General features: G+C 40.5%; 1 protein-coding gene across 1 annotated transcript; it reads left to right on the forward strand.

Moving 5' to 3' along the window:
* The first annotated feature begins 8,164 nt into the window (after positions 1–8,164).
* On the forward strand, positions 8,165–56,616 carry RHOBTB1 (Rho related BTB domain containing 1). Its single transcript, XM_059821171.1, has 10 exons — positions 8,165–8,178; positions 32,694–32,895; positions 33,235–33,338; positions 46,288–46,473; positions 48,239–49,206; positions 49,635–49,753; positions 52,163–52,313; positions 54,210–54,298; positions 55,810–55,915; positions 56,422–56,616. The coding sequence occupies exons 2-10, from the start codon at positions 32,704–32,706 to the stop codon at positions 56,589–56,591; spliced, it is 2,085 nt and encodes a 694-aa protein (XP_059677154.1). The 5' UTR covers positions 8,165–8,178; positions 32,694–32,703; the 3' UTR covers positions 56,592–56,616.
* The last annotated feature ends 15,473 nt before the right edge of the window (positions 56,617–72,089 follow it).

The raw sequence follows: 72,089 nt of genomic DNA on the forward strand, positions 1-72,089 counted from the left end.
GTAGAACTGAGTGCACAAACAATCCCTATTCCACCACAGCACAAAGGCCTACGCTCTATTAACTGTCAGTGAGATCTAATGCTTCAAGGCACTGTTTGAAAACCGGTATCAGGAGTTTCAGAAAGTTCAGGCAGTCTAACTCCATCCTATATGTTCAGTGGGTGCTGAAGAGGACAAATGCACCAACCATCACAGAACAGATTTTGTATCACTTCTCTACAGAACAAAAACCTCTCCCAAATCTATTCTCCTTTAAGAACTCAGTTGTATAATTGAAGACATGAGTCATCTGGAGCTACTATAGTCAGAACAACATAACTGCAGTTCATCTACAATGGTGCAGCAATGAAAAGACTCACAATCATAAATATCTTTTTCACCGCAGTATCTTCTGTGAATGGGGAGCAATGTAATCACAGTCTTGACATCATGACTGGTAACAGTCTGTCTTGTGACTGGGTTCAAGAGATACTGTCATAAAAGTTACACAACTGTCAGCCAACAATTATTCTTAACAGCAAACTTCATAAAATGCTTTGGCATCCTTTGCTGGAAGCCTAGAACTTACACAGCTTCTCCTCATCTATTCCATGTGGTCTTTGAAGAATATCACACTCTCCATCTCTGCTTATAGCTTCAACACCTGCAATTTTGCACAAAAAGAAGCTGCATCTTAAAAGCATAAATGAATTTGTTTGCAAAAAATCAATAAAGACAGTAAATCAAAGTTGGTGAAAACAGAGCAACTGTGCTGTAAAGACCATTAGCTTTCCATACCACTGCCTAACAAATTTAAGGCTGAAACAGAATAATCACACTTTAAAAAGCAGATGACTTACTAAATACTTGCTTTTCTGAATTAAACACACAGTCTTAGTATCCAAGGCATAGCTTTAACATAACAAAAATATCCTAGACCCTGTAACCACAGGGCAGTGAAGAAACAGGAAAGCCTGCCTTTGCTGCCATGAGAAAGCATATGAATGGACTATCCTCAGCCTAGCAAAGTTTCCTCCCTGGTAGCGTTGAGAAGCTTGCTTGAGCTGGACCCAGTTTGGGATTAAACATGGGAGTTCAATTTCCAAAATGTCAGTCAAGAACCTTTCACACAACCTAAGTTCATTTTGAAGTGCTAAAGGAGATACATGAAACAATAGCAAGTCGTTCAGTGTTCACAAAACGCAGCTGATTTAAAGCAAACTATATAACCTGTTGCGTGGGTTGGCTTTTATCTCACATGGGTTTACTTAGCAGAGCTAAAAATGTTAGCCAATACAAGGTTTGAGGCCATCTTCTGAACAGACGCAGATGATAAGCTTGTGAGCTCAGCTGTCTGCTCCAACCGCCTTGCAAATAATAGCGTGTTTCCAGCACAAGTTACAGGAATTTAGACTGTTTGTACTAATTGAAATTGCACAACTATAGACTTCTGCACACAAATGCTGTGGAAGCACTGTGAAGGCTTCCTCACTGGGGCTCTAAATATGAGTTACCAGAACTCTGAATAAACTCTTCCCAAAGAAAATAATTCTTCCATTCCTAGGGAGTAACTATGGTCCAGCAATCTTTCTTTGCCCTTGGTACCACGCATGCAACAAAGGTCATTCTCTTTCAGGATTTATTCAAAATCTTAAAATTTAGCCAAGTTGTTAACACCTTTTCTTTTTGTTCCCTTAACGAGGGGCTCACAATACCAAGTGTCATTTATTTTAAAGGCCCAGCTCCTGGAATCCTGTGATTATCCTCCCACATTTCTTTTACAAAGTTAAAGCACAGGGTATGCCGGTGCTTGACAGTACTCTAAAAGAATGATTTATGTGATGAAGGCAGTCTATCCATGCCAGCGTGGAGTTCCACACAGGCTAATTCACCCTGCTCCACAGTTCAGCATATTGATACAGCATATATTGATACAGTATGCATGTATACAGCAGTATCGATATAGTATACAGCAGGTAAACTTCAGGCCTTCGTAACTCCACGGGAAAGCACATGAAATAAAAATCATCAAAGGAAGAAAGCAAATTCAATGAACCCCACTTTTGTTTAGGTTTTCATGATCTCGGGTTAGATTCATTAGTTCCAAACAGAGTGCCTGATCTTTACCATTCAAATATGAGAGCATTTTGACAGCAAACGCGCCTGCCTCTACCCGCAATACTGCCAGCTCCTGCTGTCTTTAGGCCCTGTATCACTTTTTCTTTAGCCTAGAAGAGCTATGTTGTCAGAAGCTCTCCATAACTGACATAAAATGTGTGAGTGACATGAAGCACTGACAACTGCACAAAGGCTGAATACCTGGTCTCCACAGTCCTCCAAACTCCTCCTGCACCCACAAACAGAAAGACCCAGGGCGGAAAATCAAGTCCAAGACACCGAGTAAGCAGAAAATTCCTTTAATACCACGCTACTGGGCCATTCCCCAAACTTTACCTAAGCATTTCAGCAATTTGCTCTACAACACTTTTAAATACCATATGGCAGGCACTGGATTACTTACGACTTCCCACCATTGTTCTCTTTAAAGAGTTCTCTTAGAGTATTATTGATACAGAGGTCAGACACCCGGAGGACAGTGTAAATGGGAAGCACCCTGGTACAAAAACGGGCTTAACATTGCTTTTTAGCTACGATTCAGCATGAAAATACTTTGCAGGGAAACTGAGGTGAACAGTGCAGCATAATTTACCCAGCAGACAGACATGTTAAACACAGAAGTACACACACTCCATAGAAACAAACAGACCCTGGTCCTGCAGTTGGATTCAACAGTTCACCATGCCTGTGCTTACACAGAACGTGGGTGTCCTTGCTAGTCGTACCGGAAGGGGACAGGGGACCTCTCCGCTGCGGGGACGCCCGAGCCCGGCCGCTCCCCTCACAGGGCCCCGCAGGATTTCCTGCCTCAGCAGCCCCTCAATTCCTGGAAGCGACTTCTCCCGAGGGCAGGAAGGGCGGCGCACCGCTGCCCGCCGCCCGAGAGGGCGAAGAGCCCCGTGGCGGCCATGGCTACACCCGTGCCCGGGCCGCAGGAGCCGTCGCACCTCACCTGAGCGGTGGCGCGCGGCACCACAGAGCGCAGCGCAGCGCCGCCCCGCCCCACCCCCTCTCCCCCCCTTCCCGCCGCCGCCGCGCGCGGCTGCAACGGCCGTAACGGTACCGCGTGCTCGAGCGCGCTCACGTGACGGCCCAGCGCAGCCCGCCCCGGGGGGCTGGTTGGCTGGCTGGGTCGCGCGCCGGCCGCTCCGCTCCCCTCCCCTCCCCTCCCCTCCCCTCCCCTCCCCTCCCCTCCCCTCCCCTCCCCTCCCCTCCCCTCCCCTCCCCGCCGGCCGGGCCGGGCAGGGCAGGGCGGGCCGCACGGCACCGCACCGCTGAGGAGGCGGGCCGCGCCGGGCAGAGCGCTGCCGGGGGTGGCGGCGGCTGGCACTTCCACCCTGTCCCAGGCGGGTCCCGCTCCGCGCTCAGGTGAGACGCGCGGCCCCGGTCGGGCTCCCGCGGGGCGGGCGGGCAGGGAGGGAGGCGCCGCTGTTAGGCGCTGCCCGAGTCTCTCCGGGGCGCTTGCTGGGCCGGGCGCGTCGGGACGCGGGCGCGGGTGACCCAGCGGGGCCGGACGGGGTGGCAAGTTCTGCTGGACGCGAGGGGAGCGGGAGGCTGCTGGGCAGGAGGCGCTGGCAGCCGCCGCGAGGGAAGGAGCGGCGGGCGGCTGAGGCAGCGCGGGGCTCGGGGCGGCGCTGCCGCCGCCCCTCTTCGAGGGGAGATCCTGACAGGAGCCCCCGGCCCCTCCGGGCCGCTGAGCGGGGCCGCCGCGTCCCGCCCCTGGGGGAGAGCCGGCACCTGCCCGGCTCGACCTGGTGTCCCGTTCCCTTCCCCGGTAAGGCTGAAAATGCTGACGGTTCCCTTGGGTGCGCAGGCGGTCCCGCTGCAACGCTATTGAGCTATTAAATACCGTTAGACGTATTTATTATGTCTCTGGTTGAACAATGGTGTAAATAGTGCACTGGAATGTTTATCACTACACCTGGTACGACTTTTACTTGTTTGTGCAGGGGGCTTCTTTATAGGATTTATTCTGGCTACCCCCTCTTTTTGAAAACTCAATGGACAAAACTAAAATCTGTTTGTATTTCTCTTTCTGGATATTGATCTGGCACATTCGCCATAAAAATTAAACTTTCCTCTCATATAGGTTCTCCAGGCGCTTTCTGAATGCGCTTTGTTTGAAAAGCAATTTACTGAATTAACGTAGCGTGCACAAAGATAACTTGAGTTGACGTACTAGCAAAGTAACATCTATCGCATGAGCAAAAATGGAATATTCCTGCCCTTAGGTTCCTTTTTAATCTTAAATTATTAATGGGTCTCTGCATTACATGAATGAAATTTGCAATCGGTACGGAGTGCAAATGCATGTAGAGAACCGGATACAAGAGGAACGGATTATGAAGAAGGACATGTCTCCAAAAAGACTATCAGGAGGATGAAGTTAGAGAGCCCCTTCTGTTCCTTACAGTTGTTGAGGACCTCTGGGGGAGCAGCAGTGGTCATACCCAGCTCAGCTCTTTTGCAGCTCTCAGATAAGAGGAATGAGAAAAGGGCAAAACTCTTCCCTACTTGGGGAGCATAGGAAATTAGAACTTTAGTACATAAACGTTTGTTTAGCAGCTGTTTAACTGAGTCTTTGTGGGTGGTCCTAAGGTAGGGATAGTGGCAGTCATAGTATCCCATCTTCTTTTAGAACCTGATTGTCAACTTCTCACCAAATGCCATCATTTGTACTTAGTTAAATAAAAGTATTTACATCACGTGTCATCAGTCACTTTTGTCTATGTAATCAATAGAGAAGAAATTGCTTCATCTCTAAGGCAGACCCCAGAAAAAGCACACTTGTCTAAACTGAAGTAGGAAGGGCAAAACACTTGCATTTACTATGGATTCTGGAACATTAAAGGTTTGAAAATATGTTGAGGGAAAATGTTGGTTTAAGTATCAATGGGAAGTAAAATTTCTACTGTCTGTTCAACCATGTAATGTACAGTAAGTGAGGTGTGTCATGGTAAAGATCACAACAGTGATCTAGGGTTCTGCTCTTTCTTTTACTTGAACTTCTTCCAGTATTTGAACTTTTAAAGGCAAAAATTTGAAGTAAGACCATATTAAACAAAGCAGAAACATCATGCTTTTAAGCAGTTACTTTTCTTCTACATAATCCCTCAAAGTTTGTTGGAGGTATTTTGAGCAGATATATGGAAAATGTGTGAAGTTACAGGAACATGAAACCAATGCATAGACATGATAGGTTAGTAAAAGGAAGCTCTTAGGTAGGTTGAGAGGATAAAATTCTGCAATATTGTTAGTTTGGTAATAATCTAAAAAAACCCCAAAACCTAAAAAAACTTGGGGAGAAAAAAAGACTGGATCAACTTAATCTATTGAACAACCCAAACGTGAAGCTGGTATGGATTTGAGGAGAAAATTGGGCTGAGTTTTCCTTGAGTTTTCTCTAGTGTCGTCGTGTTAGAGGAGTGACTTCTCCATAGCAGAAGAGTCTCCTGGGCCAGATCACATGTGACTGGTTATCTATTAGCCCTGAGGAGACATCCAGGGAGCCCAACATTCCACATAGTGTTGTCTGCATTCCTTCTGGGCCTGGTTTGCACTGCGATTGTATCACCTGCCAACCTGTGGCAACAAACAGCTGCTCCTCCCCTTCTCACCCGTTTAAATGAAGTTCCCCACCTTGGAGAATTAGACCGTATAAGTACATTCTGCACTGAATTACTCTTTGTTCCAGCTGGCTTTAGTTTACCTCAGCTTACAGTAACCTTACTGCATGTCCTGCAGACAGCACCATAGTGCGCTTGCTGTTGTGGGTGAGCATTAGTTCAGGTAATGCCCGCCTGGGTGAGGAGCAGATGGGAGAGAGAAGGAATTGCACTGCCGTGGCCAGAACCAATGCTCTCTGGTGCAGGCACACAGGGTAAAAGTCGCATAAAGCCATTGCTCTTTTCAGCTGTGAGCTCCTCAAGACTCTGATGGGGAAGTTGCATGTAAGGCTTAGCTGCTCTATGCTTCTGAGTACAGATCATCATCACAGAAATAGAAGAACTGCATCCGCTACCATAGGAGGGAAGATGTTTATAATTTGGAGTTGTAATGAGGCAGCACAGTGCTAGTTAAGATTAGAACCTTTCTTTAGTGGTCCCAACTATCTTCAAAACCACAAGGTGGAAGTAAGGCAGGGGGATGGAAGCCAGAAACTTTTTTTCTGTGAAGTGGAACTTTTAGGCTTATGCTTTAGTAATGATGAAAATCAGGTTTAACTACATTTCTATCTGTTTACACTCTTAAAACAACTGGTCTGACTTTACAGCATAACAATTAAAAAAAAAAAAAATCTCTCAGCAAGCAGGAGAGTCTCGATGTGGCCTTTAATAGGACAATAATGTAAATAATTAATGATTTCTGAAAAAGAATTATGAATGAGCTGGTGGAAGGGCTCTGCATGTCTGTTTGAGAGTGAGAATGATCTCAATGTATCCATGGAGGCCATGTCTGTGGATTTTAATGAGGGCAAAGCAGAGAAAGGCTGGTTGAAATGTATGAGAACTCAGTGAAATAAAACCAGAGAAAGCTCTGAGTTTATGATCAGATAAACCAGATCCCTTTTTTTTTTTTTAAAAGGGATGTTCTGAAAGAAGCTGCAAATAACTTCTAATCTGCCATCAGTATTGAGGAAACAAATGAACAGTTATGAATGGTACAGTATCACATAAACAGGTATTTAAACAATTTGAGAGCCCTGTGTGTGCTAATGCTGCTATTTAATTCATTATTTAGAGTTTTGTTTCATTGTGGGATAAGGCTGTTATTTGTAGGACTCACAAAGGGAGCTACGTGTGGAGGCTGTAAGGGCCTGCCTTAGAGAAAGTCAGGGTGAAGACAATAGAAAAGATGGTGAGAAGATTCTCAACAGTCATAGCTGCATGTAACATGGCAGCTAAGGAAGATTGGTATGGTCTTTGCCACTAAAATGCTTATGGATAGGTAGCAAAGGTGCTTCTAGGGAAGGGAAGGAGTTCTAGAAGGATATAAAGATCATGCCTCTAGCTCTAGTGTCAATTCCAATGGCTTGCCTATTCCACAAAGGTGGAATGAGGCGTTGCTTCATTTTCTATGTTCGCCCTCACTGTTGTCTTGTGCAGGGTATCTACAGAAAGTGGGAATTTCTGTGAGAAACTAACTTCGGTCCTAAATTCAACTCTGAAATGTTGCTGATAAGGAGGGAGAAATGCCTAGAAAAGCTAAGCAGGCTGCTAGTCTCTTCAGCTGAAGAATCTGCATTTCATTTCTGCTTTTCAAGCTAGCATGAAACCTCTGAAAGCTACTTGTGTCATTGAGCATTGCTTTTAGGGCAGCATCTGAGGTGAAATCAATGTTGCTCCCACCTTAGCTTCTTGGAAAACCTTAGCCTTGCCCCTGGATGGGAACCAAGCCACAATAATGCAGACATTTACCAAACCCAGAGAAGCACTTCTATAATTAATTTCAGTTGGGACCAAAGGTGGAAGCAACACAGAAGTCTCAATTCACATGTCATCAGGCTGTCAGCTCATATTTGAGAGTCTTATCAGCTTCTTGAGGGTGGGCAAAAACCCCCTCCTCAGAGTCTGTTAGCTAACCTGTGAAGAGCTGGTTAACTGTGATACAGCAGTGTTTGGTTCTGACACGTAAGGTGATGGGTTTTTTAATCTAAATCCAGAGGAAAATTATTCAAGAACAAGCTTTGTTTGACAGAGTGGTGTCAATGTCAATCTACAGTTATGCTCAAAAGCTCATCTATCTACCCATGATTTCTTCACTGCATTGGAGTGAACAGTTAGTATTTTAATGCAGATATTCTATTTACCTGTTTGAAACTTTGAAAGACTGTTTTGTTGACCAAGCAGACCTGTTTTACAATATAAAATGGATCATAAGATATGTCTTTGGTATTGCATGTGTTGTAATTTTAAGTTGAAAATAGTAAGGTTTATTCTCTCTTCTTTTTTTTTTTCTTTTTTTTTCTTCTTTCCCCGTCAGGAGTACCACAGTAAGAGAAAGACATGAAATATCTGTAATGGAATTCTGCTTTTGACCAAGATGTTAAAGATGGATATGAACATTTTTTTCTCCTGTGAGGTAAGTGTTCCCAGGGAGAAATTAAAAAAAAGAAAAACTGACTCATTTCACTCAGTGTTGCCTGTCACCGCTGCTGTTCTGTCCAGCAGCTTTTGGACAGGTATTTTAAAGTTATAGCATCTGTGACTTGGAGAACTTTGTACTGAAAGTCTTAACTGAAAAGTCCTAGAATTAATCCTTTCACTTACAGGATTAGTCAGCTTTGTTCTGATATTCCAGTAGATAAAAACAAATGTATAAAGGATCTGCATTGTTGCAGAGTTAGTGTAATGGGCGGCTTCTGCTTTTGACCCAATGTCAAGCTTTTCTTCAAAGTATCAAAGAAACGGAAGCTGCTAAGCCTAATTTTCAAGAGTCAACACTTACAGAGACTAACTGCAGATGCAGGAAATAAGTGAGATCCTGGGATGAAGAAAGAGTTTGTACCACAAATACGCAGGTACTCTTTTATGCAACCAGGCAGCTTTCTCTGTTACTGCTCTGTGCAGTCTAGGGAAAAGGTGGGGCTGTTGCCAGCCTGAATTACAGATGTGTATTAATAATGCTTTTGCCAAGTCCCACACCTAGATCTTCACAGGTTCATGCAGTAAGCATGTAAGTTAGTAAAGCCAAATACATCTCCTTAATTTAGGATCACAGGAAAATTCAGGTCATAAGGAACCTCAGGGGGTCATATAGTCCACCCCCCTGCTCAAATTTTGGAGTAGTCAATGAAATGAGGTAATTTTCACCCATTGGCCTTCCCAGTCTGTTACATGTTCAGAAGCATTAACAAAAGGTGGATTTATATCTTGCCATATGTATTAAATGTACATTATAATAATGCAGATAGGAACATAACACGCTACTAAAATTTGTCAGAGGGAAAATATTTTAATTAAGACAGGATTGTATGAGAATGATCTGTTTCTCTGAACAAAGGAAACAATAATTCTCTGATGTATTAATTTCTCGCAATTACAAATGAAACATTTACAGGTCATCTAACACAGTGACATGTTGCCAATATTTTCAAGACAGGTTCCCTGCAAGAATGACCCCTTCCCAGGCATCTCTAGGGAATCTATTTATTTACTTTCTCATGTAAGCAAAATTGCTTTCTCATAATAAAGGGAAGGGAAGTGAACACGTTGCTTATCCTGCCTGATACATGTTACTGAAACATTTCCTCTGAAGTATAAATATTTGTTCATGGGAAAACGTAGTGACAATGTGAAGAAAAATAAGCATCTTGTTAGGAAGCTTAGGGAGCAATCTCTCCCCTGGGCTCTCAAAGTAAACACAAACCAAGTGATCCCACCCCCATTGTTATGCACTACCAAACAGAATGTTTCATGAGCTCTAGGAGTAACTACCTCAGTGTTTTGGCCAGGGAGGGTCATAAAAAGAAGGGGTTAATGCTGTCAGGAGAAAGATATTTCAGCCTTCAGAGCCTCATAGGAGGGTCACTGAAGTGAAGAGACACTTGTTTTACTTTGGATTTATGCTTATCTCAATGTGCTTTGAATTGATCCCTCAAAGTTGGTAATTTAATAGCTTTAATAGTTACATTAGTAATTTAATGAGCCCCCTCCAGCATATCATCAAAGACAAACATATACTTTGTGAACAAAAATAGAAGTCATTTTATAGGTAATGCAGTTCCTGAAAGCCAGTATATAATATTACATGTGTGCAAGTTGTGATGCTATTAATTATTTAATATACACTAAAAGTGATCTCAGCATCACAAACTACTTATTAGGGCAAATGGCACACCTAAGAACCCCAATATCTCTCTTCACTTCTGCTCCCAGTGCGAAGTCTCACTTCCCAGCCTGATCTTCTGTCTCTAAATGAATTTCTGACTAATACACATAGCTTATGTAATTAAATTACAGAATAATGTTCTCGGAAACTTGCTGTTTCTACACCAGTTTCTGTTGCTTCTGTGATTGGGTCCCACTTCTTGAAGAGAACATATCTCCAGGTCTGGACAAAAGTTAACTTATGTATTGTCATGTGCTTGAGTCAGAAAATGCTACATCTGTGGAAGGCATGTCTTTGTAGAGGTGTTATTTGCTCCTGAATATCCCGATCACAGCTTATTTGCTTATGGGCTTCTGTGTCACTTGAGGCATTATGAGACGAGTAGTAGTAAATTTAGCTCTCTGGTTAAAGAAGCTACTGCTCTCTCAGAGATTACTTTCCCCACAGTCAGTGGAATAAAATCGGTACATGTGTGTTAGCCACTACAGTGCAGAGCCTGGCAATTTAATTTAGCTGACAATTCAGATAGGTAAAAGCAAAGTTCTGGACTGTGCAAAATGAACAGTGAAACAGTAACCTTCAGTAGAATTAAATGTAGCAGAGCAAATTTCGAATTTCAAAACTGCTTGAGCTAGTTCTTTGCAAGCTTACGATTGCTTGTGACTAGAGATTAGAAAATTGGGGGACTGCTGTGTGTCTGTGGTTGGAGTGTGGGGGAAGGGGCAGTGTTGCTATATATTGCTTTTAATCACTGTAATTAAACTTATGTTGTCTAGCACTGTCTATCACAGACTGTTGAAATCCTGTACTAAGCACGTTTCTAACTTTATCATGGGATTTCCTGTGCTTTTGATAAAGGAGAGTGAATGATTCTCACAACACCTAGGCAGAATCAGGAAACAATTCTTTGTTATTGTTAGGTGGGAAATGAAGAAAGAAATGATGCAGTTCTGAAATGTTCATTAATTCAGGGAGCTTAAGCAACAAGGTCCCCAACACGGGAAATCCAAGTTGTGATATAAAAGCAGTGCTGTCACCCCAGAGCATCTTCTTGCCAATTGGAATTACCTGTGTCTCACACTTTTGGAAGCAAGGGCCTAGCACTCTCAAGATGAGGATTTGCAGTGACGAAAACATACTTAGTATGGTAACAGTACCTGAGCTTTAGATACTTGCTTGTTTTCACCACTTTGTCAGTGGTGAAATGTGCTTCTTCACAGGCTCCTAAATGAGCAGATGTTCCAATAATTATCCTGAGCAACAGATACCGTTTACACCTAGGACAGATATATATGTTATGGCCCTTACGACTATCCATGTTTCAGTTCTTGATTTACGGCTATTGCTTAACACTTGAACTCCTTAAATTTGGCTCTTCTATTTCAGATACATGTTTTAAACTGTCATGTGTGCTTAGGTGTATATGTAGATTATTGGTTACTAAATAAAGAGGAATGTTTCAAAAAATACTTCCCAGTCTTCTAAGGAAAATACCTGTGGGTCAGGCTTTTCTTTAGGCAATGCAACTGTCTCTATTGAAATTTCTACGGGGGTGAATTTGGGTCTTTTAATCCTCCTTTCTTTGTGTGTTTGCCACAGTGGTTCCCACTGGCAACACTATAGTTAAGGAACTCTCAACATTTCTCTTACAATAATAGTACAATAGTATTTTAGCTGTAGTTCTGAATTTCAGCTAGAAGCCTAATGTAAAAAATAAGTGCTGTTCACCTATTTTAAATTGGAATGGTGGAGGAGTGTTTATCTTCTGTAACAGATATAGTTTGACAAAATTTTATAGGCAGTTGCTTCTGTAAATAATTCATACTTTTTTCCTGCAAAAATATTTTGGAGATGAGTTGGGGGAGGCATTCAGTTCACTTGAGACTTCTATAATGCTACAAAATGCACACTGCTCTAGCACTTTTGCCAATATGTATGGGAGCAAATAAGCTTAATACCCTTATAGTTCTTCTCTTCTACCCTTACCCAGGAAAAGGACTCTTGCCTGACTTGGAAAAGACTGTAAAGGGTTCTTTAAAAATAAAAAGCTACATGCCGTGCTACTTTATTGAAAAAGAAAAAAAACTGTTACTAGAATTCATGATGCTTTGGCAATATGACTTCCAAGCAATGAGTGCATGAGAAATTTCAAGGCACTGGCATACTTTTGATTTTGTTAAAGCTCCCTGAATGCCTGATTAAGTTCAAAACCACTGCTGGTGGTTCTAGTTTGGTTTTAATTTTACAAAGGTAAATTCTGCTCCTGACATATTTAAATGCTGCAATTACCTGTTTGTGTATGTGTAATGGGAAAGTGATGTCTTTTTCTCCATACTTTGCAAATCACACAGTATACATAGTAGCTTGAATCCTTTAAGCTCTCTGTCTTCTGCCTAATCTGTATTTCAAGCCTGTAACAATGACATTTTGACAGCTGCTGGAGGTAGTATATTCCACACCCTCTGTAAAAACTGCAAATATGTGTAAGAAAGATGTGCTTTCATGGTTGGTGGCTTTTGAAGGGTAGCATTAAAAAAGAACAGAACCCTTTTTGGTAACTCTTCCTAATAAACATAATTTGGGAAAGTCTCATCAAACAGCCTGCAGTGAAACATGCAAACTGTCTTCATTCCCTGCTTCTTAGACTTGGAATCACTTGTGTGCATTTGCTTGTATGGATCATTTGCATGCATTCCTCTGCAATTTCTGCAATTACCATTATCCTTCAGCTACACAGTTTTGCTAGAATTTATAGAAAGTGTTTCAGGGGGAGAAAGATGTCCATCAGAATGGACCCTGCTAATATTCTTTCTGCATATGACTCATTGGAGAAACAAAAAAGTGGTAACTAGATTTGCTTAGACATACTGAAGTAAACCGCTAAAATAGATGAGCAGTGTTTGGACAGTAGAAACCTTGTATTGATATAATCTGGTCTAACCCACTGAATTTAAATTTGTGTTGCAGAAGTGCAGTCTTTGCAAGGCATTCTGTGCTAGTTTAACTAAATCATGTCATTAAACTGGTGTAAATGGTTGTAAGAGGCACAGGGTCTTACCTTCTGGAAAAGCTTTTTCTTTCAAAAAATGTATGGTTCAAAAGTGGAGAATGTGCAGAATGTAACAGGAGTTTCAGACTTTGAATTTGGATCTTGAATGATTAAAGCCACAGTGTTGCTACTGTGCAGAATAACATTATTCAAAATAAATGAGGAGTTGTACTGTAATCCTGGGGGGGAGGGGATTGTAATCCAAACCAGTACATTCTTTGAACAACCTAGTGGAGAAAATATTAAAGTGATAGGTGTTTCATTTAGTGCTGTTTTGTTTCAGCTACTTTAAGTTATAAGTCTTCATCTTTCTAAGACAGGCATGTTGCAACTAATTATATGGACAACGACTTCTTGAATTATCATCTGAATTGAAGCCCAGAGGAGTCAATGGAAGCTTTTCCCCATCAGTTTCAGTAGGATTTGTATCAGGCCCTTAAACCATGATTGGGGTCTTTTACTTTCGCATCTAGCTAACTGTGGAACTGAGGTGCAGAAGAGTAAGTTGTAGTTAATAAGGCTGTTTCTCAAAGATAAATGATGGTGAGATTAAGCTGCCCTTGGTTCTACTATTTTATCCTGCTTTGTTGATTTGACACCCTATAAAGATCAGAATATGGCTGTTGGCTGCTGTTCTTGTATACAAGCAGTGATATAGAGACCAATAATACTAGTCTTTTGCAGCTGTGAAAAAGGAGAGAAAATCCCCTTTGCTTCTCTTCCCCTCACCACCCCTACACTACACCTTCCAGTTCCTGTAATTAGAGATCTGTGTTCAAGGCTTGTCCTCATGATCTCTTTATAGCACCAGTATAAGCAACTCAGAGCAGTAATAGCATGTCGTTGCAGAGATCTCTATGTATTGCTTCTGTAGAATTTATGCAATCTTTGACCAATATTTCAGCTTCTAAAAGTTGGTCTACATTTTGTATCCTTCTGCATATGAAGCTACTAGGCTTTTAATACATTAGGTGATTTTTACAAGCCTCAAAAGGCAGGGAGAGCATTTATAATGCTTTAAAGAATGAGAGCTGATTCATTTATATATCGCTTTTAAAGCTCAATAGCTTGGATCCAGAGTAAGAAGAAAAGACTGTGTTTGCCATTGAAAACCTCCTCTTGTAGTATAAAGGGGTTCCAAGATATCATTTCTCTTTGAAACTTGGTACTCGGACAGAAGTTCATTTTGACTGATCTACATAGAGGAGGGACGGAGACCAACAGCTAGCCAGAAGGTCAGACAGACAGAAGATCTTCCCCAGCTGACTGTTTGCTATGACTCTCATTTCATTCCACAAAGAAGTTCTTTCCATTGCATTAATATCTGATTAGATGGCAGAAATGTTTTAAGAAACTCTGAACAGTTATGCAGATGCCAGCACTACAGGTGAGATAATTGGATAACGTAGTACAGACATGAAATCAGTTCTTCAAGGTGAGGATTTGCTCCTGGGATTAGCTTTTCATGTATGTGTGAATGTTGTCCTGTGAAGTGGCAATAAAGAGTTATTCTGGGCTGAAAATGTATTTCTGGTATGTCCCAGTCTGTGAACAGAGGCAGTAGCTAGGAACAGAATTGTCAAGAAATTAGAATACTTCTTCTCATGTTAGTCAAACTTTCACTGCTGCATTAAGCATAACATTACCCTTAATTTTGGTTAGTGAGCTGTATAAAATATAACACTCCAATAGATTGCCATAGAGGACAAATCTCCTGTACCTTGGAAAACCCCTTAAATACTGGAAATAGCTGATAAAGCAGGCATGCTTTGGGTAGTTGGGAAAAAGTCTTATGACACTTTGGTGCAATCACTTCCAGTCTCATTCCCTTGCCAAACAAGGTGAAATGGCACACATTCAAGAAGAAATCCTCCTACTAGCCAGTTACTCCCATTTAGCTTCTGTTTGGAACTGTTTTTATAAGCTGATTAAGTCTTTCTTACCCATGTTGTAGTTCTGAGGGTCTAGAAGCAGGGAATATAGCAAATACAAGCTGTTGCAAACTTGTTACCATTAAAAAAAAATACACATCTTATACAAAACTGTGCTGTACAACAAATTCTTAATACAGCCTTGTCCTCTCCGGGTTGTGAATGCAGCAAGCTGTAACTCTGCCACTTCTTCCCTTGGGAGACTCTTACATAACCACTCAGCTGTTTCTCTTGCTGTTCTTCATATTAAGCCAAAATTTTATTTTGCTTAATTTTATTCTGGTACACCTAACTTCGCAAACTGGGACTATTCAAATGAATTCACTCCCTTTTAAGACCAGACTGTGCAGCCTGTAGAAAAAAAGTGCAGCAGCAAAGGCAGTAATAGAGTTTTGTAAGGTTTCACGAGAGAGACTCTGACAGCGCAAGTGAACAGGCTGAGATATACCTGAGTCAGCAGAGCACCCTTCCAGCGACAAAGGCTAACCACATACTGGGCTGCGTTAGGACGAATGTAGCGAGGAAGTTGATGGCAGTGATTATTCCCCTCTACTCAGCACTTGTGAGGCTGTATCTTAAGTACTGGGTCCAGTTTCAGGCTTCACAGTACCGAAGAGAGATTGGCCAACAGAAGAGAGTGCAATGAAGGGCCACTAATACAGTTAGGGGACTGAAACACAAGATGTACATAGAGAGACTCAGAGAGCTGTTTATCTGGCCTGGAGAAGAGAAGGCTAAGAGGGCATCTAATTACTGTCTCGGGTACCTAACGAGGGGTTATAGGGGAAACTAGACTCATCTCACAGTTGCACAACAAAAGGACAAGAGGCAGCAGTGACAAGTAGCAGCAAGGTAAATTCTCACTGGGTGTAAAGAAAAACGTTTTCATAGCGAGTGGCTAAGCAATGGAACAGGCAGGTTGGAGACTGTGGACTTACCATCCTTGACCTGATCAAGCTTTGAAGTTAGCTGTGCATTGAGGAGGAGGTTAGACTAGACGACCTCCGGAGGCTCCTTCCCACCTAAATTGCGATTCTGTTGTGGGATGAGGTGGGGAGAGCAGGGTCTTACAATTAACAGGATAAATATGGAAGCAGGAGAAGGCAAAAGTCAACATCCTACACATGATGAGACTAAAAACTAAAGCATTGTTGAAATATAACCCTCTGAAAAAGTGGTAGGTATCTAATTTTTATTCCAAATTATAAGTATTGGCATTTTCCTTCTCTAGATAGTCCCTTTCTTGTATACCCAGCTGTTTAAAATGTATGCTTGTATTAAGCATTTTATATCCCTCTGCTAGTGAAAAAGAATGTGGAACTACAATTCGTAAGGCAAACAACTGGTGCTATGTATCATTCATAGAATGCTCTAATAAAATCTGGTGCATTGCAGGCTTCTTAAGTGATGATGATCTTGCACTATATTTAGCATCCAGTGAATAACTGAAAAAAACCCTAACAAATAAATGCATAGTGGTCTATGTTAGTGTCTAATGCACACAGTGAAGATGTCATTGTATACATTACATGTCTCCACCTCTGAGAATTGAGACAATTGTGTGGGATAATATGAAAAGGGATGCAACTGGCCTAATGAATTTTCATAGTTGGCTGAGAATAGATGTTGACATCACTAATAGAAGCACCTTACGTCAAATGCTAAACTCTGTCCCTATTACACTGAAGAGACAAAAGAACTGTGTACAATATATAATAGTTTTGAAAAGAAAGCTAATTGTGAATGCATAAGCATTTGGCATGGGTACATTACAGTTCTGAATGCAAACCCATTAATAAAAAAATTGTATTGACAGGAAATTACTTGAATTTTATTTCAATGTGTATAGAATATGCATTTACATAGTTTTTTCAAGACATTTATTCTCTTTATGAATTTTTTATGGATAAAGTCTAATGGAATAGATACTAATCCATTACAGAAGTAGTTAGAAATGGTTTTGATGTACCCACATAATTAAAGCCTCTAAGCCTAATTGTGGGGAAAAAGTAGACTTCAATGACAGAAGCTGGGTAATTCTGATATTTTAATTCACATGCTGCCAGTTGGCTGAGACTACATCTATCACATACAATGGGTGGATGGTGAAGTCCATAACTGAAGTACCACATGTCTCCTTATTTTGGTTGTACATCATTCATTCATGTTCTTTTGTATTGTTGAAAGCAGGTTTCATGGCCTGTAGAGAGCACCTTCTGTTCCTGTGAGATTGCCATATGCAACATGGAGCCCATATGGGATAATTTAACTTACTTTGTTTTACTTAATTCCTTGTGCATTTAAACTTATTTCCACTAACAATCTTTTAATCTTAACACGCTCTTAAAGTGTAATAATGAAGGGCCCCTGCATTCAGGGATAAGGGAGAGAGAGGAACTCTAGTTTGTCCTGTACTCTTGAGTTTTGTTTTTGGACTGTCCCAGGCTGCCTCTGCAATGTCAGATCCACCCTCTCTCAGTGCACGCTCAACCCCAGTCCTGTAACTGTCCATGCTGACTGTTGTCAGTGTGTGTAAATTGTCTTAGGAAACTGCGTTCGTGCTAGCATGTTACTACCTAAAACAGAGGGGTGATAATCTCAGTTGTCCTGAATTAAAAGCTTGAGTGGGTCCTCAGAGGGAGCAAGGGGCTGCATCACTAGATTTTTTTTTTTAATTTTTTTTTTTTTTAAGCAGTTATCTGTGATAGACCCTGCCTAGACATCTAATACAGGGAAGAACCCCTTGCTTCCACATGGCCTCAAGTCTGGATGGGTCTGGGATGTAGACTTTCTCAGAAGGCTGTTAAACAGTAATATAAAAACTAAACCCCAGGCTTACCATGCTTAAACTATCATTCTTCTGCAGACAGAGCAGACTTAGATTATGATGGGGTGGTAAGAAGCATGGGCTAGTCCATTTCCTCCTCTTCCAGAAGAGTTTTGACAAAGAAGCTGAAGTGAATGCTTGTAGTTCCCTCTTCCTGCACCTCCTATTATCCTTGACTGGTATTTTTTCAACCTTTCTACTCCTGAGCCTTTCTCTGGTGTCTCAGGAGTGCAGAGGATGGAAGGGCCTGAGGGCACTGAGCTTCAGCATTTCTGAGCTGGTAGAAAGCTCCCTAAGGAGTTCTGCTAACACTGTATGTTGGAGCAGCCTCTGAAGTTAAACTAACTCTCCAGATCCAGGAGTAGAAAGGTTATTTGTAAATTCAATTATGGTTTATGCACAACTGATGTTCTCTGCTGATGTTTTTTAGTCATCTGAGAAATATATTCTCAAAAACAAAAGGTTAATTTAGCCCTGGAGTAACAAATAAGATGTTGGAGCATATGGGAATATACCTTTTCGTTTGCACTTCCAAACGCGTTTTGTGATTTAGCAAAACTAAAATAATTCTCAGTAAGTAGAATTCTCCATGGGTGTGAATGCATTTTTTAATTATTATTTCATTCTTTTTTATTCAGTTGTTCTCGAAGTTGTGTGATAGTCTTAAAAGCACATAATGGAGATGCAATGATGGGGCATGCTTGGCAGCCCATAACCATGTTTTGGATAACTGTACGGAGTTGGTAAAAGCAGACTCCGTAGTTAAATGCTAGCCATGGTCCAATGCCGTGTCCTTTAGGATTGCTTGCGAAGGTGGAGCATATTTCCTTCTCCCTTTCCCTCTAGCTGTTATTCTCCCCTGAACACAAACAAATAAAAAAGAAAAATTCAATCTGGCTACCTAGAGTACTTAAACATCTAATTGAGTAAAGCTTTATCACTTATATATTTTTAATGCTTATGCAAAGTCAGTGGAAATACTTGTAGTTTATTACTGTGCTTTCTTGTATTATTAGGAAAAATTTCTTTACTGAGAGAGTGGTGAGACACTGGAACAAGCTGCCCAGGGAAGTGGTGGAGTCACCATCACTGGAGGTTTTCAAGGAACGTGTGGACGTGGCATTGTGGGACATGGTTTAATGGGCATGCTGGTGTTGGTTGATGGTTGGACTTGGTGATCTTACAGGTCTTTTCCAACCGTAGTGATTCTGTGAAAGCCTAGAAACTGTCAGTTGCTCTACACCCTATTAGAGATGCATTCCAGCCACTTCTCAAGGTGTGCCACTCAAGTTTGTGGTCAAAACTCAACTGTTTGTTTAAAAGTTTGGAAAATGTAAATACAGTTCAATAGGATTATGTGTCAGAGAACAGAGAGCTTCTAGCTGTCCTCAGATTTTATTTTATACTTCGCTGGAAAAGCTGCAGTCTGAATTACATAAGAAGGTATACGTTTGTGGTGGGAAAGCACTGAATGGTAACAGTTGCCATAGATGGTCATTAAAATGGAAACTGTAGTAGCATGTAGCTGTTTCCACCTCTGCAGAAGCTTCCAAGCACTGGGTACCCTTTGATGAAACAGAAAAAAAGAGAGAAACTTGAGACCTTTTCTTTATCCCCATCCAAAGCAAATCCCTGTTTCTCTTTTTCCCATTTTAACCACCTGACTAATCTTTGCTATTGCTGTATTCTGCTAAATTTACTGTTGTGCACTAAAAATAACGCTTTCTCCATTCTTCCTGCTCTGTTCCTTTATTCCTGTAGAAAAGCTCTGTAACAAGCTTGCAAGCAGATCTAAAGGTTTTTGGGTTTTTTTATTGCAGTCCAATACTTTTTGAATCAGTATCAGAGCAAGTCTGGTTGCTTTGTATCAGTTTTCTCCCACACATGATGCTAACTTACCTGTTCTGACAATAACATTCACTCAGTTTGCAGCAGTGGTAGTTTGGTGTGTTTAATAGAAACATGGGGTTCTAGTTCTGTGATGTGTCTTCAGAAAGTGATCATTTAGACTATAAAACAAAGGTACCAATAAGGAATTAAGATTTGCCATACTGAAACAGTCCAGTAAAAGGAATAACCTTTTTATCACTGCCAATTTTTTTATCACTCTGCTTTGCTCAGCCTCCTGAATTAAGTAGGATGAATCTGGGCCTTATTGTTTTCCTAAAAGTTGCATGTCCTAGAAACAAGTGAATACACAGGGATTGTTGTTCTTGCATAGAATGAAAATTTTTAGCCCTCATTTGTAGAGAAAAAATAGTTCATGTAGAGCTTGAAACTTAAAAAATGGAAGGTAATTATACTACAAATTTTAAATCTGTTGACTTTTTTTACTTTTTATTGCCTGCATTGTCAATTCGATATTTCTTTGATTGCAAGCAGATGTCTGAATGAGAGTTGGTTTAGTTTCTGGTGCATCCAAAGTCTATGCAAAGCTAGGAAAGTAACAATATTTGCAATGATGCACGTTGTTCTGCTGCACCTAATAGCCTCCTGTGGTATGAAGTTGCAAACTGTAGTTTTTCCTGACATAGATGTACTCAATTGAAAATTGTTGCAGTCTGACCTGGTTAATGTAAGTTTGGCTTCTGGGTATTTGAAAAACGTAAGGAATTGACTATAACCAAATGCAGTTGGATGCTGTTAACCTGTTATTGCTACTGTTAACTGTTATTGGAAGTGGTGTTTTTAAAACAACTTTATAACATGTTTCCCGAAAAATGACTGTATTATTGCTACAAGACTGTGCAATCTGTGAGTTCAGGTTGCTGTAAGAGAATATTTTCTTTCCAACAATCACAACTATGTCAAAAAAGTTCCCTTAGCTGCAGCAGTCATGTGCATACCCTTACTGGTTAGTTACATGTTTGTTGATGTCAAGTGGTAAGTAGAAGAGGGGGAGAGCAGTGTTTTATCAGGGAGCCTGCTCTGAATTGTGAGTGCTTTTCCCAGTTACAGACAGGGCCCTCAGCCATTTTCGCTGGTTAGAAAACTCCAAGTCTAGATTGTCAGCTTAAGAGAAGGGGGGGTTGTCGTTTAATTGTGTGTCAGTTTTACGTGAAGGGTTCAATTGTTAGTGAAAATGGGGAGAAGTAATTTCAAAACATAACGGCAGCACCTGCAGTAAGAAATTGCGCACCCAGTTTCGGGGATTATCCAGGGAGGCCTTCAGGACCTTTGCATTGTTTATGCATACACAGTATTTACAGAGTGTGTATACATACGGGGGGGGGGGGGTGTATTAATTTATTTTTGACTAGTTTCGTGTCCGACCTTTTCCCGCGCGAGGCCGTGGCAGAAAGCCCCCCCAGTGTGCCAGTGCCAGGATGGAGGGGGAGGGTGCGCCCCTGGGCTGCCCCCCGCTTGCCGTGGCGCGCTTTCTGCGCTGCCGGCAGGCGCCCTGAGACGGGCCGGCCCGGGCGGAGGCGGCGGGCGCGGCTCCAGCCGCCGCCCCTTTACGCGCGGCCCCGGTTTCATGAATGAAATCCAATCGCCGCGCTAAAAATAGAACGCGGGGCTGCAGACGTCACCGTGCGCGCGGCTCCCGCCGGCCCTGCCGCCGCCGCCCGGCCGCCCGAGTCAGCGCCGCGGGGCGGGCCGGGGCGGGCGGGGAGCCCGCCGCACGCCGCGGGGCCGGGCGAGCAGAGCAGCGCCGGCGGCACGATGCCTCCCTGCCAAGTCGGGCTGGCTCCTGGCGCTGCCCCGCCGCGGTAAGGAGCAGCGGGAAGGGGCCGCGGCGGCGGCTGCCACCCGTCTCCCGTCCCGCCGGGGCCGGGGGGCCACCCCCGCTGCGTGCACCCCGGCTGCCAGGCATCCCGCCCTCCCGGGTAGGTCCCGCGTCGCCCGGGCGCGATCGTGCTCGGACCTGCCGGCGCAGCCTCCGCGGCTGCGTGTGCGGAGCCGGGTCGGGCTGGCAGCCAACGGCTCCGCAGGGCGCCGTCTCCCCGCAGGTGCGCTCCCCGCCTCGTCGGGAGAGAGGGGAGGAGGCATCCTCCCCTCCCCCCAGGGCAGAGAAGGCTGAGTCCTTGATGAAGCAGATCTGCCTGGCTTCCTCTTCCAGCGAGGCCACAAGGTGCAAGGCGAAAATAGAGGGGTACGATGTGTACGGGAAGCAGAAACCTCCTGGCGCTTGTTACTTCTGAGTGTCATTTACTAGAAACGTGAAGGATTTCTCTTTCGCCCCTTCTTTACCCCTGCTGTGTCTGTGGAGTCTGTTGTGGGTTGCTGTGACAACAGCAGGAGTCTGCTAGGGGGGTCTTGCAGCACACAGATTATCAGGTGTCTGTGTCGGGACCTGTTTGGGGGCCTTAGAAAGGGGCTGTAGAGACAAACAGTAGTAGACTTCAATTTGTTAAGTCAACCTCTAGTGGGTATTGTGGCATCCAACATCTAGAGCAAAGAGAAATCAGTCACTGGACAGACTGAGGCGGACTAGTCTTGGAGAGCTCCGAGTTGCCTTCTACTGGTCAAGGCACTACTCAGGCTTCTGAAGGCAGCAATATACTTGTTTAAAAAATGATAATAATAAAAGAAGGCCCTTGAAGCTCTGCATATGGTCACAGCGAGAGCAAGGAAGTGATGCCAGAATATTCTCAATGACTTTGTCCATCCTCAGTTTGTGTACTATTTCAGGACACGCAGCTGACTCGAAGCCAAATGTTCAGCTTGAGCTGTAATAGAAACTGAGGTGGAAATTAGTTTGTTTGGTGTGCTCGAGGGGAGTTCTCAAGCTGCTGGTCTTTCTCGGCAAAAATAAAGTATGTGGGGAGAAAAACACCATTGTTAGGACTACATTAAAGAGTTGCCATATGACTGCTCAGTGTAAGTAGGAACTGAATGGCACATATCTCTGTACAGGCTGTATTTCAGGATTGGGAGTCACGGTACCTGGAAACAGAACAGTTCAATTTCTTTTCAATATTTTTCTGAGGTCCTCTTCCGTTAGGTTATGCTTTTCTTTTATATGCACATTGGATTTGTATGCCTGATTCTATGTCTCAGGTATACAATGTATCTATACACTATTAACTGAAAAAAACCTCAAACTTAGTGAGTTCAATATTTGTACTAGGGTTCTTTATCTAAGTGACATAATACTTAATGAGCATAAGACCTGGGCCAGGCTCAAATGCCTAGAAGTATTTTTATCCAAGAAGAAATAAACATCAATTTTAGCTCTGAGGAGCTTTCTAAAACTCCTGCCCTTTTAAAATTCCAAGCTTCACAAACACTGTAGAGCATTAGGCTGAGAGGAAGAGCTGATCACTTGACCAGTAAATCCTGATGTTTGATTCTTTGCTAATACATTTTATTCGCTGGAAAAATGCCTGCATCCAGAGGTTGACCTGTGCTGAAGGAGATGAAAGGACAAAGAAGCCTTGAAGTAGGAGAAGTGAAGGAGCAACAGGTGTTTGACATGCTCCTCCCTTTCTCCCATCTATCCTGCCAGAAGAGTAAACAAATGTTGTAGAAGGAAGTATGTGCTTGGGAAGGGGGGAAAGGAAAGGCTGAGCAGTCCTTGCTGCATGCAGCAGAGCAGCTCATAGCAAGACTAGTCAGACTGGTGTGCATGTACCCTTTGATAATTGATTGGGTTTCCATAGAAGAGCTCAAAACCTTGTGCTGGAGGAGTGAATAGTGGCATGGTCCATGAGCGAGAATTGGTGCAGCCTGCAGTACATGTGGTGATAGTTGGGCCCTTTCTTACTAGGTTCATGAAATAAAAGTATGGATTCCATTTGGTTCCAGTCCAACACCATTCTACTTTTCTGTTTTCCTCTCCTTTTTGTCTGAAGTGAAAGACACAAGATGACAATTTCTCTCTTCTTTTTTAATGTTTTTTCTTCGCAAATGAGTCTCTGTGTGGCACTAGACATTACAAGTAAACTCCACATCTACTCGCTTCCTTCACATTTCAGTTCATGTCGCCGGATTTGCATTTGAGACATAAATGCAGAACTTGACCCAAGATTTGAAAGTAGCATTTATCTGAAGTCTGCCATCCTGAAGTATTTACTATTTTAGTCAGTGTTTAGGTCTTCAGGGGGGTTTTACCTGCTGTCATTATGACGTCTCACTCTCCTTGTGCTTTCCTTGAAGTAATCATATGTGGGAGTGAATAAAATCACATATAATATCTTTCTAACATCACTGATTAACAAAGAGGAGAATGCATGAGAAATGTCACATAAAATTCAAGATACAAGAGCCTGGTTCTGTCTTTTGGAAGAAAAACAAGCACAGAAAGTGAATTCAACAGCACCCTGTTCTAGAAGGTCACCAGTGTCTCTGGAATATTTTTCTTTGTTTGTAGCCCTTGCAAAACTTGATAAATATTTTCCCCACAGAAATGCACAAAAGTTGGGAGAATGCCTTGTTTGGTGGTTATTGTTGGTTGTTTTCCTTCTGTACTGTTGGGAACACTGCTCAAAATAATGCCCTTACCAAACAGAGCATACAATGTCAATGCCTGTCTTTATAAATGGGTAAAATCAGTAACAACTTACGCTACAGTATCTGTAGTCTAATGCTGTACAAGCTTCTGATGCTCTTAATTACATAAGAGTAAAATCAGGGATTTCATGGAGTTTGTTACCATGAAACCCAGTAATGTTGAATCAGGCTTTTCCATCTCCCTTTAATCTCGAGTTTTGTGTGTTATCTCGAATACTCTTGAGCATCACAGTCACTAAGGATTCAGCTGCAGCTTTGCCCCAGTTATGCTGATCCAAATAACAAACCAGGAGCCATTGTATCTGATGTTCTGTCTACATTAGTGGGTTGTGTGATGCAGTAGCAGAGGACCTGGGGATGAAAAAGTTGGTGCTGGGTGTCCATGCTGCACACATTTCAGGGGCAAAGGGTGTTACTTCAGATTACCTTTAATCTGGTCCTATAGACTGAACACTCGCTCATTAGTGGTGGGTGGCACATCTTTCACTTCAGATTCATCTGAAAGTAATTCACTGTGTGCATGCTGTGGCTGCACCAAAGCATGGTAAGTGGTGATGACTGGGATATTTGCTTCAAAAATGTGTTCTTGATCTGAACTAAAATGCTAGTAGAGGTGCACCCTTAATCTGCTCCTGCAGCGTAATCTTTTGTTGCAGAAGGAGGACTAATCTAAAGACTTGGTGCAAAATGGCATTTTATGGGTGGCTGCTTGGTAAAGTATCAGCTGTTTGGTGATGGTTATCACCATCAATGGGTATTGTCCGTTCTTCAGTTTCTTGGTTCTCAGCCACTTTTATTAATGTCAGCCACAGTTAATTTCAGTTTGTGATGATAACAGATCATGACCCACCACAATGCCAGATCTTGGTCATTGTCTAGTCCCTTGTGTCTGCTGTGGTCATCTCTGGTAAATGGAAAGAGCAGTCAGTTGTAGCCAGGTGTATCTGGAATCCTAACAAAATGCATCTGCAAAGCCGAAGTGCAAGCCTCAAATCAGTCATGTACCAGCTATGGATTATTTCCCTCTTTCCAGGGGTGGGACCAGCATGGTCACCCTTCCTCACAACTCTCTGCACAGCAAGAAAGAAGAAACAAAAGGAGGCACAGGGGACTGCCCTGTGCTGTGGCCTGTTCTTGAGGTAGACTCTGAAGAATTGATGAAGGGAGGGCTGGCAGTGTTGCAAGCTGTCCCACTATATAGAAAACACTCATCCCAGATTTTTACACACTAGGTTCTGAAATGGTTAAATCTCGTTCACCTGCTATATGGATTAATTTCTAGAGAGATGATCTCATCACAGAGGATATCACAAGGTATGTCACAGGTCAAAATAATATGTAAGCTGCTCAGTGTTATCAGCTATTTGATTTCTGCCCTTCAGGTCTATCAGAACTTGTCAGAAAATTGACGTAGTTCAAGTCTAATGCTGAGCTTTCCATTTGGATCTCTATTTGGTCTGATAGACTGTGAGTGTGTATAACACAACGACAGGTCCGTGTAGACGGCACATTTTCAGGAGGCTCAAGAGAGTCAGTTATCGTACGTAAATTTGGATATTTTCATGCTCAGCTACTGAGCTTCAGAGCAGTCTTTTATACAGTAATGTGGGAAGAATTTGTATTTTGCTAGTATCTCTGATTTTTGGTCATCTAAGGAAGTGCTCATTGTTACTGATCAAAAGGTGTTGTGTCATTCCAGAGGTAGGTCGGGCTTGATGAAGGGTCCTAATAACGAGCCTTCAGAAACAAACAAATCTAGAGTCAAGCATGCTGGGAAAGAGCAGACTGACAGGCTTCTGATACTACAAGCCATGAATTATTATTCCCTGTCTCTACAGTTTCTACGAAGGTTGTGGCAATGATTTGACTGAGAAGTTTTCTAGGTAAATGTAGAGACATCTGTTGTGTCTTCAACTTTGCATTTTCCTTAGAGGCTGCTCCTTTCATTTCTGTGGGGGACCATGGTCAATTTTTTGCTCCCTTTTCAACTTGAGGGATAGAGCAGGGGTTATGGCATCTGAATTGAGGCTTCTGATAACATCTTTCTTCCAGCAGGTAACAAAAAGTAAGGGGTAGCATCCAGGATTAAATCTGATGCTTGTTGGCCAAAAGCTGTCATGAAAGAAGCTGGTTCAGGCAAGCTAAGTGGAGTCTGTCTTGATGACAACCTCAGTACTTACTTTCTCTAGCTGTATCAAATTCTAGCAGCATTCGGTGGGATTTATTTCTTTGTTGATACTGGCCCTAAGCTGAAACACACCAACTATCCCAGAACAGCTGAAAAAGGGTAGAGCCAGGTCCTGCCCTTGTGGAAGATAAAGGCATTCCTGCTGACCTCCATGCTCCTTTTGTGGGCAGCAACAGCCAGGGTTATCTCATTTATCACCTCATGCAGTGAAGCAACATTTCAGTCAGCTACCCTTCTCTTTTCTACCCATGGTAGACCCAAGGGTATTAGGTTTGAGATCAGGTTAACTCTAGAATATCAGGACTTTTCTCCATTCCCAATCATTGCTTGCATCTGTTGTCATCTTCTGTTAATGGGCCAGGTAGGGCAAGTAGTTGATAAATTCCAGAGTTAATCTTGAATGTCTTCCTCCCGTGTCAGTCTCTTCCTTTTCAGGCTTTCCATGTAAACTGCGAGAACTTTAAAAAATGTCAGTAGGGCAATGCCTCTTCATCCTGGATGAGAATCCAGCCTGATGGGCATCATGCCCATCTTTGACCCCTGGTGACCTAGTGATCTGATCCCACCTTGAGTCTTCTTATCCTTTGTCACCAGCTGGTTCTTGGATGCTGACCAGTAGTAGTTTTTCTTTTTAAAGCCCTCCTGCAATTTAATAAAATACTAATATTAATTTATACCTTGTGAAAAATGTTTTGTGATGGTCTTTCAGCAGCTGATATAGTTTATCTGTTACTTGATACCATGTTGTGATTTATTTCACAAATATACTTGGTGGGGCCCTAAATTCATTGATTAAATTGAGCCAAACCACAAAACAGCCTTTTGGCCCTTAACCTTTCCCCAGACCAGAGCTGTCTGAATTCTATGCTCTTTTGCACAAATGAACACTAAGTCCTCCTGCTTTTTCCCCTGGTATATAAGTGTTAATCCATTTTTTGGCATTTTGCATCTCCTTTTCCAGTTTCCATGGTTGCAAGAAGTAACTTTTCAATTTGGGGATGGAGGTAAGAGCATTGCGTAGTCCTGTAAGATTTTTATACTCCTTTTGGTATGTTACTGTGTAATGGCTCTCTGAAGGAGTCACTCCAAAACTATACTCAAAAATACATCTCCAGAATAGACTGAAATATGGAGTACCTACAAATGCTTTTTTATACAGTTTCAAAAGAGTGTGTTTTTCAGGGATAAATGTTGGTGGTCTTGCTGCCTTACTGGTGGCCTGAGTTTTTCAAGTAATTCCCACTCACATCATTCATATTAAGTGGTGGTAGATTTTGGTGTCTCTTTCCATTAGATTCCTTTAATAAGATCGTGACGTAATTGTGGTTGGCAACCTGTTTGTTTGAAGGACTTCCTGGTTTGCATGATTGGTCAGATTACATGAGACAGGTTGGAATTACTAATTTTTTTTTTCCATGGAATAACTTAAAAACTTTCCTGAGCAGGCAAGGTTCTTACACGCTGTCTCTCTGTACCTTCAGCTGAAGAGTTTGCTCTTAACATAATAAATAAGTCATACTAAGAGTTGCTATCTGTGTCTTACAGGACCTGTTTAAGTACTGAGCTAAGAAGTAAATGCCTGCAGGATCACTCCATCATCAGTGCTTAATGTAGACACTCAGTGATTTGTTTGTGGTGTTTTGCTGAAGAGAAAAGGGTTGATAATTAGCTACTGCTCTTTGAAAAATTCTTGGTTATGTTTTGTATAAGCTAAGTGATGATTTAAAATATCTGGAAATTTCAAAATGGGCAATTAGCTACTTAGGCAGTGAGATCCATAAGGACGGATTCCTGATCCTGCACAGGGAACTCACTGTTGGGTTTGGATCTTCATCCACTTTCTTTCTAGCAGAGAAAAATGCAATTACAGCTTTAAATATGTTAAACTGCATTCTTAAACCAAGGCAAGTTCATGGTTAGGATCTGGTTATCTTTTGTATATAAATACACCTACATTAATACAGAAAGAGAGAGAGAGAGAGATTGTGTGTGTCTATTGTGTTTAATCTGTGTACCAGTGGACTAGATAATCAAATGATATGCTGTATCTACGGATCTTTTGGAAAATTTCTCTAGAAAGACAGTGTGTCGTTACTGAGGCTGACCAGCCAGAAGGATCTGCACGCTATAGCAACCACAACTGTTTTCTAGTGATAATAATAACAAATCATTCAGCAATGAGGAAAAACTAAACAAAAACCCAAGCACCCTAGAGCAGTTTGAGGTGAAGCAACAGAGAAAGAAATCAGTGACTGTAACCGTCTGCAAGCCATGGTTCAGAACAGCAACCTTATACTTCTTTGGAAATAAATCAGCTTTATTTAGAATAGTTCTTTTCTGCTAATCAAGTGAATTAATTAAATGACTTTATCTTACATCTTGAGTCTACTCACATCTCCTGGTTTTTGGCCGCCTCTGCCTCCTTTTCATCTGCAGACAGTCACAGGTGACAATGTAAAAATGGAAACATCCTAAGAGATTTCTGAGATCCTGTGTTATTCTTGCAGGTATCTTTTTTCATTTCCATCCAACTGCTCATCTTTCTTTAGAACTGGATTAAGCAGCTGAATCTTTCACTGCTTTGTTTTGGGAACAGCCGTATTTGATCAGATCTTTCCCCTGGTAGGTTTCTTGCTGCTCCTCATTTGATGGCCTTTCTGTTTTTCTCTGGCTTTTTTTGGCAGTGTCCTCTCTGAGACTGGTTACACTTCCAGTAACTTTCCTCTTACTTTACCCTATTTTGGTTTGTTGGTAAACTAAACTATTGCAGGTTGTAGGTTGGTTCTAGCAAGTTTTTTAACTGGTCTTGGAATTCTATGCTTTTTTTTTTTAATTAAGCTTTCTATACCCTGGTTTGCTCTTGTCTAACCAGTTTTGTTTCAGTTCCAGTTGGTCTTCCCAGATGTTACCAGACTTTCAGAGCTCAAATCTGGCCTTTGTTTTTTTTATTTAAGTTTTGTAAATACATGTTTAGCATTTTTAATCAGTGTGATTATATAATAGGTTTAGAAAAAGCTTAACCTAGAGGCTACCTTAAAAAAAGCTAACTGTGGTTGTATTTTTAAGATCTTTTACATATTCCTGGCTTTAATCATTCCAGTAGCCAGAAGGCTTCTGGCTGCATTTGTTAGCATTTTATCTACACATTTTGCTAATCGTTTGTACTGTAATTTGTTGTTAGCGTCTGTTTTTATTTGAGGTGTCTAAATATCTGTCCAGGCTTCTGTCTGTCAGTCTCTTCAGGAGCTATTTCTGTTTTAATCCCTTTTTGGAAACTAGTGAACAATATTAAAATGATCTGCATTTTTAATACATAGATACTTTGTATATACCAGAGTGGATTTAAGAACTTTCCTTAACATAGCCACAAAGCTCTAGTCTTGTTTTTATTCCCAGTTTATTTTAATCTCTGTCTTGTGCAGTATTGAGTCATGCTAAAAATATCTTCATTAGACTGCCATTGATCTACAGCAGCGCATTTGGGCATGCTGTGTCTGAGTTCTGTGATAACTTTGCTTTAATTAAGTTAGTAAGTATATTGGAAATTTAAATAATAACTTCTAAATTTTATTTTCATGTGTTCCTTTTCTAGGATTCTCAAATAATTGCACTGATTTCTCTTGTTACTTTTATTTAGATTTGCCTATTAATTTTAAAATCGCTTTGTTATCCTCTTGGAAATTTTTTTTTAAGATTCCAGAGTCTGTACTTAATACATATTTTCTGACTGACTGAAGTGCATTTTTGAAGAAGTACCATTTAGGAACTTTTGAAGAATTTAAAATCAGATTGTTATATAAAACCTTAGCTAGTCTATGTAACAGCATTTTAATGGAATATTTGGTTGGAAGAAAAATTGGTTTGGCATCTCTCTGCTTGGTAGTTTAAAACCAACCAGACACACTGGCTAGCCACACTCCTTCATTTTGTTTTCCAGCCTTGTAAACATTTCCACATTCCATCTGTGATGTCTAGTCCATGCATGAATAAAATATGAAGTAATTTAATACCACATATTATGTCAGGGGGTTGCTGTTTATTCTCAGACTTGAAATGAAACTTTTTTAGATCACATACTGAAACCTCTTGGGTTTTTGCTACTCATTCAGGGCCCTGCCTTTGAGGCCGTGGTGTACAAATATGTCTCATTCACTGTAATGTGGGAAAAAACATTGGGTTTGTATTTTTATTTATATCATGACTGTATCCTTGGAAAGGATGCACAGAAGGAAAGAGGAGTTAGCTCTTATTTCTCTTCTTGTATTTGGACTCATGGAGATGGTACAGAGCCCATGGGCTACCAGCCTCGTGGGAGCTTGCATCCAACGAGCAGCTGTGGTTGGATTTCAGACAGGTAACTGGAAGTCTCTGTAGTCCTTTACCTCAAGACTAGTAACCTTTCAGGATGCAAGTTACAACTCAGATGAAAGGATAAAGGCAGTATCTTAATGGCTTTGTTTCCTTATCAGTTAAAACATCTGTGCTGACACAGCAGGTTGGTATCACAAGGCCATTAGAGTTTACATGCAGTAGGTATTGCGCATGTATGTTTGAAGCAAACTTAATTTGCTCTACATTTGACAAATTGCAAAGCTCTAGTTGTGCAACCGTGTACTTGTGCCAGGATGAAGAGTTTCTGGGCCCATGTTTCAGTCTAGTGTAGGACAACTCTCTAAAATGTATTCTTAGATGCTAGTCTGTGCTGTAGCATTTACAGAAGCATTCGATGTCTGTGAAAATGTATCACTGTGACACAGTAGCGCCATAAACTCACCCTTGCACCATGCTGTGTATGTGGTCCCTAACTCCTCCCGTCCACACGTAAATAAAGACTATATCTGTACCTTAGCCATTATAGCTATTAACATGCAGTCCATGCTCAAAATTTTAATTAAATAGGTAACATTTAGTTCTAACACTAACTTTTGTTTCTTGGTTTACATCACTTTAAATAATGAGAGAATGCAGTTAAAATTAGTGTTTGGCTAGTAATTACGAAACATGCTTTTTCTTAAATCAGAACATGGTGCCTCTGACAGTGAAAAACGGACACCAAAACAGCTTGTATCTATTATTTTAAACAGCCTGACAGTTAATATATTCTATATATATGTGCGAATGAGATGTGAAAAAGGTATTAAAACAAATCATTTTGGTTTCTTTATCTGTAGTGCTTTCTTCTCAAGAAAAAAGGACACCATCACTCCAGATGATGACCTGTGTTCTGTCAATTAAATTGCTGTAGGTTTCCTTGCTGAAATAATTATTAGGCAAGTCTTCCTGAACATGTTTGTGCCTTGCATTTTCCCATTTCTCCCTCCTTGATTACAGTGCCCTGGCAGAGACCAGATTGCTCAGCAGACTACTAGACATTAGAAAACCAAAATAAGATATATCAAACTATGATCCCACATTCCTTTACATGAAAATCCCACATTCCTTTATATGAAAATGACGGACTGTCATGCTGGAGTTGGTTTTAGTTTTTCAAATACCCATTTTTTCCAGCTTACATTCATATCCAGGCATTTGTTCAATATGTTGCCATAGAATATTTGAGTGAATGTTTTCAATAATAACTTTCCATGAGGATAGTATCTTCAAAAATCTCCTTCTCTTCACTTTCCATTGTCATGTGAAAAATAATTTGTAGGTATAGATAAGTATATTTGCAAGTTCTTGCTGGGGTGTTTGGTTTCATTTTAGTCCATGATCTGTACAGACTTCTCCTTGGAAAATTAAGAGTGTGTGATATATGCAGGATATAATGGGAGTTGTGGTTTGTAGAGAACAGAGTCTCTGGAGTCATCTTACAAGTCAGTTTTATTGTGTGCATATAACTAAAACCGTCTGCGTGACTTGCTGTTAGCAATATTGTTTGGAAAGCCCTAAATCAAATCCTGAATGGGCAAGATTACAGAAGGCAGGTTTATACTGGTATCCTTCAGGTTAAACCCACTGATGTCCAGTCTTTTCTCCTTCTTGGCATAAGAAGTATTAGCAAGAGGTAAGTTTGTGCTAGCTGTCCTTGTTTCACCAAGATCTATCTTCTGCAGACAGGCTTGTGTTTACAGGAACCAAAGTGAAAATAGCATGTGAACAGCATAAACCGACCGTGGTCAAAATAGTTGTGCATTTGCATAACTGTGCGGTATTTAAAGGAACAGCTAGCTTACTTTGGTACAGTTTACTACAAGCTTTTTCTTAAGAGTTTGTCCTCTTCAGACATCTCTCAAGAAGTGGAAGTAGAAGGCTCTGATTCTAAACAGCATTAGTTTTGCACAGTAGTAGAAAACAAGTTTAACTGTCTTGTTACAGTTTTTGATAAATGGACACTGACATGGACTACGAAAGACCCAACGTTGAAACTATCAAGTGTGTGGTGGTTGGAGATAATGCAGTGGGAAAGACTCGTCTAATTTGTGCAAGAGCATGCAATACAACCTTGACTCAGTATCAGCTGCTGGCAACTCACGTACCAACTGTCTGGGCCATTGATCAGTACCGTGTCTGCCAAGAGGTAAGGACTGCAGGTGTACAAAATATGGAGCACATGCTGTGAGATTGTACTATTATTTATTGGCAAGCCTTTCTTTGTCAGGATGCAGCAATGAGCTCACAAGTACTTTATGTGCGGTCTCTACTGCAGCCATGGTCTGATACGCATCACCCCGAGTCTGTCATTCCAAAGTAATTTATTTTTTTTTATCAAACATATTTTTAGGAAGATGCATATTCTGCCTGAAAACTATATGTGATAGACTCTTGCTCTAGTATGCTTTGGACCTTCTTATGGGTCAAATTAGAAATGTACTTGTTTGATGGAGGGAAAGAGAATGTTATGTATGTTCTGTTCTAGGTCCTTGAACGCTCAAGAGATGTTGTGGATGAAGTGAGTGTTTCTCTCAGGCTGTGGGATACATTTGGGGACCACCACAAAGACAGGCGCTTTGCTTATGGAAGGTAAATTGATCCAAGCAAAATCTTAAGTAATACTTGTAGTAAAATTTTAGGGCAAAAAAAAATTGCAAATCTTAATTTTGAAAAGCAAAGACTTAAAAGCAATCAAGGGTATTCATGTTCCTGCCTACTGCAAAGAGGATTATCTGCTGCAAGGATTAAAAAGATACAAATATTTAAAAAGCAGCATAGTTTTACTACGCTACATTTCCTTGAGCAGCCTGCTAAGCTCTGTCAACAACTGTTGTCCTATTTCGAATTTTAAAGAACATTCCCCAAAATAAGATTGAAGTTTTACAAAATCGAACATCGGCGTTCCCTGCCTGTATAAGCAGTGTATGGTATAATTGCCTAACAAGCAACTAACAAGGAGAGATATTGAGAAACATCACTCTTACTCAATGAAATATTTATTTTATTAAAACCTGTGATGTTGAATGGGCAGCTAACCTCTTGAGAGCAGAGCCAATTTCATGAAAGGTGAGGCTTTTCTGTATTTTCTTAATTAAAGCTGAGGAAAGAAAATGTTTTTCTTCTATAAATATGAAGTGTCTTCTAGTGAATCAATTAACCCTGGAAATTAAAAAAAAACCCCAAACCCCAGACATTTGAATATACATATAATGAGAACGGATTACCTATATTGGGCAAATACTGAGCTGAAGATGGATTTTGGACAGGTATTTTCATAACTGACATTTGAGCGAGGTCTTGGTCCTTGCATGTTTTTTCACCTTCTTGAACTTTTTCGTATCCTTTTCATATTTGCTTCAGTCACTGCAGATGATCAGACTTCAACAGACAGATATTTATGATTTTTTCCAGCTGGAAACGCCCTTTGTAGAGTGTCTGTCCAAGCTTTGGATTCCATGTTGCCAAAAAGTACTGTCTTACTGTTTTCCTTCTCTCTGTGCTACCTGATGAAATAAGTGACTTTGAAGGATGACAGCCTGTTCTGTTCTTTGCCCCTTAGAACTGCTGGAGAGGGTTCTGTTGGTTGAATCCATCAGTTAAATTTTCACACTGTAAAACTCCACATGGCAGTTTTTACAAACCCTCCTTTGTATATAGCACTGTGTTAGTTATGTTTTCAGAGAGTCATGAATTACTTTGAATTTTGTGTCAGGAGCTAAAGTAGCAACACATCTGGGCTACACAACCTGTACCATTTGTAAATAAGCTTTGTGAGTGAGGGAAGTTACTGACTTTAAGGTAATATTGACCTTAATATTTAGGGCTACTCGAGTATGTGAATAGATATTGTTTTACCCTTTGGCAGCATGTGGAGCCTATTTTGATAAATATGGATGTAACTTAACATTTCCACTAACTGTTCCTCTTCGATGTGGCCTCCTGATACTCTGCAACAGATCCTGTGTCACTGAGAAGATTACGAGAGATTAGGAGAACAAAATCAGGCGTGTTCTGAACTCTGATCCCACGTTTACTGACAGGACAGGAGATGAGGGAAACAGCATACTTAGATTCTAATCCTGCAAACGCCAAGGAGGGCATGAATAACTTGAGATCTCATGGGATTAAGCATATGAACGCAGTGATTCATTTGTGATGTTCGCAGTACTGAACCTGTGTAGAATCAGGTTTGCTATACCCTGATTAACTTAAAAAGGCTGTTATAGAAACTTGCTGTTCTGTTAGTGGTTTTTCTGCAAGCCTGTTAATGCAGAAAGTAGCTGGAAACTCTAAAGAAACTGTTTTATAAATAGAATTTCTGTTGTAAAATTTCCTAATTGTAAGCTCTGATTAGGTACTTCATTGCTTTGAAAGGTATTAATGTTTTATTTAAAACCAACTCTTTAGTATTTTAGCTATTTTATCATTTTAAGAAAATATTTCCAATATTCACATTTATAGGAATTGATTTTAAATCACCTCTGTACATTGAACTACGGTCTACTCATAGCTGAGTCAAACCTTGCAGTACAGTGAGAGGCGTATTTCATGCCAAATTGCACAAGGCTACACCTACAAGTGCCCCATGTTTCTGATTGTCTGAAGGATCATGTAATAATATAACCCTTTGGTTCCCTTCAAAATTTTTTATGCACATGCCCCTTCTGCAGGGGAAGGCTTATTTCAGCCAAACACTCAACCAAGACCTCTAATTGTCCTAAACACTGTGTAACAAGAACCCACAGGTCATTAATTCACCTGCTGCTCATTGGAAAAGATTGTTCCACACAGTTTTACAAAATGTTACATAAATAGATTATGCTATAGATGACAGGGTGAACAGTTAATAGGACTTGCAGCAAAGATAAATCCTTCTTAATTCTTCATTTTTCACAGATAGAAACATGAAAGGAGAATGACAAAAGGAATGTGGTTTCCACTATTTTTGTGTGACAGAAAGAGAGAAACATATTTGAATGCCACTGAGGATGGAATAGTTAATGTTTCTACTGCCATCCTTTAAAATGGGAGCGTGGAGAGTGAGATCCAGCTTGCATTCTACTGTGTGGTGTTTAGTTTAATAATCACAATCCTCCAGGAGCTTTGGGAAACAGTTCCTGACAGCTTAAGAGAGGGAGGGGGATGTGGCTGGAGGGACTTGTGGAAATATTTGCTGCAGTTTTATAGCATGACATGGGGTTTTTTTCCTTAAACTAGAGTGTGTGCTTTAGTTTTGGAAGTATCCTGTTCAATTCAGCTTAGGCTCTATGTGATGCCAAACAGTCATTTGTTGATATTGTCCCACAGGGTTTCATTTGATGCAAAATCACTCAAAAATGTTGTAAAATGACAATGTCTTTGTTATGATTAGTGTATTGATTTCCAGCTCCTAGTTACCTCTTTGTTTAATAACAGTCTAGTCTCAGTGCTATTGTATTCTCTAATCCTGCAAATAAGATGGGAACTTCTTACAAAGCTCAAGTTGTTATTATGTACCGGTTTCCCTGGGAGGCACAAAATTGCATGTGTAAAGACATGAAAACATCTTAATTTACATTTCAACTTGTCAGGATTCACTATCCGCTATCCTCCAGTCCAATCTGGTTTTGAATAAGACCGTCAACATATCATCGTGTTCAAACTAATTCTAAAAGCAAAATGGGAAAAAGACTGGCTTGCACTTTTTGCTTGCACTTTTTTTTCATTTTGCATCCCTTTCTTTTTTATTTTTTTTCAGGTAAACATGTTTGACTACAATTTTATTAATATCCTACATATCCTGGTTTCTTTATACATGCAGCTCCGGTATGTGTAAACATGAGCACAAATCTGCAAAGAGTTAATTCAGTCCCAATCAAATATTTATTCTCAATAGGATGGATGTGGTTTGTCAACTAATCCAGCCAGGATGATTTATTTACTTGCAACTTAAATATGAGCTGTAGACTAAACAAAATCTGTTCATACAGCATGGACAGAAAACAGCTTTTTCCTCGTGACTTACAAATGTGAATGAGCCTTGCTGTGAGACTGCTGACAGAGCCTCTTAAAATATGTTTAGAGTATTTCCTCTGTTGTGAATGGATTTCATAAGCCTTGTGGGTATGGTATGTACACAGAGGAACACATGCATTTGTCTTTTTCTGTGTGATTACAATTCCCTTAACCAGTTACTTCAATGTAATTGAATACATAAAAATATACCTTCTGAATGCTGCTGAAAAGGGTCCCTGAGAACAGGGGTTTATCACTGATATTTGAAGACTTCCACTGATCTGTTTAGGGTTGTTTTGTTTTCTGTTTCTTTTTCTTAAAGGACAGTGATGATGATATTTCTATAAAAACAAAACCCAGGTAACTTTGATGTAAAATGCTATTTGTGTTCAGCAAATTCAGTGTGATTAGGGTGAGCGAGGTGGGTGTCTTCACAGAGTTACTCAGTTTGCCTTTAGTTAGATCAGTGCCCTCTGTCATTCACCGCCTGTGCCTAAACTGACAATGGGCCAGCAGCTCCTCTCCTTTCTTCGGCGAAGGTCCAAGGTTTCAGAAGTGCTTTGAATGAAAGCCCACACTTTCCCCCTTGCTAGCCATGTTTTTATGTTACAGTAATTCTCCACCTTCCATGTGCCTTACAAGCCATTTACTAGCATGGGTTGGAGGGGATCATCAGAGATGTGTCTTCACAGCAGTAGCACTTAACAGATACAAGACAGTCTTTTGCTTTGTTAGCAAAGGGTCAGCTGTTGGGGAATCCGGTTGTTTTCAGATGTCTCTCATCTTGGCTGCTTCTGTTTGCTATGTTTTGCTGCCACAAAAAGTGGTATACAGTATCTTTGAATCATCTTCAAATACCAAAATTTGTGAGACTCCCCATCTACTTTACAGTGGTTTATAAGCTATTCAGGTTCTTCATCAAGCAATCCCGAAGAACTCCTGTAAAAAAACATTTTTTTTTATATTTGTTATGATTTTTTTTGCTCTTTTGGGTTTGACTCAGATCAGCCCCAAGAAAGACTAGAATAAGCAGAGGTTTACAGAGAGATAGCTTTCTCAAGTAATTTTATTCTGATATGGTCTGTGTATGCACTAGTTTTTTCTTCTTTCGTTATCTACATTAACATTTGAGGGTTTTTCACTCAGTCGATGGGAAAGTACATGCTTTATAAACTTAAACCAGTGAAATTAATGCAGATCTACTACTTTTCTTCTCTGCATCCCACCGTGGTTCCATATTGTGAGTAGAAAGAGGTTGCTATGGAACTGCTGTTAGGAAACCTTCCTTCTTTAAAAAGGTATGTGACAAATGACTGTTGGTGGGGTCTGAGGCTCAACTTGATGTGTATGTAATCTATCTATAATAGACAGACACCTGTAATGCTTTAAGCCTTCCTTGACTGGAGTGAAAAAGTATGTATCAAATGTTATTTGTGGTATTCCATAATTTTCCATTTTTCCTTGCTCTCCTAAGTCAGTGGCTGGGTGGAAAGAGGGCATTTGGGCTCTATCCTAAAAGATTGCAAGGCGACATCAAAATCTTTTGGAAGTGCTAAACCTGGGAAGTGACTTTCCATCAAAATCTTGATCATAGTGAATTATTTCTTTGTGAATAGGTGCTATGTGGATTTCTTGAGGTGTTTGCTACTCCAAGGGTCTCAGGATCTCAGTCTGGATTTCCTCATACATATGTCAGAATATGGAAACCACTCGGCACAACCAGATATAACTGTTTTAAACTGAGTTATTATCAATAACTTTTTGACATCAACTTGCCAGTTAAAATTTCTTGACAGTTTTTTTAAATTAAAAAAAGAGGAGGAGGCTGGTTTTGGCAATAGCCCAAGGAAAGCAAAAAATATGAAAGTCTATATTTTCTCCCCAGAGAAAGAGATGCATCTAGCATCTGCTAATGTTCAGTTTTCATGTCTTCTGTGACTTCGTCAGTCACTCTCAGACTGGATGCAAACCAAATCCTATCATTCATTCATCTTCTCTGGATTTTTACCTCCCTCTTTGTCTTGTCCCTGGCTTCCTATCCGTGTTCTTCATCAATACTTAGAAAGAATCACACTTTTACTGAATTTTGGGACCTAGCTTTGGATCTTCCTTTTTCTTTTTTTTTTTTTTTCTCTTCCATCCTTACATCCCTCCCCTACCTTGAAATATTTTTTTTTCTTCTAAACATGTTGCTTCAAATGATGTTTTAACTAAATCTCTTCTTACTTCTTTTAAACCCAGTATGTTTTTCTGATTGATCATTGGTTCCTGGGTTTTTTTAGAGGATGGATCCGGGACTAAAGAAAGGGTTCATGTCTTCTTTCATTTATTCTTCTGCAGTATCTTTGGTGAAAATTAGTTGGTTCTCTGTAGAGAGATAGCATGTAGTTCTCATCTGTAAGCTGCCTCCTTACAATAACAGAAAATAAGCTCGAAAAGCCCACCTTTCCCTGTGTTTCTGCTTTCTCCATTGTTTTGTGAATTTATTTGTCATTATTTTATTTTCTGACTGCTGTCTTCAGACAGCAGTCAGCTGATACATCTTACAAAAGCATTTTTAGCTATATTCTTACCAGACTCTCTGTATGATATTGTGAGTTTTGGTGTTTGCCCCAGGTTGATCAGATGCGTTCCAGCTAGCCCTGTACCTTCTCTTGCTCTATAGTTTTCTTTCATCCTTCTCCATTGATTTGGTGTTCTGGCTTTGTGTCTTACTTTTATAAACCCCAACTTTCTTTGCATGTGATACACAGAATATTTCACTATTTCAGCCTCAGTTAACTATCTTTAGAATTCTATTTATCATAGAATTTTTGTTCCTGCATTAGAAATGCAGTAATCGAGATCTCTGCTCCGGGGAAGGGAAGAAGGCATGTATTGGTATGTTATGGTGGATGTGTATGCTGCAAACATACCTGATTCCAAAGAGAGTTTTACTGAGTCTGCTGGCAAAGTTTGGCCCAGAATCATGCTAGGGTACCTTGCAGGCAGCCTGTTTCAACTGCAAAGTTCTATTTAGCACTAAGATGGAATTTTTCATATGTAAATGCTGAACCAGAATTATGGATGAATTCACTTCTTACAGCCAGCAATAAAATTCCAAGACTGTGTAAGCAGTCCTTTAAAAATAAAATTGTTTTCCTCTTGTTACATTGTTCCACATGACTTTGCCATTCTTTTTAGCACTATTTCTGGTCAAGCATTTGTACAATCAGAATAGCTCTTACATGTTTCTGCAATGGGAAATGAGATATTTTAATCATTCTTTGTGATATCAAAACATTTTTTGTCATTCTTTGTAAATGCACCACTGTTTTCCCATGAGTACCTCAAAGGAAATAGAAGAGATTTTAAACTGCTTAACATTTAAGAATGATGTATTGTTTCTAAGGAATGTATGGGAAAACTCTTTCCACTTTTGAAGCACAGTCTTGAAATATGCAATTTTCTTAAGGGTAGCTTTACCTTCTTTTTATTACTGTTGTTTCCTACTAAAAATGATGTTACAGAAATTTTAGAACTAGATCTGCATGCTACTCACCACAAAATCTGAATATATTTCAGGGCATTTTGACAGTTTCGCACATTACACCAGTACTTAAGAAGCTTCACTGCTGTCGGTAAAGTATAGAACTAATTGATTTTCTTGCTCACATCCAGGGCACTGCATGGTCTTGCCCTGCCTTACCTGGATATCTTCAGTTCTTCACATGCCAGGCACCCCCTGCATTTTAGTTTTTCTAGCCTCTCATCTGTTTTGAGTGTGTGCACATAAGTCCTGTGTGTTCAGGTCATTTTGTTATGCTCACCAGTCACTTAATGAATTTCTTCTCATTTCATGTGATGGCTGCAACTGCATTTACTAAAAACTGAGTCCACTTAAAACATCAGCCTTGCTTATCTGCACAATTTTTTTTTCATCTCAGTGAGATGCATGCATGAAAAATGTTGTATAACTGAGTGAATCTCTCTCTTCAAAATGTATCTGGATTGACATGGAGATGTAGCAGTGTTTCGTTCAGCCATAAACGAGATTCTCAATTTAATTCTTAGGTGGCCTTCTACTGCCTGAACCTACTGTGTTTGGGAACTTGGGAGCTGGTATTTGCACTCAGTCTGCTGCCCTACACAATCTTTCCTTTCAGGTGGTTGAAGGACTATCCAGGTGGACACTAGAGACAGCTCTTGTCTAATTCTGGTCTCAACGGGATATGTTCAGCTATGATGCAGTTCTCTTAGGAACCTTGGGAAAATTATGGGAAGTGTGTCGAGGAAAAAAAATGAGGGCAGAAGGAGGAAAAGCAAAACAACTTTTTATTGATAAATAAATGTCTAAGCATTAGCTGTTCTGGTAAATTCAACAGACTCGAACAATTTGGATGAACCTCTACCAAATTGATTGCTCTGTAAAATTCTAATAGACCCCCTTACTTCAACCTTGCTTCTCAGAGCAAGCTGATATCTAAAACCAGGGAAAAATAAAGATTATAGTAGGAGAAATCCACTGGGTTTTTTTTTTCCTTCCTCCCCCGGTCTATTCTTAAAGTTTGATTTGATTAAATATGTGCAACAGACTTCTTGTCAACCAAAATATAATTTGTCTATCCTTAAACTGATTCTGTCAGATTTAACTCTTGGGTCTCGTTTAAGCTCTATAAAACAAAATATGTACTTTTGACTTGTCCTCTAGAAAGATGAGAAGATAGCATAGCAATACAGTTCAGTCTTCCCCCTTTTCCACTTTCCCACTCCCTGCATTGATTTCCATATCAGAGACATCTTCTCTTCACATTCTGTATTCCTCACAGCTTTATTCCTTCCCCTTTCCAAACCCAACAGTATTATTCCATGACTATGTGGTAAATGATACCCCTTACACATGAGCAGCAATTCTTGCATGCAGCAGTTTTACCCAGTAACTTGTAAATTATAAACTAGAGGGAATAACTTCTTCCTAGGTAATGCAGTGTGTACATTTCAGAAGGCAGCCTGTTTCTGCATCACAGTTTATAACTCTAGATTCAGACTAGGAAACATTAAACTTTAAAACACGCTTGCCATGGAATATATGAGATATCATTTAATATTGCTGTTTCCTTGAAGTTCTGTCTAAAATAAGAGTATTAGGGAAGATGGAAAATATGTAGCAGTTTCTCATTGAGAATTGGATCAGCAAAGTGGCGTGTAGGTACATCTGCAGTGCAGCTCATTACACCAGCTCAGGAACACACATAGCATGTAAGCAGATGAGTCTTTCAAAATCTCAGTCCCAAATGAATGGAGTGCTCTGTTACACAAAACAGCTCTAGTTAGAAAACATTAACTTCTCTGCTGCTTCTAACAGCTCCATCAGAAAGGCTTGTTACATAGCTAATGTACTGCTTTTTTTCCCCCACCTCACGAGTTTCTGATTGTAGTGATTGCAGAGTAACTTCCAGATGGTTACAATGGTTACCGGTAGCTTGACTACTGCTGAAGCCTGGGGTTGATAATTTAAAGTCGTCTTGTCTTTGTCAGTGCTATACTGCTTGCTTTTCAGCAGTGACTTGGACTGCGCTCTGTACATCTGATACAGCTCATAACTCACACACTAGGAGCTCGCAGGATGGCAGCACACCATGTGCTGATTCCTGCCAGAGATTTGGTTGTCTAGAGGGTTTCTTTTCATTCTCTGAAGTCTAAAAAGGGCTAGTTGCTTCAAAAGTTCTTCTTACCCAAGTTTGGGAAAATATCACTGAATGCATTGAGGTAATACCTACACTATGTAGATGGGTTGCTTCTCGGAATGATGGTAAGGTTCTTTCTTTGCCCACAGAAGCCTCCTATAGGTAGTCCATAACTATGTTTAGACCAAGCCGGGCTGACTTCAGATGTGTATGTTTCGCATTAAGAACTACTTCTGCTGCTCCAAGGGGAGCATTTGAAGTGCTCTTACGCTGCTCTTACACTTTAATGTGAGACTCCAATGCAGGAGTCTGGTCAGCCAGGAAGGGACAAACGTGAGAGTGGTGGTTGATTTGCTGAGAGAATCTGTTCCCCTTTCCCATCTGCCAAGTCCCACACATCTACATTGTGTTCTCCCCTGTTTGGAGCCCCAGTGTGAGTAGAAAGAAACCTGTTTTCTTGCATTGGTGAGGCAGTGTTTCATTGGTGGTTGATCACACGCTAGAGCAAGTCACACAGAAGTTATGAGTTTTGGTGATACATAAGTACATTCAGATGTTTCAAGGAATAGGAGTAGATGATTCACAATTTCTTCTGATAAACTTATGAAAAGCAGAATGTAAGAATAAATCAGTTACGCATTTCCAACATGTACCACTGAATCTACAAGACAATGTGTTGGATATCCAAGCTACTGTTTCTCTTTGCTGAGTTACTTGTAATACTTACCTTTGTTTCTTGTGATACTTCAGTATCAAACAGCAGTATATGCAGTAAGTGTAATCATACACCTTTGTTGTATTTAACAAAGGTGGATGCACACAGGGCCTTATCTATTGCCCATCTCAATTGGACGGTGCTCTAGGAGGAATGTGATGGAGAAGTTCTAAAGCACATTTTGGTATTCAGGTCTATGGAAATGTTTCTTGAATCATTCCTGAATTTTATTGGGAAATGGTTATGAAATTTCTTTTTAGAAAAAAGCAGCTTGTATTTGTGAATATATTGCTGCAGAGAGAAAGAGGAAAGCAGAAGTAAACCTGATTCATCCTTTCACATTCTCCAAGTAACTAAACCGCACAAAAATGGCAATAAATTAGATATTTTTTTAAAATCATATCCTTTTATGTTTCCTGAGAATATTAAAATAACATTGGTAAATTTTTAATGTTTGGGAAATATTAATGCATTATTTTAACCTGACGGGTTCTGTCTTTTATGAACAAATGTCAAACCAAACTTTATACTGAGGCATTACCAAGTTGTAAATGTGCCTTTGACATTAAAGGGAATTGTGGATATTTTAATTCAAGTTTCCAAAGGACAGTTTTCCCCAAATGTTCACAGTCCTATGTAGACAGTTAATCTTCCTCATATATTACTGTCTCCAGTTTGTACTAATAGTACAAATCATGCTTATGACTTGAATGAAAACTTAATTTATTATGATAAGGTGGATGTATTTTGTGAGCTGGCAGACCCAGCTGTGGTGCTGGTTCAGCGTGTGAACTCTGTCACTACCCAGTGATTTCCCATCTGTCCTGTTTATGGCACAGGGCCATTTATTTCTCCCTGTTCGGTACAGAACTCTCAGGATATTAATTTTATGGGGATGTCCAGGTTTTAACACAGGATAAATAATATGCAAATCACATTTTTTTACCTCTTTATTCTGTTTTTCACTTCATTTGGAAGGCAGTAAGGTGGAAATGCCCTGTTAGTGCAATGCTATGTGTGTTGTAAGTTATAGGTAAAGAAACCAGCTTTCCCCAGCTCAGTTTTATGGTCACCCAGGGAAGGTCAGAGGTGATGAGTTGCTCAAGAACCACATGCAGCTCTGTGGCAAAAACGTGAGACTCCCTTGGGAAGGGCTGTAACACATGTCGGGCTGTGCCGGGGCCAGTCTGCTGGGTAGTCTGGGCCCATCCTGTCCAAGGAAACAAATCATCACTGGCTCTTCTCAGGAGCCCAGTTCTGTGGCCAGCCCAGCATTGGGCAGCAGCAGCGCTGTGGGGGAGCTGTTGTCATCTCCTGCCTGTGAACTCCTGCTGAAGCTCCGTTTCCTTTCAGTTTTCTGAGAGATGTGATGTGTGTCTTGTGGTTTATAGTCAGGAGGGTTAGGTACTCGTGACTGCAATTACTTGGCTTAGGTATTAATCTCTGAAGGACGCAAGACTGTCTGTCCCTCTAAGATGCTTAGTTATAGTTAGGGCCAGCCAGCCAGCCAGCGCTTGCCTCTCCAGCAGTCCTGATGATCTTGAATTAAACAACAATTGACCAGATTAGAATATGTGTAACACAGTTTTTTTAATCTTAGCTGTGCATTGATTCCTCCTTTCTGGGAGCTAAGCAAATGTCTGCTGGAGCCTAGGTTTTACTCTTACGTGACCTTGAATAGAGCAAGTTTGAGTTTAAAGAGTGTTTGCCTCGCTTATTTAGAAGACCAGTGTATTAGCTGCTTACCACTTCGCTATTTAGTAGATAACTTTCCAGTTTGAAAAGGCCTTGTTTCTAGATATGACAGATGTGTTGCAGTTTATATAAGATACAAACGTGGAGCAGGAGCATTTCTCTTGCATTAAATTTATGCTCACAGCAGTACCCGTATTGTATGCAGCTATCTTTAGAAACGGTCTTGCTGGATATATCTGTGCCCTCAGTGAAATGTAGGAAGCAGCAGTACTGAGGAGGTATTTCATTATTTAAAAGGTGAATGTTAAGATTCACTGCTGCTGCTCTATACATTACACAAACTGCAGACACAACACATTTGTGCTAAATTAAAGAATAATAGAAATGAGATAGACATGGTATTGCTGAGCTTATCCTGCTGACAATTCTGTAGCAAGAAGTTGCCTCCTCAAAATGTCCCTTCCCCTCAATTTTTCTTAAGAGTTTCCATTCAACTTTTCCTCTTCTTTTCTTTTTTCCCCAAGAGAGACCCAAGAGCTTGAGAACTGCTTTGTAACATCCCATCCCAGTTTATAAATAATGAAATTGCCCCAAGTTAAGAATGCCCTGAGACAAGTACTCAAGCATTTCTCTGCCTTAGGGTGCTAGCTCTGACAAGAATTAGGTGGTGGTTTAGTGGATGAACTGTCAACCTTAATCCTCATAGTTACAATTTATAAAGCAAGTTTATTCAGTGAAGTACTTTTTGTTTTCTTAAAACCTTTAAAATCCTGGGAATATTGTCATGCTTACTCTGATTTAAGCCACTGTCCTATTCTACACTTTACTGACCTTATTTTCATCATAATGTTTATTTTTGCTTATACTGTAGAAGTGGTCGTTTTGCAGTAATTTGCCCTTCTAACAGGTTATTTATTAAAGAGAATTGCTGTGCAAAGTGCATTGCAAAGGAGACCACCTCAGTATCTAAAATGGGACAGTAAAGGTATTTCTCCATGACAAGTTCAGAAGTGATCTGTGTCTGCCTGTGTGGCTGTTCTGAAGTTTTGCATAACTCCTTTCTAATTCCTAAGCACCAATGATCTTTGAATTGCAATTTAGGTGTCCAGTCGGCAGAATTATTTCTTGAGCAATGACAGCCTGTGAATTAACTGTAGTGTAAAAGTAGAGAATGGCAAGCCCTACCTCTCTTCTTAGTGCTCTCTTCATATGTGCAAGGATCATCTCTTGGCATGGAGGGGCAGTGCTTCCTAGGTATGTGGATTTGTGCTCCTATGCTTTTGTGATGAAATGTGTAGCTTCTATCAAACCTCTACACGAACAACATGTATTCTGACATCTGGAGTCAGCACATTTTTCAAAATGTAGAGTAAAGTAGCTTTAAGCTGGAGTGACGAAAATAGGTGAAGCTGCAGCGGAAAGCATGTTTGTTGGGTTTTAACTGGGTATTTTCTTGTTGCCTTTCTAGGTCTGATGTCGTTGTTCTGTGCTTTTCAATTGCTAATCCTAATTCCCTGAATCATGTGAAAACAATGTGGTATCAAGAAATCAAGCACTTCTGTCCTCGCACACCTGTCATTCTGGTGGGCTGCCAACTAGATCTCCGCTATGCAGATCTTGAGGCTGTTAACAGAGCCAGACGGCCTTTGGCAAGGTAAGGTTTAAACAAAAATAAGAATTAAAAAAAATCACCTTGGTAATCAGGTACAGTACTTTCAGAAGAGAAATGATAGAGCCTAGTTTCCTTTTTTGTGAAATGAAAATATATGTACTTTCTTCGTTTTAATTCTGTTGTCTGAGTTGGTTAGTTCTTTAACACATGCAGTTATTATATGTTTCCCACAATATTTTTGCACATTGGACTTCTAAACTTGTTCGGGTGCCTGAACACTACAATAAGATAGAGATAATAATGATTACTGGAGGTTTTCATATACGTCTTTCTCCATCTGAACATGTGTATCATGTCCTACACTGTCACTACTGTTAGGTACTGTTGTAAACTGACAGATTCTACTCAAGTTTTCTTAATTCTCAAATATTATTTTTTGGTAAATGTAATGCTAGATCATGGCAGAAAATAAAGTAGTTGCAAATTAATTTTTTTTTTAAGTTCTGACATTAAAAGAGAGTTTGGGATCATTCTGGAGAAGCTTTGATTTTTCCAGATTCAAAAGAAAAGTATTCACATGTTTGGGCAAAACAGTCCCACAATCACCTGCTCACTTCTAATTTCCTCCTTTTATGTGAATTTGAATGAGACCAGCTTCATGGAAACAATATCCATGCTCATGTAATTAAAGACTGTATTGTAACAAATTGCTGTAAAGGGATTGAATTAATATTTCATGGGCTCGTAGAAAACTTTGCATTGCATTGTATTCAAATTCTTGACTCAGCAATATGACTTTCATAGGTTTTTTTGTTTATTAAACATTTCTTCATTGTGTGGGTGGGGTGGGCTTTGTGGTCGACTCTTTAAAAGGAAATGTTTTTTCAAAACTCAAAAGTCTTCTTCTGCCCTAATCCTCCTTTCTGATTTCACCATTAATAAAGTTTGAAACAGTACTCTGCATGTCTAGCACAGACTTCTGCCACCTGAGCTGATTATTAGCTGGCCGACTAAAGCAAGCTGTTGTCTGGAGTGTGTTAAGTCTGTGCCAGCTTGTGTCTGCCCAATATGGTATGCTCAGAGAACACACTGTTGGGTCATGTCTTCTGGTGAGATGATTTTTTTGTTGGGAAAATGGATCCTAGCCCAGACTTTTTTCTGGTTTGTTCACCCTACATCGTGTACTAGAGCTGCTCTGGAAATTCATAGGTTCCCACATAATGCTTCTACAGCCAAAACAGGCCTATCTCTTGAAGTGTGTGTTCAGTTACACTTTTTTCATAGGCTACTATGAATTTCTTTAAAAAGCATAAGCTTAAGAAATATTTCTCATTTCATATTTAGCTATATTTGTGGCATTTCTCTGTCATGAGAATTTCCATTTGAGTTTAAATGATGGATACAAAGAAAGATACTGACAGAATATCTGAGTAGAAAGGGCTGTTAGGAGGTTTTTTAAATAATGAAAGTTCTCAAGCATCCTATCAACATTTTTTCCTGTAAATTTCCCTTTAACAGAGAGAAGGCTTGCTCCATTTTGTGCAAATGATTTATACATATTTTTAGTAATATTGCAAAGACATCACCAAACTTAAACAAAATTACAAGTATGTGCTATTCTAAAACTCTCTGGAGTCACGGTTGTAGATTTCCAAAGGGTTTTGTGGGATTAATTTTATATTTTGTTTCATTTGAATGATAGTTATCTTAGAATTTGTGCTGAGACATTTTGTAAAATTCCATGCTTTCTGAAGTAACTTTGTGATGATCGTTTATGTGAGAAGGTTTCTTTTTTGTTTAACCTTAGGCCAATAAAAAGAGGAGACATTTTGCCACCAGAAAGAGGCAGAGAGGTTGCCAAGGAACTTGGGATACCGTACTATGAAACCAGTGTATTTGACCAGTTTGGAATTAAAGACGTGTTTGACAATGCAATTAGAGCTGCCCTGATCTCCAGAAGACACCTGCAGTTCTGGAAATCTCATTTGAAGAAGGTCCAAAAACCTTTGCTTCAGGCTCCATTCCTACCTCCAAAAGCCCCTCCTCCGGTTATCAAAATTCCTGAATGTCCTGTACCAAGCATGAATGAAGCTGGATATTTATTGGACAGCCCACTGTGTGCAGATGTTATGTTTGTTCTCCAGGAGCAGGACTACATTTTTGCTCACAAGATTTACCTAGCTACCTCCTCTTCAAAGTTTTATGACCTTTTCTTAATGGAATGTGAGGAAAGTCCAGACTTGGATGAAACACAGTGTAATAAAGAAAATAGAAATAAGGATGTTCTGACAAGTCACCTTGAGACAAATGGTGACAGTGATGAGACATCCTTGAAATCTGCTGATGTTAAAATTTCCCCACCAGAAAGTACCGACTCTTTAAACATGCTAGAACCCGAACCTGGTGAAACAAATTCTGCAGCAAGATCTCTGTCATCCTGGGGTAAGGGGTTTGTTAGTGTGCATAAGGAAATGCAAGTGAATCCTGTTTCAAATAGGACGTGTCCTGTAACTGTGGTAAAAATGGATTCATCTGTGCAGGCTGGACCTTTTAAAACTGTTTTGCAGTTTCTATACACAGGGCAACTGGATGAAAATGAAAAAGATCTCACAAGACTGGCTCAGATTGCTGAAATCTTGGAAGTATTTGATTTGCGAATGATGGTGGAGAATATTATGAATAAAGAAGCCTTCATGAATCAAGAGATTACTAAAGCATTTCATGTCAGAAAAGCTAATCGGATAAAAGAGTGCCTTTGCAAAGGGACATTTTCTGGTAAGTAAATACATACTTTAACAGGAAAAGCACTAATTCTTTTCTCATTCATGTTACTGTTGCTTCACAGACTTCAAAAACTGTGACAGCTTATATTGCTCTGAGAGGAGGGATGAGCCCAAAATTATAGTGTTACGCAGGGCCAACTGTTCCAACCTGGGATTCTGCAGTTTAATTTCTCAAAATCTACACAGAAGCTTTTGAATAAGTGACCCAATTTTCCAGTGTTGAACATCCAATATCCCCCTTTTAACTGAGGCTTTTTATTTCACTATATAAAACGCTAGAGTTATCTTCAGGGTGGGGGTCGTGAGAAGTGAAAGAAGTCCTTGGTGTTAACAATGTGCAAATGAAACATACATCCTTGAGACACAGTTTCACTTTAAACGCAGACTTGCAGCATGCCTGTTTCTTTGTTCCCATGGCAGATGTGACATTTAAATTGGATGATGGAACCATAAATGCCCACAAGCCACTGCTGATCTGTAGCTGTGAATGGATGTCTGCTATGTTTGGAGGATCATTTATTGAAAGCTCAAACAGTGAGGTATTTGTCCATTTTTTTTCCATTTTGCTTATAAGGTCTGATGGATTTAGGGTGACGGAAGCATAATTTTGTATCTATTTGAAGGGTTGCAATAACCGCTGGAATGAGTCTTTATTCTTCCCTTGCAGACCTGGGATGCTTCTCTTCTTAAGGCATTAAATTAGGTTGCCTAGGAGGATAACATATTTTATGTAAGGCATGAGACTTCCTCCAAATGCTGGAGTGTGTGTTTAAACCTGAAATCCTTTAAAATATTAAACATGGGGGGAAAATTAAATATGGATTTGTGAATTTCTTTAAAATAAGTTTTAAAGTTGTGTGAATATATATTTATACAATGAGAAGCATTACAAAGAATACTTGGAGCAGGGGCATTGAGGAAGGAATTAAAGGGGAAAAAAGGTTAAAGAACATGGAGTGTTCAACTAGAAAAGGGGGCTGGCTTCACAGTACTTCAGTAGAAACTAAGCTCAGATTCTCTTGTGCATCAGCTAGTTCTCTTGAGTAAAGCAGGTATAAATTACAGTATAAAAGATCTCAATGCTTTGAATTAAGATTTTGCAGCAGAAGCCTTGGATTTTCAGGTGCCTTCGTGGTCTGTTTTCAAACACTCTGCTAATATTTTTTTCTTGTGTCTTATCCATACCCAGGTTTTGATTTTTGTTTTGATTTTCTTGTTCCTTTGCATACTTATGGGTCTTGTTTATATGAAGAGTTCAGGTTTTCTGTGTTTAATGTTCCAGAAGATTGTGTTCTACTTAGATTTTTCTTGCTTCTTCTAATACAGCTGTAAACATAATTCCTTTCCCAGAGGCATGCTCGACAAGTGGTTCATTAAAAATACATAGTTTGATTCTAGTAAGCAACATTTGGCAATGAAGAAGATACATTTATTTTCTACCAGCCTATTTTTAATGATTAACTTAACAGTCTTAGCTCATCTTTCCAATTTAAAATATTTAGCTTCCATTTTGTAGAGTTTAAAGCATTCGGTAATGCCTTTGGAAGTTTTAAAATGTAGGTAGATATGAATTGAGCGGTTTCCTTTGACTGGTTTACAAAAAATAAAACCATCTACTTTTTACTTATTACTTTTTCTGTATTTGGGACACAACATTTTATAAAGTCATTCACTGAATTTACTGTTCTCTGCATTAACGAAAATATATTAATAATGAATGAGTTTCACAACTAGCTCCTCTTTCTTGGAGAACTGAGCTGCTTCCCAGAGTTGCTGATATGCATAAGGGGTTCATGCTTTAGCACTATCAAATCTGGGTTTGAGTCCCACCCATCCAGGCAGAGCTGAAAGAAAAATTCACAAGCCCTCAGAGGTTAACAACCAGCTACATGACAACAATTAACCCCCTTCTTGCGGGAAGTATGTGCTGACTGCTTCCAAGCAGTCAGATTAAGTTGTATGTACATTTAATTCCTCATCATAATTTTATTATTTTTCTGCTCTGCCTTTCTGCTCTGCCTGCTTCTTCAGAATACCACACTCCATTCTTCAGTGCCAGCATCTCTTGAGTTATGAAGATGTACGTTACAAACTGCTGATTAATGGGATTGACTAGCTTGGGTATTGGAAGCAGACTTACTTGCCGCAACCTTGAGCCCCAGAAGAATCAGTTTTACCCTGTTCTTTGGAGGAGTGATCATGTGTGCAAACTCTAGTTGAGATGCTACAGCAATAGGTTACAGTGAGGTTTTCTGATACTCCTTCCTTTTTTTTTTTTAGGCTTGCCTGCAGTGAAGTGGAGTTAGGGTTGTGCTGGTGAGAAGTTAGATAGCTTTTGTCCTAGTCTTAGTAGTTTCATTACACAGTGGTTACACTTAATTACATGTGTGTGGCAGAAACTGTTTACATTTTCTTTGCCTCATTTCTTCCATTCTCAGTCCCTTCCCAACCATCATTTACGGATAATTTGGTTATTTGTAAACAGACTGAGAAGGGTGGCTTTTTTGCTATCCTTTGGTTTCTGTTATTCTCAGAACCCCCAGAATATCGCTTGCCAGGAGCAGATAGATTGCATTCCTCAAGAAGTCTACCAAGGGAAGTTTGGCATGGGAGGTGCTCAGCGGCTTTATATATCCGACAAAGCTATCCATTCACAGGCTAGAAAGCACTGAACAGATTCACTGTTTGATGTGGATCCAATTCTGGTAACTTGGTAGAGTTGCTTGTATGTAAACTGGCAAAGGATCTGACTCCAGAGGTGTGCTTACCTGTTGGCAGCTTCTTGAACTTTAATGGGAAATTTCTTTTTTGAAAACTGTTTTCCCTGCATTTCTGAAATGACTTGGAGAGAAAAAGAGACAGTCCAGCAAAGTGGCAGAAGTGAAATATGGCCTCTGTATGAAAATTCCTTAATTATTAGAGACTCTTTTCTTAAATATCTTTTCCAGGTAGTTCTTCCCAACATAAACAAGACTTCCATGCAAGCGGTTTTAGATTACTTGTATACCAAGCAACTGTCCTCCAGTCAGGAACTGGACACACTTGAGTTAATTGCGTTGGCAAATAGGTTTTGCCTTCCTCACCTGATTGCGCTAGCAGGTAAGAATTTGTGGCCTTGTCCAATGCAGCGTCTTCTGCAATGGCTGAAACATGTTTTAATGGTTTTGGAATGCACAGGATTTTCTCAAGTGTCAGGGAAAATAAATACTTTTTTTTCTGAAAGGGATATTGTAATACAAATTGGTATTTTCACTTAGAAAAATGTATTTGCCTTTCTCTTGCCTTTTTTAGTTTTGTGCTAAACCAGCTCAGAACATTGAAGTATTCTGTGCTTTAAGAACAGAAGGAGTAAACCTTCTCTTTAACATTGATAGAATGTCTGTGGTTTGTAGTATGCATTCTGTTGTTGTTAATTTACCTGAAAACAGGATGGACCCCAGGCTTTCCATTACGTAATGAATGAAGTGCTCCATTATACATTTCTATTCAAAGAGAGTAACTGAGCCAATTCAAAACTGATCTAGATCATCATGTTTTTTAGAAATGCTGTCTGGATCCCTTTTCACTGCCTAGATTAGAATTTAATATTTTGGTATATACATGGGGATTCAACCCTCATTTCAGGAAGCAAAATTTTTCAAGCATGTGTTTAGAGAAAAATTACAGGATAGGATACTACTTAGTTTTAAAATTAAATCCATACACACCCCAGACCTCTGGGGTTTTTTTCTTTTCTTTAATTTGTTTCTTTCTATGTATGTAACTTGGCATTGTTCTGAAGACATGGCCAAGGCCAAAACTCAGAGACAGATGAAGCAAAGCTACATGTATTTACATGACAACATTTAGGCAAAATTTAATCACATGCCAAAGTGGTGGAGTCACCATCACTGGAGGTGTTCAAGGAACGTGTGGACATGGCATTGTGGGACATAGTTTAATGGGCATGGTGGTGTTCGTTGATGGTTGGACTTGGTGATCTTACAGGTCTTTTCTAACCGTTGTGATTCTGTGATCCTAGCTCTCCTTCAGTTATGCATCAGGAGCGTGTACCTTGTCTTCACTGGTTCTGATAAACCAAATCTTTATTGTCTGATTTTATATACGCATTTTAACTGAAGTCTTGGTTATTTTTTTAAGTAGTGGAAAATAAACATACATGTAGTATTAAGAAGAAATATTTCATTCCATTTAATTCTTGATGAAATAAGTTTGAGTCCAAAGGTGATTGCCATCAACTGAACCCAGTAGAATCAAATCAGCTCACAACATTTCCCAAAAAACCACTCAAACTTCTAAGCTTCTAGGAAGTGGTGATAGCAAAGGGCTAAGGAGACTCTTGAACTGAAGTGACTTTTGGGGAGAGCTGGTCAGCCTTCATCTGGATCCCTAGGAATGACTAATCTGAGAATCTGAGGAGGGCCTGATATGAACTATTCTATATCAGTGCTGTGGGTATACTTATTAATAAATCCACAATGCAACGGCAAATGCGCTGTTGCCTAAAAACTTGGCTATTGCTTTTGCATTACCCAAATGAGACAGCTGATTCATATTTCTAATTTATATTGAATATTGCACCCATCCATTCTGCCAGAAAGAGAGTAGTGGCTGCTGAACTTTGTCCTTCTATAAGCCGTTATTAATTACAGGCTTGCTTTATGTAAGAAAGAGATAAGAATTGTGTGTGAAACCAGAAATAGATAGTTTGGGTTGAGGCAAAGGGGCAAATCCTCCTATATGGACTGTGCTCCACTCAAGCAAGACAGTTTATACCTGTGATGCAGAATCTCCAGCCACAACTCTAAAGGCCAGAATTTGACTTTACCCAAATCTGAAGTTGCTCATGATATCTGGGTGAATGTGCCACTTGCATAATGCTAGAGTTAACACTAGGAGGAGGGAGAACATGCCGCCTTCTTTGTTACTTGTGTATGATCTGACCTTGAAATGTGACTGTTTCCCATGTGAGTGATGAGTTTTCTCCTCTCACAGAACAGCATGCAGTAGAAGAGCTGACAAAAGCCTCCATGAGTGGCATTGCAATAGATGGAGAAGTACTGTCCTATTTGGAATTGGCACAGGTCAGTGTGCACTGTTTTTTTAAAGATATTCTAGCCAACTGCAGGACTTGCTTTTAGCACCTTACTGGTTCTGAGCATTGCTTCTAGTTGGCTCAAAGTCTGCAGTTCCGAGAGTGACTGACAATAAAACTTAGTTTTATCTTCTATTTTAAAGAAGATTTTTCCGTTAGTTCGAAGCTGAAACATCTATTTAAGTAATTTCGGAGGAGTTGTCTTTCAAATACATGTTTTAGTTTTCTTGATTGTGGAGATTCCAAGCTCCATGTTCTCATGGCTATGCTTTAGTAAGATGAAATGCAATGTAATGAAGCTGTTCAGCTTTGTAATGGTGACTGATTCCCGGGTTCCCTTCAATTCAGATCTTGTAGATATATTTAGACCTGTATTGCAAAGGCAACATTTTTTGTATTCTTAGACTTGACACTTAGACTGGCTACTCAGAGCCAGTCATCTGATAGTTCAGAGTGAGTGCAAATCCTACTACTTTATGTTCAAACACGTTTCAGTGTTTTCTTGAGGCCCAGAAACCATGACAAGAGAGAGCCCCCAGCTCACAGTTAAATTGCACGCCTCTGTTTTCCAAAAGGAGTGATACAGCAGTCTCCCAGATACCGTATTACAAGCTAAAATGTTTTTTAAATTTTATTACTCTTGATTTCACACTAATGATGAGTCTGGCTGCAGCTTGGTTTGAAGTCAGGGGTTTAAGTAGCACTGAAATACAGCTCAGGCTGGCCACCATGCAAGATTTCCTGCAGCTGCTTTCAGGTGCCTCTCTTGCAATACCTGTAATACTACTTCAAAACCAGGATTGAACCCCTTCCAAGAAAAGGCAGCTCGCGTCACTTAAAACACTCTTCATAAAATCGAAATTTTCTTTTTTTTTTCTCCTGGTTGAAGACAGAAGTAATATGTTTAACTACTGTTAGGGTATCCTCTGTGCCTAGTATCTGTATCAATATGATGTGTTTATAAGCTGAGAAGATCATAGTAGACAGTCAGAACACAAAAATAGATACACATGCTGTACAATCTGACTTGCATTATAGCTATGCTTCCTTACGACCATGGGAAGCTTGTACAAGATTTTGCACTGAGCTTTCAGTAATGCTTGAATTCTGTCAATGAGCATAGTTTTCCAGGGAGTCACTTCAGAGCAGGCTTTGCAGTAACTGATAGGGATATATGACTCGTACAATCATACCAGAAGATTCAGGTCCAGCATGCCTTGTGTTCAGATCCTGTGTGGGACTGAATGCAGTTTGCCAGATGCTGTGCATGCTAAGCACCTATTCATGAGCCTTTTGGGCTGCTGGTTTTTCCAGCAGAATTGTGTGATAAGGTCTCGGGCATCTAGAGGCCACTTCAGCCTCAAAAGCTTCCCTGAATGCTTAGGAGAGTGCTGCCAGATACAATCTGCTGGGGACCATTCTAGCTTTAGTTGTTAATTGGGCCTGCAAAATGAATGATAACCTCAGGAAATGGAATAAGCTCTTCGTTTTTCTTTACAGTTTCACAATGCTAACCAGCTGGCAGCTTGGTGCTTGCACTACATCTGCACGAATTACAACAGTGTTTGCTCCAAATTCCGCAAGGAAATCAAAGCTAAATCTTCAGGTATGGGCAACTTTAGTTCCCAGTTTTCATGAGGTTTCCCCTTCTTTCTCCCCACCCAGTTGATGAACATGAAGACAAAGGTGAGCTCAGATAGCTAAGCCATGAGACTGAACCTTTCTGCTATCTTGACTAGCATTCGTAAATTCTTTGTAAAGAAAGGTCGTAGTCATTAGCCTGATGCCTGAACAAGCGTTTTGTTCTATACCTATTTCAGTGACGCTAAAAGGAACAGAGCTATTTTCAGGCTCCACAATGAAATATGCGCTCTGTAAAGGGCTTGCTTTTTTACACTCTTTGGTGGACTAAAGCCTCTTTGAGTGTAACTGCTTTCAAAGTCTTTTCACCCTGTAAGGAAGGCGTATCAGGAAACTGGGGGAATCCCTGATAAGCCAGCTAACATACAGACTGGATAAATGATTAACGGCATAGCCTTTTGCAGACATTTCTGGGCTTTGTATATCTTATTGGCTTGTTTGGGGGCTTTTTGATTGTTTCTTTTTAATCAGATAATCAAGAATATTTTGAGAGGCATCGCTGGCCACCTGTGTGGTATTTAAAGGAAGAAGATCACTACCAACGAGTTAAAAAAGAAAGAGAAAAGGAAGATGTGGCACTGAATAAACATCATTCAAAGCGGAAGTGGTGCTTCTGGAATTCCTCTGCTGTAGTTGCCTGAACAAAGCAAATAAGTGGAAATCCATAGCCACTGTCAGAAATTAGTCTTATTGTTAGAAATAAGATGTAGTTCAGGTTTTCAGGAAACTTTGTTCCACGTGTGCATTTATTATTGCTGGGGTCAAAAGCACAAGCTCACTGAAAGTGAGCCTGGAACAGCTCCGCAAAGTCATATGTATATTTTTGGCTAGTAAGCAGATAAGTGTCTACCATTATTACATTTCTTTTTATACAAAAAAAAAAAAAAAATCCAGCATTAATGTTTCAATCTCCAATTGGGAAATATTTTTATACTGTCTGGTGTGTTTTGTTCAGATAAAATTCTGGATACCATTTTATTTTACAGACCACAAAATAACCATGTAGCAGCTTTGTAATTAGATTTTAACTATTTTTACTATGCGAGTACAGTGAAATAGACACTTTTCAGCTATAAGAGACCGCTTTTTAGAGTATCTCGTAAAAAGTCATCTTAGGAAAAAATCTAGTTGTCCAGTATAGGTTGTCTTTTTTAAACTAAGTACTGTGCACTGGTAATATAATTAGATGGTTATTTCCCCCTTCTAAAGTAAAGGATTAGAATAAGATCCAATAACTGCAAGATATAGAGTGCTTGATCTTTGCTCAGCTGAATAATAGGCAGTATAATTACCTGCTCAACTGCAGGAAAATGTATTTCTAATATTTGCCATGTAAGTGCAAATAATTACGACTATGTGGGCCATGTGAAATCTAGTGATTCTAAGTATTCAGAGGTTTTATATGTCTAGATCAAAGAGAATATTTCTCAAATCATTTAGAAGGGCTTATTAATTTATATCCTTATACAAGTATGGATCTGAATACAAAAAGCAGTTACACTGCTTGCATTTGAATTACTGCATGGCAGTTACCTTGTTCTGTGGGATCTTAACCATGCAGCCATTCCTAATGCCGAATTCCTTTTTGCTTCGGTGCAAATGAAAGGGCTGCAAAAACAAGTAGGAGTTATCTAGTGTTATAGTATTTTGTAAATGAAGAAGGGTCTTCACAAGACCCTTCACACAAGATCACTTCAGTTTGATCCAAATTGTTTTATAGCTTTTCCCAGGTAGAACTCAAAATGTTAGATTATTTTTAAGTAGATCGTGTATTTCCCCTGGAAGTAGGTATTCCCAGAAAGCTGGGGGAAAAATGATGTCAGAAAGGCAGAAATTCTGCACAAGCGGTGCAAGGGAAAAAAAAAAGCCTCCAGTGTTTTCAAATAGCCTGTGTGTTTATGACTTCTTATCAACCATTACTCTAAAGCTGCAGTGTTACACTAGATTACATAAGGATGAGAGCATTTTTTAAAAGACCAAAACTAAAATACATAGACTGTAGAACATACACATGCAATCCGTGTCTCAGGCACAATTCTGTAACCAAGGTAGTATTGTGTATTAGGTTCGTTAATATTGTTTTGTGCTGGCAGCTCAGCATACCAATGTGAAAAGCTGTTTGTTCGTTGTTTTTTCTGTATTCAAAGGCAAGGCAGTGCAGTCAAACCCCAGTACTGTAGGTCAGGAAAGGCTTTGGACTGAAAGCCATATACAGGTCTACATATTTGCATTCTGAATGGACTAATTCTTGGCAGATGCTACCACAGGATGGTAGAAGCCACCCAGCATGGAAAGAGATGCTGCTCTACAAACTTTCATAAGGAAAGCAAGTGACAGATTCCTACCCCTATAAGTTTCATCACTGTACAGTGATAAAAGAAGGGCTAGAAATTATGGTTGCAAATATGTCTCCTTAATTCTCAGTCAGTGATAATGTATATTGTGGAGGAGAAGAATAAGCAAGAGAAGATGTGTCAAGACTAAGATGAGATAAATACCTGTTGTCATAAAATATTAACCAGTCACATTTTAAGTAAGTATTGCTACTAGGTTTTACACAACCAAAGCTACTGTATGATTGTAATCTTGCCAAACTGTAATGGATATATAAATGAACCTGAGGTATATGCAATAATATCCAGTTGTGCTAGCTATCAGCTGCTATAACCAAGTGGCTGGTTCATTTGGTTAATGCTGTCTATGGCCTTTAATCTTGGTGGTTATTTTGTGTTTTTTATTTTGGGAAAAAAGTCAATAAAACTGTTTAGTTACAAATTGTCTCCCAGCTCTTGAAGAAGCTTCCTAAATTTTGCATTATGTGTCATCCTTTTTAGTGCTGCTTGTAAGCATTCAGTCGTGGTATCATCCACCGAATTTTACTGAACTGATACTTGCATGGCGTATTAGGATTTATGGTTGGGAATGTCACAAGGAAATCCTACGGTGTTTGTATATGATGGTGGGAGGTTGGTGCTTGTCACTTACTGTTAAACTGCATAGCAAAAAAAAAAAATCTCTTGCCACTTTTCCCCATGGTTTCTGATATTTAATTACCATGATATTACCCAAGGGACATGAAACTAATTAGTCATGACAGACATGGGGAGGAAAAATGCAGGTAAACAGCAGGAAGTCAATAAGGTTTTCAGTATGCTCTAAACTTTGTACAGACACTGTGTTCCCTGCTTTCTCACTGCCTTAGTTGTCAGCCATTATGCAGAATCTCTCATTACCTGTTAGTGGACTCTCAGCAACTACCTCCCTGAATATATTTTTTTTAATTGATAGAGGTAGAAAGTTGGTGCTTTTCTAGAGGATTTTTGCAAGATGTCATGCAAAGAATGCCATGTTTGTGATTTTTTTTTTTTTTTAAAGCTCTTAAGCAATGCCAAGGACATTCAAAGTAAGCACATTCAGCACACAGTGTACATTCTTATAACATGCTGATTTATGAGAAGGTTACATATCTCAGTGTTTTATTTTTGGAAGCAAAATTTTATTTCTTTGATCTTACCCTTAGAAAAAGGTAATGGGCTCAACAGAAAAAGTGGTGACATTAGGTGTAAAAATAATTCTCTTGATTGATTATGATAAAACCAGTAGCATGGAAGGAAGGAGCAAATCAGAAGGATTGCTCTTCAGGGCATTCTGTTTTGCATATTATGACTGTTTAGAAGAAGTTGCATGTCCTTTGTTTCTGGGGAGTCTTATTCAGCTTATTTCTTAGAAACAGTGTTTTTCTATTTGTTCTTTAAGACAGAATTTCTGCGAGCAAGTTCCTCTGCATCACAACACAAACCAGTTTCTGTGGCTTCCCACTCACAAAAGCCAGAAGTAGAAGTGTTTTGTGATTAAGATGGGATTGGTCAGATTTCAGCCGCAACTCACTGATTTCATTTGCTGAAGACCTACTCATCACTGTCTTTTAGTGAGATCAGGCCTTAAAGTGTGCAAAGGTAAGCTAGATAGTATTAAATAGTGGGTACATTAAAAAGGGTTGCCTAGTAGAAGAGACTAATCTGGACATCCCTTCTGAGCACCGAAAGCAGAATTGTACCAGAGCAAATAAGGCAAGAGCAGCACAGTGCTTTATTGCCCTAATTCTTCAGCAACTTACCCACATATATCCCTCAAGAATAACATGCTTAGAAGTGTTTGATTTGTAAAATCAGGAAGTTTTTTCCATATTCCAGTAACAAGAACTGGGAGACCAGCTGCAGGCATCTTGGAAATCCTGCTCTGAGGGCCAAGTCTTCCATCTTCTGTACAAAGAGGTTTAGGTAAAGATCTAATGTACTAAATAGGATTAATTTTGGTCCCTAAACTCCAGAATGGTGAAATATTTCAGTTCTTCCAGGCTTTTTTAAGATTACAGTCTGGTGAAGAGATTTGCTTTGTCAGATGGAACTACAGTTTTGTCCCTGTTCTGTCCCTTTTTTTCCTAGATCATAGTCTTTATACTCATGTCACTGGATAGGCCAGCATTTATTTACTCTGGGTTGGAATCCAAGGTATGTACTATGCACTGAGGTGTCTTTAAGGTGGCTACTTGCCACTTCTGAATCCCCTTAGATTTTTGGTCTATTAAAATGACCTAACAGCATTTGCATGAGTCTACTTCTCCCGCAGGCAAAATTCCTATTGAAATGGATGTGATACCCACACGCACCTCAAAGCCACCTAATGAATTTACACATTATCGCTTGCCTGTGTTCCAAATCTGTTAACAGAAGTTTACTTTAGGATGTACTGCATGCAGGATAAGACAGTGTGTTAGCAGCAATAATCCCCATCCTGCAGGCTCTACAATGGGCTAATTCATTGTCAGTTAACATATGCCTTTGCCTTTAGCTGAGAGAATATAACCCGTGTCATGGACTCACTTTGCACTAGCAGCCAGAGCACTGAGACTATTGTATATTTATACATGCAAACTAAATCCCTCACTGCTGCTTACATAAAAATCTTGATTTCTGGTAGAAATATGAAAAGCTTTTGGATCAAGGCTGCAGGAGACTAAGAAGAAAGTTTGAACATCAGAGGATGCAAGAATGATTATGCTAATGTATCCCAGCTCTAGAGAAAGTCAAACTGAGATAAAGATGTGATTCAGAGAGAGCAGTTAGTATGGGACAACAGAATTGTAATGGCTCCTTTATAATTGTTTAGCCTTATTATTTCATTTGTAAGCAGGCCATATAGCTACAACATCCCATGGGGCTGTTCTGCAGCAATAGATCTTCTCATCATGCAGGTCCTGCATCCCCCCTCCACAGGGTGAGGGGACACAGGCTACTGTGAAAAACACTGTATTAGTGATTCATCTCAAGTCCCTTCCCGTATAGCACCGATACCCCACGATCTGTCCTTTGGCCTGCAGAGGAGCCCAGTACCACTTGTTGGACATGGTGGATCTATTTTTGTCTCATGTTGAAGGATATTCCAGAACAGCAAGGACCTTACCCCAACGTATGAAGGATCTCCAGTCAGTCTCCTTCACTAGGACAGCACACAGTGGAAGAACAAAGCTCTGTGGCAGCCAGGTATTGGCCTGTTTAGAGATTTCAAAATAAAAAATATAAAATAAACAACTTTCAAAGAACACTCAAACTCAGAGACGGAGTCACAGAACACACAGGGACCAGCTGTGTGACAGCCTGGACACCAGTATTTCAGGTACCATTTAAAGATGCAAAATTGGGGAGGGGTAGATTCCCTGTAGATAGAAGCTCTGGTTTTCAGCTGTAAAGAAAAGCAGGCTTCAACATTAGGTAAAATTAGCAAGTCGGGTGCCATCCCTCTCTATTGCACAGGTCTGAGCAGCCACAGTGGAGGACTGTCTCTTCCCCCCACCCCATTCTGGCTGCTCTGAAGTTTTAGATAAGCAGCCAGGTGATGACACTTCACAGGGAGGATTTTCTTAAGAAATTTTCTTGCCTTTAACATTTTAAAAAAAGGATTCTTCATTCCCAATGGGGATTAATATTTTTTAAAGTTATGGCTGTATAATAAGGTGTACATGGCATTCCAGGTATTAGTGCTGAATAGCCGAGTTATCCTCACAGGTTAAAAAAAAAAACCCTACAATTAGCAGCAGTTTAAGAGTCTATGATTAAATTTGCATCTTTGTCATTAAATATAAGCTGGTCATTCTGACTGGATGATCAGATGGGATTGCCCCCACCTCCCAGCTACTATAAGTTTTACTTGTGCACTACATATTACAAAGAAATTTCTTTAGATTTCTCTCCTGGGTCCTCAATTAGACTTGCAGCCTGCTTGCAAAGTTTTGTGGATCCCTGTGCTGATTAAATCACATCTACATTTTCAGTTGTAGAGTGTCTGGGGTTAATTTTTAAATAATTAACAGATCTCATCACATGAAAGTTTGTTAGATGATGATGCCTTTTCCCACAAGCAGTATAAAGAAAGCGGGTTTCTAAGGAGCCCCTGGGGACTCTCTGAGGCCAGGGAAGCTCTGTGAATCCTCCCCTTTCCTGCACAGCAGCGTCTGCCAGAAGAGATACGTTGGCTTGCAGGGGATGTGATCGAGCATCACTAGTCCTGTGGTCTGTAAGACATCCGACAGCACTCTGTAAAACAACCTCAATCAAGTGTAAGTACTCGCACACTTACTACTCATCTTCAGAGAGTAAGATTTGCCTCTACTTCGTAGCTGTCCGAGGGGTACATGGAGCTTTTCCTGCCTCCCTCAGGCTGGTCTGCTAAGGCAGGTCCTCCCCAGCTTCATTTTGGCTGGCCAAGCGCAGTAAAGTGAGTACACTGAAATGATTTCTGGCCTGCGGGACAGAGTGCATCTCTCTGGCAGGTGCTGCAGTCAGTGGAGGACTGCAGTTCCCACAGCTGCACAGCCTTTCCTTTCTCAAGTTTCCAAGGCTAGAAAAGGAACAGTGGTAATGAGCTGTAGAGACTAATGTCTGCATTTAATCGGGGTTTTTATTTGCTCAGGGGGGGTCTGTTTGTTTGCTGTAGTCACCACAAGGTTTGTTTTGTGGAAAGTAGATTTGTTAAGAAGATAGGAGGAATAAGAAACAAAAATGACTAGATCAGAAGATAATTGGGTGATTATCAAATGATAATGGGGTAATTAAGTTAAAGACTTGCTTTTGTTTCTTCTTAGGCCTCTCCAGTATGTCTGAAAGTGAGGAGGGGACTGAAGGTCATTGCAGGGGTTGCTGGGCAGAATTTTCCTAACTGTTAATAGAACTGATTGCTCTTCCATAGCTGAACAGAGGGGCAAGGAGGCTGGTGCCTCAGAGTTTGTTAGAAGCCATAAGATGATTCACCTTCAATCTTTTCTGCTACCTATTGGCTAGACACTACAATAGGTGTTGTTGGTCTGAGCTTGCTGTAGTGGTCCAGAAAGAGTTCAGTGGCCTGCACTGAGTAGTACATGGACCACATGTGCCATGCACCTGTAAGAGGCAGGGACTTGCTGCATAAGCCGTAACTATAGGGACAGCATTTGATTACCTTGCTGTTCTCTTCTAGCTCCACAGCTTTTGTTTTTCTCTAGGAAAAGATACCAAGGAGACATTCCTCACCCTCCCAGCCCATTAACACAGGGTGAGACTTGGACCAGGGAAGTAACTTCTTAGTTAGAACTAAGGAGTTCTCCCCTCAGGCTTCAAAAGCCTGTTTTCTTAAACCTAGGTACACAGACACCGAAGAGAAATCCAGCAGTTCTGCCCATTGCACTTCCATTCCTTCTAAGCTGTTTTTCAGTCCTTGTCAGCCAGGCTGCCTATGCAGAGCAGTCGAGCTGCAGAACTTGCCACGTGATTCTGGGGATGTGAAGAGCTTGCTCGAGTTCCCAGGTAATCTGGGAAGGTTCATGGATGAGAAGTTTACTGGGAGTTAATAAATACATAGAAAGTATGGCCCACTGAGCAATTTCTGAAGTCAAACAAATAGCTGGGAGGTTTCAGGAGAGGTATCGCTAACTGGTTGTGCTGTTCTTTGTTTCTCTGGGCATCAGGTTTTGGCTGCTGTCAGAGACAGCATAAGGGACAGATGAATTCTTAGTCTGACCCAGCACTGCTGATCTCTATGCTCCAAAAATGTTGGGATGAAGTGCAGGGGGGGAGCTTTTCCCACCTATCCATGTGCTCCTTTGCAATGAGCTGATAGGGTTCCTTCCATGCCATTTGGCTGATCACCTTCCATTATTGGAAGTTCTTATGATGCTCTAATGCTACTGCTCTAATGCTAATAATAAATCCAGGTGGCATTGATGGTAGCATGCATTTTTAAAAAAATTCAGTGCTTTTTGCAGGGTAACATGCAGCACTTCAGAGTGCCTTTGCTGCACCACCTGCACTTAACGGGATTATTGCCCATTCACTAAGCCACTTCTTGGCAGGCTGTCCACCATCCACAAGAGTCCATAACCGCTCTAGCACACCTTACATCTCCTCGATGTTTATCCAAAAGCTGTACCATACTGGCTCTGGAATGTTGTCTGTTTCAACTCTGCTGCAAAATAAAGAAGTGGTTTTGCCAGGGTCATGCAAATGATTCAACACCTGCCCCTGATCTCTCTCCTTCAGGTGCACAGCTAATCATAATCAATTCTTGAATGGACTATCAGGTGTAAGCTACAGATTCAACTAAATTGCTCTTTCACTGTTTCATCCACTGCTATTTTCTTTCAGGGACCCATCAGTGTAAGACAGATCTTCTCTTTGAATTTCCTTTGGTCTTAATTGCAATACCTAGGGAGAAAAATGCAGCCACAACATTTTCCCGTTGTCCCTTCAGCAGTCAGCTACACTGTCATTTTCTGATTTGGCAGCATTTGAGTGAAGCACTGATCAAGTCAAAACCATTTTATATGGGCACTTGACATTTGATGAGCATCCTCATTCTTTGATATAGGCTATAATTGTGCACAGGGAGGGCAGGCTGGCACAATCACTGTATTTGTGCCGAGTTGTCTGCACATTTGTAGGGAGTGGCATACTCTAGGAAACCAGAAGGCTTTTCAGGAAGAGTTAGTCCTTCTAGCCTGCCAAGAAAGCAGGCATCTGTATTACATTAAGGGCTGTGTTCAGCCTGGGGAGGGGGGGAAATTGGAGAAGCACAAACTCACAGAAGGTAGAAAGGCTATCAGGGAGTAACTAAGTACTCCCAGAGTATGAGAGTTGAATGGCATCAAATGAAACTAGCACATGGCAGGTTCACAACCAAGATCATCTCTCCATACCAGTGTTAGTTGAGCTGCAAAATTTCTTGCCAGAGAACACTGTCTGGAAGCTCACACAGCTCCCAAAAGAAACCTTTAGGGAGGAAAGCTGTCCAATACAAGATCATCACCTCTGCTTCAGGGACTTAAGCCCAAGGCCCTGAAAGTTGGGAGTATACCACCCAATACCATTTCATGCTTACCTTTGCTTTATGTTTGTTTCCCAAAGCATCTGCTGTTGGCCACTGTCAGAGGCAAGATTTGGGGCTGAGCAGACCTTTGGTGATCTGCCTGTGGCTGTTCCTGTGACCCTCATTAAGGTCACCCCTACATCACTGCAGAAACACACAAGTCTGCTCTTTCTCTCCCTGTGCTGCAGGCAGAGTCCCTTGTATTTGAACAGGTTGGTCTTCTATCTGGTGTCAGTTCAAGAGCTCATCACTTACCTGTTGGCAAGTACAGGCTCAGCCCATGAAGGGGAGGAGGGAAAGCAGAGGAATTCATCCTTCATCCATTCCTGGAAGATTTCAGTGTTCCTGCATTGTTTTGTGCAAAGGATTAGTCTTTCAGAAGAGGTCAGATCTGTGAAGTGATTGTGTCTACAGACAGAATGACTGGAAAACAGAAGCCCCTTTGAGAATCAGACCCAGGTACCAGCGCCTGGGATTGAGATAGACTAGTCCTGCCCAATATACTTAATGATGAAATCTGGCCTCACGGTCTACAGCAGACACTGGTCATTGTTCTGGATGATGCTAAATCACATGAGAATACACAGCATGAATACAGTGCCTGTCAGGGATTTTAAAGCAGCTTGATTCATTTTGCCCTAACCAAGTACCTAAGTGACATGTTAGATTCAGCTCTTTGTATTGTGATCCGAGTCACCTATGCTGCCCTGCTCTTTAGGAGGCCCTTTTGCCTGTTTTAATCAGTTTCCAGCTCTGGAGTTGCACAGTAGCATATTAAAAAAAAAAAAAAAAAAATCACTCTGATGTGAGTGGTGATAGTAGGGAGATAGGGAGATATGTCTTACCTTAAGTGTAGCCATCAGCCTATTGCTGACTGTAGAGAGCCAAGGTAAATACTATGTCTAGCCGCCACTTATGCCTGCCCTCTTTGTCTTGCTTCTTACTCACTTTGCTTATTTTCACACACAAGGCTGACAAAGTACTGTCACTTAGTGCGATACACATTTCTTCTATTGCACTGGGAATAATCTTTCATTATTATAAGCTTTTTCAATTTTCTTAAGGCCTTTTACCACTTTGCCAGTGTAGCATAATTTATTTTGTTGAGTGGTTTACACATTAAAGTGTATGAAGTTGTATTTATATGTCTCTGATGAGTTCTTTGCTGGCTAGTGGATCAATGTTGTGCACTTTTTTTATTGTAGCTCTCTGCTTTCGCAGTGCAATTTTTCACCTAAAAATGAGGCTTCAAACCTGCTGACTTCTGCCATCTCACACCAGTTCAATTCTCAGCTCCAGATAGACAGTGTAGGGCTTGGCATCCTCCCTGCAGCGAGAGCTTCTCACTTTTGTCCAGAGCAGCTGAGGACCCTTCAAATAGCAAGCTGCAACTGTCCCTCTGAGTTGCTGTCCTTTGGTTTTCTGGCTCTGTGCCCTTAGTTTAAGTTACGTATTTTTATCCATGTATTTTATATATAGTTTAAAAGGTTCAGGCTCTGTCTACTGTTGCCTCTAAAATTGAAGTGGTTCTTTCCTCCCCATACATCTTCCTCCCTCTTGTAGCTTAAGCTTTTCTTAAGCTGTGTAGCAGAGTGTGGGCATCAAGTGGGATTAAAGATGTCTGTGGGTATACTCAAATCGGAGTACACAGAAAACTTAACTCGGTTTTGTGCAAGTGCCATTAGTGATGGAGAGCTTTTGCAGCACTTCAGGTAGGACAGAACAAGGCACAGTCAGAGCTATCAGGCACAGACCAGTCCTCACTATTTCTTGTGAAAGAAAAAAAGGGGCAACACACTCCTCCCAGACATGCCGATACCAGATCGCAGTCACAGCACATCACTTGATCTACCATAAATGCCTTATTGGGAAGTGCTCAGGTTCATCTAACTGAGAACTATATTTATGTAAGGCTTAGTGCCAGTTTTTTTACTAGAGACCCAAACCTTAAGCAGAACACTTATATTGGTCAATAGAGAAAACGTTGAGTCTATTGGTACTAAGGTGTTTAACCAAAACCACAGCTTTTCCTAAAAATAGGTTCAGAGGATTTAAAGTTCAGGGGGAGTAGTGTCTTTTGTCCTTGCCCTGCAGCAGTGGCATCCTGTTTTGCAGACTGGACCCTTGGAAATACTGTGCGTGCTTCACTGCCTTTTGGACTGGGGAGAGGAGGAAGGAAAATAGTATTTAGAGGAGGCTAAGGAGTAGGTGGTAGACAACCCCAGGAGAAACCAGGGCTTGTTATTACATGCATGATCATCACCACAAGTGCATTCACCTGCATTCACCTTAGCTGAGAAGGGTGTTTGCAAGCCTCCTGCATGCACACAGCTCCTAATACTTCCTCTTGCACCATCACCCTCTGACCTCCAGCTGCAGGAAAGCACTGGAGCAGCTCCTTAAGCAGTACCACAGGTGAGAGTTATGACAACCTTTACACCATTCCCTTTGGATGTGTGCCAGCTGCACAGATGGCTTCTTTTTGGCTCTGCTTTCTGCTGAGTTGTACATATTAAAGCCTGCCTCAGATGACCAAATCTGCCTTTGCATAGCTAGCTAGAACATAGCTCTGTGGCTAGTTGTGAAAGAGCATCACATCCCCTCATAAATGAGGCTCAGTTCCTCTGTTTTGGGATGTTTTACCCTCCTGCTGAGGGTTTTGAAGGTTGCCAGGAGCAGAGGAAAATGTGTCAAACAAAAAAAAGCATTACAACATCTAAAAAGGTAAATTAAAAGCTGAATGGGCTGTTGAAAGCCTGATTCAAGCAATAGGAGTGGCTGATCGTTAACTTTTCTGTAGTTGATGAGGCAGTGCTATAAAAGCATATTACTAAGATTAATTAATTTAGCACCATAACACCACTTTTAAGTAGGTGGATTAACCCACTGAATAGGGAAAGAGTAGTAGGTAAAAATACTCTGTGGAAGCTAATTGTAAGTCCATCAGCTGCACAGAGAGCCCCACGGCTGTTTGTCCTCGATTATTGTACAAAGCTACAGCAGCCATACCTTCTGTAACTTTGAGCAAGGCATTTTCCGTGCTATTAGTGATCAGGTAGGATTCATGGGCAAGATATCCCACATGACAACTCATCTCTACAGTTGTTAGATGTTTTACTACTTGTTCCTTAATTAAATATCTCTTTCTTTAGCACAATAGTGTAGTATAACGGCAGGGAGCAGAGACTGAAGTCTAAAGACAAGAGGAGCTAACAACTGTTTCCTTACAAGAGGCCTCCTACGGTGTTACAAACTAGCACAAGGCCAACCCTGATGAACCAGGAAGAAAAGGTTTCTGGCAGACTAAAGTCTTAGATACCAAAACAGGACAGAGGAAGCTGCAAGGAACCCTTAGCTCAGTCTATGAGCAAACAAACAGGTTAAAGGAACATGGACCTAAGCTGCTAATGCATGTAACCACTGACCTGTCATGGGATGGAAGATTTCGTGCAAAGGAAGAAACATTTTGACAGACCTTGGAAGCTATAGATCTCATTTTCCAACTTACAACTCTTACACAACAGAAGAAAAACATCAGTTTAAGCCAGGTAAGTGTAAAGTAGTTTACCTTTTGCTTCCTTTAGCTCTGACTACTACTTCTCCTCTCCATCAACAAAGACTGAACTGGCCAGCTCTGCTGCTGCTTCGGGTTTTATAGCCCTCCCATCCCCAGAAGCCATTGCAGCCTCTCTTCCTCCATCTCTGGGCTTTATTTCAGTGGGCTTTAACCTACCTGGAGAGTAGATTTATTTCAGATACAGTATAGATTTATGATTCTTGTTTCTTTCCATCTTTTTCTGCTGAAATTGTGTTCTATTAAGTGCAGTAATGGCTTCCTGCTTTCATTGTGCAAGATAGTTTACATGAAAAAAATATTTTTAAGCTTATTTTCTAGTGGAGATTTATTTATAAGCTTTGACATGTTCTTCTGTAAGGAGTTGTCTACTACAGCCATGTGTAAAATTTGGAGCTTGGATCTCGAAAAGGGCCTCAAACAGAATCTTGAGGGAAAAGGTAAGAGAATTCTGCTGACTAGAAAGGAAAGAGATAGTGGTGTTTAATCCTTTTCTGTGTGCTGCTGCTTCTCCTTCCATCTCCACCTGAAGTTTTTCTCAAATTGTTCAAGTATAACCTTTTTTTCTGGGTTCCATTAGGCAGCAAAGTGTGAGGAAAAAAAAGTGTGTTTTGGTGTTATTGTCCTTTGCACAATAAAAGGAAAACAATCCTTCACAGCTGTTCTGTGACCTACCGTACAGGTGACAGGTTCACTACTTGCGTGGCAAAGCATTTCCTTTGATGCTGTATCTACCCGTATCACACATGCTGCAGTTGTTAACAGCTTACAGTTTTGTAGGGAATACATGCATGGGACTAAATAAATGAAGACAATATTAGGGACATTCACATGTTTTAGAAGTGTTCATCTGAGACTCTCTGGAGCTATATGTTTTCTTCAGCATGATGAATCTTAGATGCTTTGTCAATCTGGTATGTGGTCTAGGTGAACGCTCCTCACGCTGTAATTTTACCTGCTGTAGGGAAGATGCCTCCTGCCGTGAAGGTGATTGTTCGGTGGTTTATAAAACAAATCTGTATGGGTTTGTCTGGGTCTCTTCCCTTTGCCTGCTCCTGCTGGCTCCTTTCTTGCTACGAGCAGGGTTTGCTGGTGGGGCAGCCGTCTCCAGACCACACTGCTGCTGTTGGACACAAGACAGTCCCGGGTGGCAGCAGGGAGCGAGCTGCTCATGAACCTCGAGCAGGAGCGCTGGGGAGGCCAGTCCCTGCGCATGGATGGGAAGAGCTGAGCCAAGCCCCACACCCTCCTCGCCAGGCCCTTGCGGAGGGCTGGTGTGGGGCCGTGGGTTTGCATATCAGTGTGGTACCTGAGGTGCTTTGCGCAGGGCAGTGGCCATGTCCTGCCAGCAGATCCAGGCTGAAAAGCCAGAATCCAGTACAGTTGGTTACTATAATGGTGGAGCTTTTTGCTTCCAGTCCCTCTGTGAGGCCTAGAGACTTTAAAATGAAATCAGAAGCCTTTTAAATGAGAGCAGAGACACTGATAATTCTGCATAGCCATAGGACATTAAGCCTACAGTATTGATGGCTCAGTTTGGCTCTTGTAACTGGTCAAAAAGTCTTATGGGGCTGGTAGAGATCACATAGCTCATAATTTTATAGCCAGAAATTATGAAAATAATTATAATGAAGTAATAATAATAAACCTTCACTTACTTTAATGTCAGATCTTTTTGACACTGACTGCTTCTTCCATCTTGACTATAACTCCCATAGCCTGAAACTCTTCTGAATGAGTCCCATGCTCTCATTCCACAACCCCGTGGGTTAAATCTAAAAAGCTGACTTTAACTCCTCAATAGGTGAAAGGCTTTTTGGGCCCCTATCAGCAATTTCACTGAATGGGAAAAGCTTTCCTTTGAAAGCCAACTTATTAAAATGGCAAAGTCAAGCACTGTCAAAATCGTGGCAATTGCTGTGAGCCTGTCACTGTGAAATTGCAGGGGCAGATGGTGAGAAACTTTCCTGCTGGTCAGGGAACTTTCTGAAGGCTCAGTTACTTAGACCAGACTGATTTTTTTAAAATATTTTTTTTGTAAGAACTAAACTTGGATTACCTCCCATTTGGCATAGGCTAAAAGCGTATATCACCTAGTATAGGCCAGCTGCTTCATGGTAATATCACGTCCCAGAATAACCTTTTCATTTGATCATGTCTTTGGTAAGGCAAGAAAGCCTGTGAGCTTATTCCTTGTTCTGTGTTCCTCCTCAATTTTAGCAAGCTGGAATTGAAATGCAGTGGCATGTTGGTTTTGTTTTGTTTGGGTTTTTTTTCCCCAAGAGACTTGAAGTAACAGAATACTTTCAGGACAGGGCTTAAGAGCTAGACAGCAAGACAGTCCCTATTCAAACACAAAGAATGACTGGAAGAATAAGCATTGCTGAATGTGGGCTAGCTACCGAACTGACAGCTGCCTTGAATATGCCGATAACACGCTTTGAGGCTGTTCAGAATTTTTGGGTGTTGGTTTGGTTTTGTTTATCTGCTTGCTGCTGAAGAAGCTTTCCTTTCCCTGGTATTTTAAAGGCATGTGTTGTGACCTGTCACTTGCTGGGTTTGTTTGATGTGAAATTTGAGTCTGGCCATGGAAAAGCACACTGCAGGAATGTGTTTATTTTGCTCTCTGCTGGAGGTAACACTGAACAGCTTAGTTTCCAGTTTTATTGATGTTTCAGCTCAGATTTGTGTTGTAAATGTAATAATCACATTTTAGGAGGAAAATTGGCATGTGTGGTCTACAAATAGAAGGCCCAGAGCCTGCAACTTTGCTTTAGCTTCCCCCAGGCTGTGGCTTTCCCCAGGCAAACAGCCATGTTGACGTGAAGCTCATTGCAGAAATGGTGCTAGAAATACCAAAGTCCAAATTCACAGCTAATGTAAATCTTCCCTAGACACTAAGGGGCTTCTCTAAATCACATCTACTGAGACTGTTGGCTTCATCAGCTGGGAGACACTCTCCAGATTTCAAAATAACAAATGGATTTTAAGTCCATTTATTCCTATCCTAAGAATTAAAGAAATCAAGTCAAACAATGGTACTAAATCAAAAACATTTTTCAGTGCTGCTTGGTTGCAGAAAGATTGCAAAACAGAATCTTTTGCCTTGCAAACATTCTCTCTATTTAAAATAACTGGTAGATATATGCAGAGAATACTCTCAATTTCA

The sequence above is a fragment of the Gavia stellata genome, chromosome 9 (genome assembly GCF_030936135.1).
Source record: "Gavia stellata isolate bGavSte3 chromosome 9, bGavSte3.hap2, whole genome shotgun sequence".
Classification (NCBI taxonomy): Eukaryota; Metazoa; Chordata; class Aves; order Gaviiformes; family Gaviidae; genus Gavia; species Gavia stellata.

Excerpts from the sequence above, each read along its gene's own strand:
- RHOBTB1 (XM_059821171.1), top strand. The coding sequence starts at position 32,704 with ATGGACACTGACATGGACTACGAAAGACCCAACGTTGAAACTATCAAG. Across the intron at positions 32,896-33,234 it reads AGTACCGTGTCTGCCAAGAG|GTCCTTGAACGCTCAAGAGA; the intron begins GTAAGGACTGCA and ends GTTCTGTTCTAG. Across the intron at positions 49,754-52,162 it reads TTGAAAGCTCAAACAGTGAG|GTAGTTCTTCCCAACATAAA; the intron begins GTATTTGTCCAT and ends TATCTTTTCCAG.